We start from the raw sequence: 72,089 nt of genomic DNA on the forward strand, positions 1-72,089 counted from the left end.
CCCTATTAAGAGACGAGTCCAGCAACCTCCAGCCTCTCTAAGCTCTGAGGATCGTCTGGAACTCAAGCGCCTTTATCTCTCACCATAGTTACCCCCCGCTTCAAACCGCAGTTGTTTCCTCCTGGGAAAAATAACATGGAGGCTTCTGAAAAGCTCTTTTTCAACCATAACAATTTTATGGTGCGATGCAGCACAGTCTCGTGCCTCTCTGTTGTTCTCCCTCCGTGCGCTCAGCCGTGATGTTAGCGGAGCTGCCTGGCACGTGCCTCCTGGCCCCGTCGCTCCTGTCGCCCCGTAAGACAGCTGCAGGTAAAAGCGCTGCGCAGGGCCCGCAGCACCCTTGTGAAGAAGGAAGGCCGCTGCCTGGGAACCGCTTGGGCTGTGAGGGTGGCGATGGCTGTGAGGGAAGAGAGGCGAGGGTCAGGAGCTGTGCGAGCGCAAGGCGAATGCCCGCAGCACCCCCACCACCAAGGGCTTTCCTGACCGTCGTGACTTGGTGCTGCCGAGCCCAACAGCCCTTGCTGGGCTAGCCCCGGCCTTGTGCCCACAGCAGGGCTCTCAACTCTCACCCGTACCTGCGTCATCTTCCGGCGTGTCTCTGGAGGGGGAGGATGTTGCCTCCACTTGGTGCTCAGAGGGAAGCTGCGGAGGGAGAGCAAAAGAGCCCAGGTGAGTGCCCTCAGCTCACCAAGCTCTGGGGCCTCGTGCCATGCACACGGCGTGGGGAGGCCGCCCATGGCTGCGAGTGCCAAGGGAAGGCTCCTGCGGCCGGTGGGCCGACGGGCCGATGCTTGCAACGGGGCCGTAACAGCAGGGCAGGGCCGGAGGCCGTAAAGGGCTGGGGGGCAAAAGATGCCAGAGGAAGTGGGCTGGGGGGGTGAGTGTGGGAGATGGCTGCTGCTGTACCTTGCCCCTTCCCTCCGCACTTTGCATGCATCCCCTAGGCTTGATGGCAATGCAGGGCACAGAGGAGGTGTCAGTCCTGGTGGCTTAGGCAGGCTGAACAGGAGAGCAGCAGGCTTCTCCCCACCATGCGGAGCCCAGCGGGACCTCACCTGCCCCCTCCCTTTGATGGCCAGGGCTGGCCACCTGCTCCTTGCTCACCTGGTGTTGAGGGCCTCCGGCTGAGGGCAAAGCTGCTGCCTTTGCTTCTGGGCAGGCTGACATGGGCAGAGGCGAGCTGCTCCCCTCTTGCTGAGAGCCGCCAGCCGAGGACCAATCTTCTTCCTCGTCCCCTGAGGCCACTGCGTGGGGGAGCCATGCGCCCTGCGAGGGGCCGGCTGCCTCTCCTTCGGCGTCGCTGTCCTTGCCGTCGAGGGAGCAGGGCACCTCGTTGTTGTGGCGCGTGTGGGCTGCGGAGAAGAGGCTCTGCAAGCTCGGCCGGACCCAGACGCTACGCACAGAGAAGGACTCCTCCAGCCGCTGCTGTTCTGGCAGGTCTTCACCTGCAGGATCCTGCAGCTCTGCTGGCTCCTCTCTCAACTGGCCTTGCTCTCCCTGCAGCTCTGCCATGACCGCGGGCCCAGCTGCTTCCTGCTGCTCCTCCACGGAAGACGCCTGCTGTGAGCCCATTGGTGGTGTTGGTGGTGCTGGCCCTGGCCTTCCGCACCTGCCCAGGAAAACTGGCACGCTTCCTGCCACGAGCACGGGGAGCAGGTCCTTGCTGAGGCGCCGGGGCTGTAGTCTTGGCCTGTGGCGCACTCGGGTCCTGCGTTCTGCTTGTCGCGGGTGCTGAACGGAGCGCGCAGCCCGGAAGGCCCTGGGGTACGGCCACAGTGCGCTGCCGCGAAGCCGCAAATGCCCACGGTGGCGCCGCAGGGCTCTCCCGGCCATCTCCACCTCCACGCCTTCGTCGGGGCCTCCATCGACGAGCAAGTGAGCAGCTTCCTCCAGAGAGGCCTCGGCCTCGGGCCTGGGGTTGTGTGGAGCTGGGCCTGGGCTCTCAGCGCTCCCGGGGCTGTCCACGTCATGGAGGTCTCGCCCAAGTGCAGCAAAGCCATCCAGGGAAGGTGCTGAGGAGGCGCTTTGGTCCATCTCCACGCGGGGCCAGTTGTCACTGTCTTCTGCAGAGTCACTTGAGGCTGAGTCCTGGCTCTGCACGCTCTTGTGTGGGGCCTGCGTCAGTGCTGGGAGGACGGCGTATCTTGACCAGGGCTTACGACGCTCCACGTCCCCTGGGCCGTCTCGGCTCGTCCCTTCCGCAGCGCTCTGGGCTCCCGAGAGAGAGCAGCGTTCTGAAGGCTGGCGGCTGACGGGTGGGAGAACGACCCGGCTGCCGTGCCCTTGCAATGGCCGTGGTGTTGCCAGGGATGAGACGGAAATGCTCGACCTGGCCTCTGGCACCATGGGGAAATCCTCTTCCCTTGCCCCGGTGAAAGCAGAAGCATCCTGCTTGGGCAGCCGAAGGGAAGCGCCGGACAGGATTTCCCTCTGGAGGTCTTCTTCCAGGATCTTCTCTGCAGGGCCTTCTGGTGCGGTGGCCCTGCCTGAGGCAGAGCATCCTGAGGATGCTGGCAGAGCAGGCAGCTTCAGGTGACTTGTAGACGCTGCCGTTTGCCCCCTGCCTGTTCGAGGGGGCACATCTGCCTGGGCTGCTGCCTCTCTGGGGAGAGGTGGCAAAGATGGTCCAAGCGGCAGCTCTGCTCTTAGAGCACTCCTGCGCGGCAGGGCCTCCCCACGCTCCACCCTGGCCGTCTGCAATGGAAGCCAGGGAGAAAGGCCAAGTTAGCGCGGTGCTTTCTCCCCCGCGCTCTTTCCTTCCTTCCCAGCTGGCAAAGCTTCCTGCTGGGAGCCCCAAAGGTAGCACGCACGCCCGCGGGTGGCTGCCCCCCTGCTCCCAGACGCTGGCTGTCAAGGGAGCTGCTCGCTGCCAGGCAGGGCACGGGAAAGGTAGTGCCCGCGGATTCAAGAGGCTTTCCCAGGGTCTCTGTTCAGCTGCGTACCTGTGTGCTGCCGTCTTCCGAGTCCTGTGATGGGCGGGCAAGCGGAGGCAGCCTGTCCCTCTGCAGGGACAAAGCTGAGCTCTGGCTCCGCTGCATGGCTGCGGGGGGCTCCTGGCGGCCCACCTGTGGGGAGAAGCAGGTGTGTGACGGAAGCCCCGTTTCAGAGCGGAGCGCCTGTCTGAACATCTGCCCAGAGCTGCTCCGTCCCTCTCGGTGCAGAGCTTCAGGGGCTGCGTGGGCCTTGGGACCTCCACCCAGCGAGCTCTGCCCCAGGGAAAGTCCCCAGGGGGAAACACCCCTTTGCAGAAGGGCTCAGGGCTGCCTGTGTCGCAGCAGCTCCCCTTCCCCGCTGCCCTTGTGCTCTGCGTGCGGGGGCCCTGCCTGCTCTGCTGCCTCCTCTCCCTGCAGCCCCATGGCTCACCTCGCTGCGCTCCCGCCTGCTCTGGTGCCCACTTGCGGTCTGGGAACTGAGGTTCTCCTCCCGCTCCATGGGGAAATCCAAAAGCGCTGCCGGACACCAAGCACACCGGCAACCAGAGGAGTTCCTATCTCCTGTCGGAGCCGCTCTCCTCTCAGTGGGGACCCCAGCACGTTGGCCCTTATATGTCACCACAAGGATGCCTTGTCACACTGGCTCTGTGGGCGTGATGCCACCCCCATCACAGAGCCCTGGCGGTCGCCGTGGGGACGCACCTGGCCTTGTATGGGTAGTTTCCCAAGGGGACTGCCCGTTGCTTCTGCGTCTTTGCTTTGAGGCCAGGAGGAGGTTTCCTCTCTGCAGCTCGGGACTCATAGAATCATAGAATGCTTAAGGTTGGAAGGGACCTCTAGAGGTCATCTAGTCCAATCCCCCTGCACACGCAGGATCACCTAGAGCATGTGGCACAGGACTGCATCCAAGTGGGTTTTGAAGATCTCCAGAGAAGGAGACTCCACAACCTCTCTGGGCAGCCTGTTCCAGTGCTCTGTCACCCTCACTGTTAAGAATTTTTTCCTTAAGTTCATGTGGAACTTTTGGTGCTTCAGTTTGTGGCCATTACCTCTAGTTCTGTCGGTGGCCACCACTGAAAAGAGGCCGCCCCATCCTCCTCACTGCCTCCCGGGAGGTACTTCTAGACACTGCTCAGGTCCCCTCTCAGCCTTCTCTTCTCGAGGCTGAACAGGCCCAGCTCCCTCAGCCTCTCCTCATAGGGCAGATGTTCCAGGGACCTGATCATCCTTGTAGCCCTGCGCTGGACTCTCTCCAGCAGCTCCACATCCCTCTTGTACTGCGAGGACCACAACTGGACCCAGAACTCCAGCTGTGGCCCCCCCAGGACTGAGTAGAGGCACTGTTGACCTCAGTGTCCCATCTCTGGGAAGATCCATGAATCCAAGCGACCACTCCAAGTCTATACATGCCCAGATTCAGACCTTACAGGATCTGACTCATCAACTGAGAGTTGCTGATGACCAGAATCCATCCAGACAGTGGAAGTGGGGTTGGCCATGGCTACTGAAACTGCCATTAGGGCTATTATTTATATTTGTTGCATTTCTCTGTGTTATATACTGCATCCCTTGTGTAATGATGCTGACACAAGCTATGGTTGAAACTACTATGAAAATGTTATCTCTTCGGGTGCTTCGCTACAATAGATTGACCTCTCCAGATCACGGGGTGGCATGTATAGGAAATTTATATGATTATTTATGATCTGTAAGGTCATAAGAGTATTCTGGAAACAGAATCCAGACCTGGAGAAAGAAGATGTTTGCCCACCTGGGTGGAACGATAAGGAACGCGGAGGCTCAGCCACGTTCACAGCCGACTCCCTCTAAAAGCAGCTGAATCATGGACTCATGGAATGCCGAAGGTTGGAAGGGACCTCTAGGGATCATCTAGTCCAACCCCCTGAACACGCAGGGTCACCTAGAGCACGTGGCACAGGACTGCGTCCAAGCGGGTTTGAAGATCTCCAGCACCCAGTGGGACTTGGAGATGTCCCAGTGTCTCTGAGTGACCTGCGTGGGCCTGAGAGCTCTCGCAGGGACCTGTGGGAGTGCAGAGCCCCTCAGAGCGGCAGAGGGAGGCTGGGGACAGGGGACCACGGCACCTGGAATGGCACCAGCTGTGCAGGACTCTGGGACTGCATCCCACCCACTTCTGAAAATCACTTCCCTTTTCAAGAACAAATGATCATGCCGAAGTCTAGTGTATTAAAACACAACAACGAAAAAAGGCGGAAAGTATAACAAATGATTTTTTATTTTAATTCTTTCTCTTAATTTCTTTGTAGATTTGTTTTTAAACAATTTTTCTAAAATTGTTACCTTTCTGTTACCATCAGGCCTATATCTGTGAGGTTTCCTTGTCCCACTCAGAGCCCAGTGCTCAGAAAAGCCCCCTGCCCACAGCTGTCCCTGCCACCCCTCACTCTCTGCACAGAGCACGTCGCACTCGGAGGTGTCGTCCTCTCTCGACTGGTGCAGGAGGTTGGGGAGCAGCTTCAAGGAAATGCTCTGTTTTGGCAGGGCCAACTTTGCACAAACTAAATCTACCCAGTTACATCAACGCCCAGGGCCAGGAATAAATGAACCTTCCCCAGAAGAGCTCTCAACTCTTCCCTCATCCCGGCTCCCCTTCGACACCATCCTTGTGCTCCTCGTGACGGTGCCATCCCCGCTGCCCGCCTCTCCCTTCAGCCCCACTGCTCACCTCGCTCCCGCTCTCCTGCAAGCCTGAGAGCCTGTCTGTGCGCTGGGAGCAGGCGTTCGCCTGCCGCTCCTTGTCCATGTTCAGGATCCTCTCGTGGGGACCTGACAGTGGCACCAAGGAGAGCTGCTCCCTCCTGATGGAGCTGCTGTCCTCAGAGTGGGGAGCCTGGGGTCTTTGTCCCCAACAAGGGCATGGTCACCATGGGGCCCGTCCCCTCACAGCGGCCTTATGGCCATGATGCCACTGCCATCACAAAGCCCTGGTGGTTTCCATGGGGACGTTATTCCGATGCCCTGATGGAGACCACCGAGACCCTATCATGATGCCTTTGTGGGGACTAAGGAGATCCCACCATGATGCCTTGGTGGAGACCATGGAGAAAGACACCATCACAATGTCTTGGTGAAGACCATGGGGACCTCATCATTATTGCTTTTTTCGAGATCTATAGCAGAGATCTTCACAAGGCCATAGCTGTTGCTCTGCCCACTAATCCTCATACCAACAATCCTGACTGGCTCTCTTTCCATCCCTAAGCCTCGCTCCCTGCATCCCACTGCTCTCTCACCTGCACCTTTCCCTATATTTCAGGCCATCACCTTCTCTCTCTTGCTGGAGTCTTCTTCTCCCCTGACTCACTCCCTATTTAAGGCTCTCCTCACCAGCTTGGCCAGCTGGTTGATGACCTTCATGTTGGCAGATGAGAAGAGTCTCCTTCCAAATGAAATGTGGCACCCAGTAGCTTTGCTGCCTTGCTGTGGGCTCAGCTCCAGGTCATCCTCCAAATCCTGCTAAAAAACAAAAAGTAAAGCAAAAAAAAAATCTTTGCTCATTGTCCTCTCCATTTTCAGCTTGTAAGAAGCTGGTATGAGCGTACAATAAAGCGATATGAATTATGATATCCGAAATGCAGAATTAAACCATGAATCCTTAGGACATGTTTCCCCTTGCTGCATGAGTGCATGCCCAGATGTGCAGGGATGCTGCTGCTGGAGGCACGTTCTGTGCATCACTGTGCCAGAGCAAAGGCCACCCCAAGCACACTGGGTGAAGACTCCAAAGCCCATGGAGAGATCAGCAGGTTGTGATGAAGCTCCAAAAGTGCCTTTGCCCATTCTGCCTGTTGACGGCACCAGTAGTGCCTTTGCTGGGGCTATCTGGCCAATAAGCACAAGAAAGGAGATACTCAGGGGGTGCCAGGCACCCAAAGACCATGCGAGTGCCATAAGGACCATGGGCGTATGTGTGCAGGTGCTGTAGGTGGGCACATGGAGCACTTGTGACTGTCACACCTGCCTAGCCTGAGGGACAGGGCAGGATGGCAGATTTCTTGAAGCAATCTCTAGAAAAGTGAAGGTGCTACTGAAGAAGTCCCTGTTCATTTAATCTAGCGGGGTGAGCAGGAATTCAGGGGAGGGGATCAAGAAGGGTTTGAGAGTTCAGAGACCAGACCACAGAGCTTGGAGTGATGTGCCTCCTTGGCCAAGAGGCCTTGGGCATTCCAGATTTTGCTCTCTTTGTGTGAATCTCCTTTCAGGAGAACCCTGACAAGTGCTTTCCACATGAGCAAGTCACTGCTGTCAAGCGGGGCCATTATACACATGGTGTCCTTGGCTCTTGGTAACAGGTTTCTCCATTGCAGATCTCTTCTTTGTGCCACAGCTGAGGCTCTCTAACCCCAATATCATACACAAATGCATGCAGGCTGGGGCAAAGAGGAGGGCAGATGGAGAGGCACAAGCTGTCACTGCACTGAACCATGGTTGGAATAACTGAGATGCTTTGAGACCACTCACATGAATAGATGGCTGTGATGGCAGAGGACAACCTCCCCAGGCAGGAAGGCTAGCGAGGAAGAACAGGATGGAGTGGATGTCCTTGATGTGAAGGGACAGCTCAGATGGAAGGAGCTCTTGCATGGGATGGATCAAGGTCTGTGGGAGAGCTTGTGTAGGCTCCCTCCCCTTGGGGGAATCCTGCAATCTGAAGGGTGGTGGAGCTTAGGAAAGCTGACAGGTGTTTAAGGAGCACAGCCACCCAGCATAAGGATGGTCCATCCAAATGCTCATTAAGACTAGAACATGCCTTGGGAGATCAGCTTGGCTACACAGGATAGCATTGTCTACTTTGTAGGGATGGTGTTCCAATAAGGACAAAAACCAGGTCCTGCCCTTGGCACAGACCAACCCTCGGGAATGTCCGGCTGGGCAGCAGCTCTTTGGAGAAGGACCTTTGTGGGCAGCAAGCTGCATGTGAGCCAGCAACGTGCTCTGGAGGCCACAGTGTCCTGGACTGCATGAACAGGAGCCCCCTACTCTGTACTCATTAGAGTACCTCTAGCGACTGCATCCAACTGGGGCTCTCTGTAGAAGAACTCTGCTCATCACCTGAAGTGAGTTCAGTGTCAGGTCTCCAAGGTGGCTGGGGGCTGGAGTACCACTTACCCCGCTGTGGGGAGAGGGTTTGGGTTTGTTCAGTGCAAAGAAGTTAAGGCTTCTACTGATTTTTTTTTTTTTTTTTTTTTTTTTTTTGCCTATGGGTCAATACCTGAACTGGCTGCCCCAGAGTCAGGCCCTTCTGCTGGGGTGAGGTTGCTTTTACAGGTCTGGTCAGCACATGAGCTGCCTGGAGAAGCTGAGGACCATGACCTTCTTTAGCCTGCTGAACTGTTACAGTTAATGGGAAGCGAGCAGGAGCCTGTGACTGCCTGCAGGGTGGTTTCAGAGATGATGGAAGTTGTTCTGGTAGTGGGAAAGAAACGGAGAAGGGGAAAGAGTCACAAACTGAAGCTTGAGGTACAGACTTGACTTGAAGAAAAGAGAAATGTCACTTAAGAGCAGCACTGTGGTGCATCATGTCATCTGGAGGGGACCTGAGAGCAAGCCATGCCTTATTGTTTCAAAGAAGAGTCACCAAGGACAGAGAAATATGGGAAAAGCTGGAGAGATGCTGGGGTGAGAACAAGGTGGGGAAGCAGCCTGGGTGTCTACAGGCTGCAGGGAAACAGGCACAGGCATGGGAAAATGTGGGACAGCCCAAAGGGGAGACAGCCGAGAGCAGTGCCACAACCAAAAACCTCCTCAAGAACTAGGTCTGTGTTCTCTTGGCCATGGCTGGTGTCTCTGCCATTGAGAGGACACATGGAGGACAAGAAGGTGCTCAAGGGTAGTCAGCTTGGATTCACCAAGGGGAAATCTTGCCTGACTAACCTGATAGCCTTCTATGATGGAATGACCGGCTGGATAGACGAGGGGAGAGCGGTGGATGTCGTCTATCTCGACTTCACCAAGGCTTTTGACACCGTCCCTCACAACATCCTCCTGGGCAAGCTCTGGAAGTGTGGGATAGATGAGTGCACAGTGAGGTGGATTAGGAACTGGCTGGATGGCAGGGCCCAGAGAATGGTGATCAGCGGTGCAGAGTCTGGTTGGAGGCCTGTGGCTAGTGGGGTCCCCCAGGGGTCAGTCCTTGGTCCAGTCCTGTTCAATTTATTCATCAATGGCCTGGATGAAGGCACAGAGTGCTCCCTCAGCAAGTTTGCTGATGACACGAAACTGGGAGGAGTAGCCGATACCCCAGAGGGCTGCGCTGCCATCCAGAGGGACCTGGACAGACTGGACAACTGGGCGGTGAAAAACCTCATGCAATTCAACAAGGCCAAGTGCAAGGTCCTGCACCTGGGGAGGAATAACCCCAGACACCAGTACAGGCTGGGGACTGACCTTCTGGAGAGCAACTCCGCAGAGAAAGACCTGGGTGTCATGGTGCACGACAAGGTGACCATGAGGCAGGAGTTGCCCTCGTGGCCAAGAAGGCCAATGGGATCCTGGGGTGCATCAAGAAGAGCGTCTCCAGCAGATCGAGGGAGGTGATCCTGCCCCTCTGCTCAGCCCTGGTGAGGCCGCATCTGGAGTATTGTGTCCAGTTCTGAGCTCCACAGGACAAGAGGGATGTGGAGCTGCTGGAGAGAGTCCAGCGCAGGGCCACAAGGATGATCAGGGGCCTGGAACATCTGCCCTATGAGGAGAGGCTGAGGGAGCTGGGCCTGTTCAGCTGGAGAAGAGAAGGCTGAGAGGGGACCTGAGCAGTGTATAGAAATACCTCAAGGGAGGGAGTGCAGAGGACGGTGCTGGTCTCTTTTCAGTGGTGGCCACTGATAGGACTAGAGGAAATGGCCGGAAACTGAAACACCAAAAGTTCCACATGAACTTAAGGAAAAAATTCTTAACAGTGAGGGTGACAGAGCACTGGAACAGGCTGCCCAGAGAGGTTGTGGAGTCTCCTTCTCTGGAGATCTTCAAAACCCACTTGGATGCAGTCCTGTGCCACGTGCTCTAGGTGACCCTGCGTGTGCAGGGGGATTGGACTAGATGACCCCTAGAGGTCCCTTCCAACCTTAAGCATTCTATGATTCTATGAGTCCCGAGCTGGAGAGAGGAAACCTCCTCCTGGCCTCAAAGCAAAGACGCAGAAGCAACGGGCAGTCCCCTTGGGAAACTACCCATACAAGGCCAGGTGCGTCCCCACGGCGACCGCCAGGGCTCTGTGATGTGGGTGGCATCACGCCCACAGAGCCAGTGTGACAAGGCATCTTTGTGGTGACATATAAGGGCCAACGTGCCGGGGTCCCCACTGAGAGGAGAGCGGCTCCGACAGGAGATAGGAACTCCTCTGGTTGCCGGTGTGCTTGGTGTCCGGCAGCGCTTTTGGATTTCCCCATGGAGCGGGAGGAGAACCTCAGTTCCCAGACCGCAAGTGGGCACCAGAGCAGGCGGGAGCGCAGCGAGGTGAGCCATGGGGCTGCAGGGAGAGGAGGCAGCAGAGCAGGCAGGGCCCCCGCACGCAGAGCACAAGGGCGGCGGGGAAGGGGAGCTGCTGCGACACAGGCAGCCCTGAGCCCTTCTGCAAAGGGGTGTTTCCCCCTGGGGACTTTCCCTGGGGCAGAGCTCGCTGGGTGGAGGTCCCAAGGCCCACGCAGCCCCTGAAGCTCTGCACCGAGAGGGACGGAGCAGCTCTGGGCAGATGTTCAGACAGGCGCTCCGCTCTGAAACGGGGCTTCCGTCACACACCTGCTTCTCCCCACAGGTGGGCCGCCAGGAGCCCCCCGCAGCCATGCAGCGGAGCCAGAGCTCAGCTTTGTCCCTGCAGAGGGACAGGCTGCCTCCGCTTGCCCGCCCATCACAGGACTCGGAAGACGGCAGCACACAGGTACGCAGCTGAACAGAGACCCTGGGAAAGCCTCTTGAATCCGCGGGCACTACCTTTCCCGTGCCCTGCCTGGCAGCGAGCAGCTCCCTTGACAGCCAGCGTCTGGGAGCAGGGGGGCAGCCACCCGCGGGCGTGCGTGCTACCTTTGGGGCTCCCAGCAGGAAGCTTTGCCAGCTGGGAAGGAAGGAAAGAGCGCGGGGGAGAAAGCACCGCGCTAACTTGGCCTTTCTCCCTGGCTTCCATTGCAGACGGCCAGGGTGGAGCGTGGGGAGGCCCTGCCGCGCAGGAGTGCTCTAAGAGCAGAGCTGCCGCTTGGACCATCTTTGCCACCTCTCCCCAGAGAGGCAGCAGCCCAGGCAGATGTGCCCCCTCGAACAGGCAGGGGGCAAACGGCAGCGTCTACAAGTCACCTGAAGCTGCCTGCTCTGCCAGCATCCTCAGGATGCTCTGCCTCAGGCAGGGCCACCGCACCAGAAGGCCCTGCAGAGAAGATCCTGGAAGAAGACCTCCAGAGGGAAATCCTGTCCGGCGCTTCCCTTCGGCTGCCCAAGCAGGATGCTTCTGCTTTCACCGGGGCAAGGGAAGAGGATTTCCCCATGGTGCCAGAGGCCAGGTCGAGCATTTCCGTCTCATCCCTGGCAACACCACGGCCATTGCAAGGGCACGGCAGCCGGGTCGTTCTCCCACCCGTCAGCCGCCAGCCTTCAGAACGCTGCTCTCTCTCGGGAGCCCAGAGCGCTGCGGAAGGGACGAGCCGAGACGGCCCAGGGGACGTGGAGCGTCGTAAGCCCTGGTCAAGATACGCCGTCCTCCCAGCACTGACGCAGGCCCCACACAAGAGCGTGCAGAGCCAGGACTCAGCCTCAAGTGACTCTGCAGAAGACAGTGACAACTGGCCCCGCGTGGAGATGGACCAAAGCGCCTCCTCAGCACCTTCCCTGGATGGCTTTGCTGCACTTGAGCGAGACCGCCATGACGTGGACAGCCCCGGGAGCGCTGAGAGCCCAGGCCCAGCTCCACACAACCCCAGGCCCGAGGCCGAGGCCTCTCTGGAGGAAGCTGCTCACTTGCTCGTCGATGGAGGCCCCGACGAAGGCGTGGAGGTGGAGATGGCCGGGAGAGCCCTGCGGCGCCACCGTGGGCATTTGCGGCTTCGCGGCAGCGCACTGTGGCCGTACCCCAGGGCCTTCCGGGCTGCGCGCTCCGTTCAGCACCCGCGACAAGCAGAACGCAGGACCCGAGTGCGCCACAGGCCAAGACTACAGCCCCGGCGCCTCAGCAAGGACCTGCTCCCCGTGCTCGTGGCAGGAAGCGTGCCAGTTTTCCTGGGCAGGTGCGGAAGGCCAGGGCCAGCACCACCAACACCACCAATGGGCTCACAGCAGGCGTCTTCCGTGGAGGAGCAGCAGGAAGCAGCTGGGCCCGCGGTCATGGCAGAGCTGCAGGGAGAGCAAGGCCAGTTGAGAGAGGAGCCAGCAGAGCTGCAGGATCCTGCAGGTGAAGACCTGCCAGAACAGCAGCGGCTGGAGGAGTCCTTCTCTGTGCGTAGCGTCTGGGTCCGGCCGAGCTTGCAGAGCCTCTTCTCCGCAGCCCACACGCGCCACAACAACGAGGTGCCCTGCTCCCTCGACGGCAAGGACAGCGACGCCGAAGGAGAGGCAGCCGGCCCCTCGCAGGGCGCATGGCTCCCCCACGCAGTGGCCTCAGGGGACGAGGAAGAAGATTGGTCCTCGGCTGGCGGCTCTCAGCAAGAGGGGAGCAGCTCGCCTCTGCCCATGTCAGCCTGCCCAGAAGCAAAGGCAGCAGCTTTGCCCTCAGCCGGAGGCCCTCAACACCAGGTGAGCAAGGAGCAGGTGGCCAGCCCTGGCCATCAAAGGGAGGGGGCAGGTGAGGTCCCGCTGGGCTCCGCATGGTGGGGAGAAGCCTGCTGCTCTCCTGTTCAGCCTGCCTAAGCCACCAGGACTGACACCTCCTCTGTGCCCTGCATTGCCATCAAGCCTAGGGGATGCATGCAAAGTGCGGAGGGAAGGGGCAAGGTACAGCAGCAGCCATCTCCCACACTCACCCCCCCAGCCCACTTCCTCTGGCATCTTTTGCCCCCCAGCCCTTTACGGCCTCCGGCCCTGCCCTGCTGTTACGGCCCCGTTGCAAGCATCGGCCCGTCGGCCCACCGGCCGCAGGACCTTCCCTTGGCACTTGCAGCCATGGGCGGCCTCCCCACGCCGTGTGCATGGCACGAGGCCCCAGAGCTTGGTGAGCTGAGGGCACTCACCTGGGCTCTTTTGCTCTCCCTCCGCAGCTTCCCTCTGAGCACCAAGTGGAGGCAACATCCTCCCCCTCCAGAGACACGCCGGAAGATGACGCAGGTACGGGTGAGAGTTGAGAGCCCTGCTGTGGGCACAAGGCCGGGGCTAGCCCAGCAAGGGCTGTTGGGCTCGGCAGCACCAAGTCACGACGGCGCAGGAAAGCCCTTGGTGGTGGGGGTGCTGCGGGCATTCGCCTTGCGCTCGCACAGCTCCTGACCCTCGCCTCTCTTCCCTCACAGCCATCACCGCCCTCACAGCCCAAGTGGTTCCCAGGCAGCGGCCTTCCTTCTTCACAAGGGTGCTGCGGGCCCTGCGCAGCGCTTTTACCTGCAGCTGTCTTACGGGGCGACAGGAGCGACGGGGCCAGGAGGCACGTGCCAGGCAGCTCCGCTAACATCACGGCTGAGCGCACGGAGGGAGAACAACAGAGAGGCACGAGACCGTGCTGCATCGCACCATAAAATTGTTATGCTTGAAAAAGACCTTTTCAGAAGCCTCCATGTTATTTTTCCCAGGAGGAAACAACTGTGGTTTGAAGCGGGGGGTAACTATGGTGAGAGATAAAGGCACTTGAGTTCCAGACGATCCTCAGAGCTTAGAGGGGCTGGAGGTTGCTGGACTCGTCTCTTAATAGGGATGCCAGATGCCGTGGTAGCTCTAGGCCCACCTCTGGCAGTAGCAGATAGTCTGTTGACTAGAGGTCTGACTGCCCTCAAAACAATTAGTTGAGTTCACAAATAGTAGGCTTTATTCGAATGCAACGTTTACAAAGCAGGTTTTGGATGTCACCAGAGGAAATTCTCTACTACAGCGTGGGGTTCTTAGCTAGCTTTGATGTACCAATGCGCAACAATCACTGGCCCCAAAAAATGGGAGAGGGCTCTCAAGCTCGAGGAGCCTCCTCAGGCGGCATCTCGACCCGAGAGGAGGAAAGATGTTCAGCCCGCTGACCAATCCCTGGAGCTGCGATGGAGTCTCCCCCCACTTCTCCCCTCCTTACTTCACCTTTTGTACTCTTTTTCCATTCAGGTGGAGCTTCAGTGATTCTAGTCACACTTACTTTTCTGATTGATTGGTATAAAAGTCTCTCGCTTTTCATTAAAAGGAAATCTAGAGCGCATGCTCAGTCAGAGGTGGTCGTACCTTGGAGGCGGGTCCCTTTTGGGGCTGGCGGTGTGCGCTAGCATTATGATGAGCTTATAATGAGTAAAGTTCAAGCAAAGTTCATCCAAAGCCAGTGATCTGCCACCATTTCTTGGCCCAGCGCCTGACACCTTATCGTTTATTTCCCCTTCGACAGCTACTGTGTGGCTTATCAGCCACACGGCACCCTTAGGTCACCACCTCCGCAGGGAGTCCAACAGCTTGGCCGTGGTGTCTTCACTCTGCTCCACCCTCCCTTACTCCTCTTTGCAGGTGCTGGGAGGGCAGGTTGTGCTGCCTAGGGAATGGTGGAGGAGCAGAGTCTGTACACACCAGCCTTCCTGGAAGCGGCAGCTGTACCTCACCCCAAACAAGCCTCTGCCATGCTAGAGCTTCTGTTAGGTCCCACTTTGTTTCAAGCAGTACTTCCACAGAACCTGTAGCCTGTCCTTTGCTAGCTTCTTAGATTCCCCATTTGTTTTTAACACTGTGATTATTGCCAGAAAATCTACTGGAGAATTTAATTCTGCAATATTTTCCCTAGAATCGTAGAATCGTTACGGTCGGAAAACACCTCCAAGATCATCGAGGCCAACCCTAAACCCACCACCACCGTGCCTGCTAAACCATGTCCCAGAGCGCCTCATCTACACGTTTCTTGAACACTGGCAGGGACTGCGGCTCCACCGCTACCCTGGGCAGCCTCTTCCACTGCCTGGCCACGCTTTCCATGTAGATCTGTTTCCTAATATCTAACCTGAACCTCCCCTGGGGCAACTTGAGGCCAGCTGCTCTTGTGCGACCCACAGTTATTCTGGAGAAGAGATCGATCCCTACCTCGCTACAACCTCCTTTCAGGTACTTGTACAGAGCGATAAGGTCTCCCCTTCTCCAGACTAAATAACCTTAGCTCCCTCAGCCGCTCCTCGTAAGGTCTGTGCTCCAGCCCCTTCACCACTTTTGCTGCCCGTCTTTGGACACGCTCCAGGGCCTGCATGTCTTTCTCGCAGCGAGAGGCCCAAAACTGAACACAGTATTGGAGGTGCGGCCTCACCAGAGCCAAGCAGTGGGATGCAGGGCCCAGCAGCATCCCCAGGCGCTGGTGAGGAGGTGGGTCAGACCCAGAGCAGGAGAGCAGGGCGGGAAGGATCCAGGGCCGTGGGGAGGGATGCCAGGTGCCCCTTTCTCGAGGAACAGAGGTGAAAGGGGGAAGGCACGAGAGGAGGGCTGGGGCTGGTGTCGGGGCTTGGGGCAGCACTGCCCTGCCACCTCCTGAACGTGTGGGAACTTGGACTGCATCCTGCAGGACTCGGTGGCGGCCTGAAGAAATGTGCGTCATCAGGGTCTCTGGGATTGCTGGGAAAAGTGGGGGGCTTTCCACACAGATGACAATTGCACCTGTGCCCATTGGCTTTGTGGGAAGTCTCTTGGCCCAACAAACTCCCAAGAGGGAGGGGAAGAGGATCCCACCCTCAGCCACAAGTGGCCCAGCAAGTGGCTCTGAGGACAAGCTACCACATACGCAGGGGGCAGGGGCACCGTGAGCCAAGGAGAAGAGCTGCCTGCACAAGGCCCAGGGGAGTCCAGCTCTGCAGAGAAAGACCTGGGTGTCATGGTGGACCACAAGTTGACCATGAGGCAGCAGCGTGCCCTCGTGCCAAAGAAGGCCAATGGGATCCTGAGGTGCATTAAGAGAGTCTCCAGCAGCTGGAGGGAGGTGATCGTGCCCCTCTACTCAGCCCTGGGGAGGCCACATCTGGAGTATTGTGTCCAGTTCTGGGGCCCACAGTACAAGACGCATGTGGAACTGCTGGAGAGAGTCCAGCGCAGGGCTACAAGGATGATCAGGGCCCTGGAACATCTGCCCTATGAGGAGAGGCTGAGGGAGCTGGGCCTGTTCAGGCTGGAGAAGGGGAGGCAGTGAGGAGGATGGTGCTGGCCTCTTTTCATTGGTGGCCACCGACAGAACTAGAGGTAATGGCCACAAACTGAAGCACCAAAAGTTCCACATGAACTTAAGGAAAAAATTCTTAACAGTGAGGGTGACAGAGCACTGTCTGCCCAGAACAGGCTGCCCAGAGAGGTTGTGGAGTCTCCTTCTCTGGAGATCTTCAAAATCCACTTGGATGCAGTCCTGTGCCACATGCTCTAGGTGACCCTGCGTGTGCAGTGGGGTTGGACTAGATGACCTCTAGAGGTCCCTTCCAACCTTAAGCATTCTATGATTCTATATAATGGCAACAACAACAACAAAACTCTATGAGAATTGACCAGACATGTCTTTGAGCAGCCTACTTGAGCTTGGATATTAACTCTGCTTTGCACAAGGCCTTGGATTGCATGAACTCCACAGGTTCCTTCCAACCTATATTGCTTTATATTCTGTAATCTTTGCAGAGCTTGCAACATTTGCCTTAGAGATTCCCTATCAATAAGGAATTAATCTATTTTAAGAAGAGAGGTAGTTCAAATAGGATGGTAACCTTTACTCCATAGCACGTCATGAAAGTACAGTAGAACAGAAATGAAATTAGAAAAATAGTAAAGATGTTAATACCCCATTTTTTTTATCCAAACATATAGCTAAAGTAGAGGCTAGGGACACAAATTTAGCTTTATTTTGATTTAGCTTTGCATATTTCGTGCACTTACTTAGCACACTTTAAAAAATACTGACTAAAAATAATTCCAGTAAAACAATTCCTAAAGATTACCATAACTTCCTCCTAGTAGAAATTGCACAAAATTACAGGAAGGCAGAATATTAGAAGGAGGACAGTTGTGGGAATACAGCAATCTTAGAGGATGAAAAGAAAAAGAACTACTGGGGAAAGTAGTTGTAGCAGACTACGAAATGTGCATAAAGACTACCTGAGGTGAGCAGGGCAGGAAAATCTTCTAAATTTGGCTGTGACCAATACATTTCAATTGATCTTGTATAAATATTAGTTCTTCACTTACATTTTTCTCATCTCTTCCTAATATATTCACATTCCCCCAGATATGTTTGTAAAGCAGAATCATATTCCCTATTCCCTCCCAATCTTTGTTTTGCAAGGATTAATCACCTTTCAAAATTATACACTCTCCACTTCTCTAGCTTTACTGATAGCTATTCACTGTATTTGTTCCTTTTTTTTTTTTTTTTTTTTTTAATGTAGATCAGAAATGCACAAAGTCTTCTCAGACATTTAATTATGCCCATATGATACAAATTCTACCAAGGCACTTTTACTTCATGCATCAAACCTTGTATAGTTAAACATTTGACAGGTTTGCAACAACTCTGATAACAACTCTTTCAATAAAAATCCGTATAGTGTTACTACAACTCTGTGCTTGACCAGGCTTCTCTTCAAAATCTGTGAATATTTTTTAGATTAGTCACTCAAACTACTGAGCTGTTTGACCAACTACTTTTTTTCTAAATATAAATACTGTGCTCACCCTGAATTGACAATTCACTTAAAATCCTACTAATAGACTTGAAATTTAATATGCCTCTTCTTTCAGTATTCTGGATGAAGACCTCAGATTCACTGTTTTTCCTTTTTTGTTCACCATGAATATGTCATTTTTTGTTACTTAAGTCATACTTGCTTGAGAAAAGCTATCTGTGCACTTAAATACATTGTGATTAGATTTAAAATATGAAATATCCACTATTTCAGTAATATACACCAACATTATCTGTAGTATATATCTACTTCATTTTGTACAGTAACCCACTTCTCTGCTTATTCACCTTCTTCTCTACTTATTTACCATTTAGATTCTTTAAGAAGAATCCTTATTTATCTGTATTTTCCTTGTAACATCAAGGTTTGCCCGATTGTTGGCTATTTCATGACCCTTTTAATCTTCAAAATACAGTTCTTCTGCTAATAAATCATTTTCCTTTCCTTGATTTGTCTTTTCTTACCTTTTTTCTTACCTTTTTTTTTATGTTCATTCTTTGCCTGTTAAAGTGTATATTACTTCTGTTAAATCTAATGATGATAACTTGAAGCTGGAGGCTGTTCTTTCACCTAAGGCTTAGTACTTTCTACACCTTAGAATAGATTTTTTTTGTTTGATTGTTTTTCATTTGACATTAAATGGTTCTTTTTTTTCTCCATATTTAAACCTTAGAACAATTTCAGCTGTCAGTCTAACTAATCAGTGCTTCCCTAACATTCGCTCTTCTGAAATTCCAAGACATCATTGTATATTTTATGTCCTGAACTTAGTCTAAGGCTTTGAATGACTTTTAGTTTCAACAGACAAACCAGAGACAAACTGTAAAGATTACCTTCAATGGGTTTATCTAAACTTTGAGATAAGTACACCTCGCAGTGTGTCTCCCCCTTTGAGTCTCCAGAGGCATAGGGTGTCAAAATAGTGACTGTCTGTCAGGGCAAGGTCTGAGTATCGATCATGTCCATGCATGATGGACTGAATCTAATACTCTGTTCACCGGAGCACTCTCTTACATTAATCATGAAAAAAGTCAGCCATTGTACTGGTAATTAAAATATACATATATTAAATAAGAAACAAAAAATAAATTAAAAGACAACAAAGAAAATAAAAACAGATAAAATATATATTTTTTAATTCGAAGCATGAAACAATATGATATTGTTATTATGCACAAATGTGATGATACTATGCATGTAAGTATGGACATAAATATAAAACATATATAAGATTATAGCATTTAATATACAAAATATAAAAAGTATGATTTGTGTTATCATTTTTGTAACGATATAACTGAAATTATTCTTGTGTAGTGTGGCATGAACAAAAATTTAAACTAAGTAGAGCTAGTAGTAAAATATTCTTTTTAGAAGTTTATCCCATATGGAAGTGTCTCATCATCAGCTTGTATTTCACTGTGTCAGAAAAGACCAAAAAAGAAATTTATCCACATGTCTAATATTATTTTAGCACTGTAAAATAAACAAATAGAAGAGCTGAAAGCTGCTGCTGTAAGTCAGATGCTGAGTGCACTGAGGGGCTCTGCAGCCTCTCCTCCCACCCTGGGGTTTCATCTACAGTGACCAAGTCCAATGCTGCTTTGGCGGTGAGCCCGGATGAGGCTGCAGGGAAAGACCTGTCTGAGAGAGGGCAGGAGAAGCCCTGCTGGGACCTCTCCTATCTTGGGAGCTACACTACATCTGTTTTATATTCAGGTTCAGCACTGAGTGATGCTTCAGGGCATTCAGATCACATCCCATCACAATTCAATAACTGTGGTACAAAAAGTACAACAGCAAAGCTTTATTTTTGATAAATATTTCTTTAAAATGTGAATATATACAACAGAATCCATGAAGCACATAGATATGATAAATGTTTAGGTATATGCACATCTATATATACAATTGTAAACACCCTCCAAGGGCAAGTTTGTGTGTAGAATTAACACTCTCATCTGACAATCATTTTTTCTAGGAATGGAATTTGCAGTCATTTTGTAGAAAGTATTAATTTGAATTAATACTGTAAATTGAAAGTAATGGCTTGTAAACAGTTAAGAATTTATATTCCTAAATCTTATTAAGAGTCCTAACATACTCCCAATTTTTACTTCTAAATATTCCTAAGTTTTTAGGAGCTTGAGTACTTATTTTGTTTCCTTCCTACAAAGGATGGATCGGTGTATTTAGGATGGGGGCGGGGAGTGAAATTTCACCTGAGAAGTAAAGGCCTCTCTCTGGATATTGAAATAGCTAAAAGCCTGACTAGTGAAATGAGGAAACAAGGAGCAGTAATTTAAAGTGAGATGGAAGATATGTCAAAAGGTACTGGCATCCATAATAATCCTGGAGAGGTGTGAGAAAATTCGGAGGTAGGGGCCTGGATACAGATGAGGAAAATAGATGAGAATAATGACCTTTCATCTCTCCTTTATTAGAACAGAAACATTATGTCAGAATTTTCAACCCAGAAAATGACATTTTGGCCATCGAGATCTTTAAGCATTAAAATCTATGCTTGCCTAAGACCGACCCTAAGAAACATAATTCTAGGCTCATGATAGTTTTCATTTACTAAGTTTAATTTTGCTCCAATTTAGCTACTCTGATTTCTGGTTTTCCCAGGTATGACCATAAACTTTCCGAAACTATTCTAGTGGGATTGTCATAACATCTGACATTTGAACCGTCAATGGCCATATGGTAACTTTAGGTACCTAAATGTTACTTCATGAAGAAATGATACAAAAACTGGCTTCCATTACCATCTGGAGTATGCACAACTCAATTACTCTGACTGAAAAATCCTCACCGAAAATACAAACTATTTCTGAACTTATTCTCAGGGCCAGCCATAAAACACATTTAATTCATAATCTCAGACTGCCCTTCACTTCTCTTTTATGCATAAGGTCTATCCACCAAAATTTCTAGTTCTTCCCATACAAAATTCAAGATGCATATAGCCAGAAAAAGGATTTGTAGAGATCTGAGGATAAAAGTTTGGACAAGTCTAAAATGAAAGTTGAGGGAAAACTTCCTCATAGAAACAGGAAGATAGTGGAAATTTATATATTCTTTAAAGAAATGAGAAGCAACACACACACTCATATATATTGTATAACACCTCACCGTGCACTGCCTATAGCATCAGAGTGGGAATAAAAATCAACATGGTTCACTGTAGAGTTCAGGTCTGGTTTGCCTGACAACAGTTAAGACATTGAATGCACACTTCTCATTAGAATTAGCATTTCCTGCTGTTTTCTGTGTAGACAGAATATCATTTGCTATAACTGAATACTAAATGCACTCTGGAGGAACAAGGTCATGATTTAAAAAAACACTAACACTCCAGAAAAAGAGGCTATGTTTTAAGAAAAAAAAAAATCATAAACATGAAAATTCTGTTTTCAAGTTCTTGTTGTCTATAATGCTTGAAAGCTTTGGCATTTTTGCATTTCATTTTGAATTGCACTGAAAATTGTCTATTAAGAAACCCATTTGTTCAATTTCTTTGGGCTTTTCAAAACTTTTCAAAATCCTTTTTTTGCTGTAAAAAGGTCTTTTCAAATTTATTGAACTGGGCTTGGCTAACATCTTCCCAAATTCAGTCTGTATCTCAAGATAGAGAATCTGAAAGACATGCTATCAGTGGGGGTGCCACATTTTTTCTCATCTCTCATGCTTGTTGTTTAGGTATTTTCATTTGTCCATTTAATGACAATGAAAAATAATCTTATAACTCAAATCTTGTCTTAGGCATCAGTCTTTTCATGATAATTTTAGGCTAATTTTCATTTTCGTACTGCAGCTCAATCCTGCATACGCAGAGGTAATAGATGAGACACAGCTGTTCTTTCTAAAGTACCCATGAAGACTGTGTACATACACATGTGCACCCTAGAAACAAACTTCATTGTATGAGATTTTGGTTTTTCAAATCTGTATTTTAGATGCATATTTCAGATTAATTATAACTAATAATAAAACTCCTCAGGAATGATTTTATTGCTGCACAGCTGCACTTTCAGATTGTTCATGAATAAAGTATTTTTAAATAAAGTTCACTTGAGTAGTTTCTTCATTTGAGGATTTGAAATGAATTAATCAAACATTAATGCAAAGTTTATTAAACATAATGCGAACATCTTTTCAAGCACCATGTTTTTCTTGTTGTGAAGTATCATCATTCCACCTATCCTAGTCATAAATGTATTCTTGCCCTCCAGTATGCAAAAATAGTAATTCTTTATGTGGAATATATTCAGTGGCACAATTCCCTTTTGCATGAAAGACCTGTTAAATTGCTCTGGCAGCACGAAAGCTCTTAACTGTAGTGGAAATGTCATCCACCATCACTTCCTTGTCTATCAGTTTTGCAAAGCAGTTTTGCAAACCTTATTTCTGCATTTTTCTTCTAATCAAATTTTAGTGTTTGGAAGAAAAACAGCAAACACATATAAACATCCTCCCAGGACCTGGGAAATGCTCCTCAATTTACCTGTGTGAGAGATATTTATTTATAATATAATGTAGAAGCCGAAATGTTTTTATTTTTTTTTATTTAAGAAAATATCATTACAACCATACAATAATACCAGTGCATCTATTTGAGATTTAACAGTCATTAATAACATGACCATACAAAATCCCAAACAGTTGTTAAAGTTGAATTGGAGAGTTGGAACTCTCTCTTAGTAAATAATGAGAGAAACAACCTGAGGTCTTTCTTTGTTCCTATTAAAGACCAACATGTAAATAATATCCTATTAACTTTTCAATTCATATCTGTTTCACTCATATCTGTTATGTTGCCACTCATTGTAATTATTTATGCTCAGATGAGCAAAAAGTTACTACTAATTTAGAATTTTTGAAATGTGTCTTCTGAGCAGCACAAATCACCAGTAGCTCCTTAGGTCTCCTTATTGCTCTGTTTTGATCACTGACTTTCCCAGGAAGCTATGCTTCAATTCCTCAAAACACATTTCCAGGAAGTAGTAGTCTTTATATTTTTCATCATCTGTACCTGTGTATTTCTACCATCCTAGTGTATTTTTGAGGCCATTGTCCATAAGACAATTCCATCTTTGCAGGAGACAAGTTCTACCAAAGAGCCAAACACAAGGCATCTCAGACACATAAGAGAAAAATACCCCATATATTGACATCCCAGGGAAGAAAGGCTAGAGCTGGGCTTTATATAGGGTTCAGAAATTGAGGAATCAGAAAATAGCGGTAAAAATGGCATAGATCTCAGAAACGTTAAGTTTTCTGCTCCTACTGTTTCTCTCTCCATCTCCTGCCTTCTCAGTAATATCCCATCCCAGAACCTTCCCCGTTGCTCCTAACTGCAACAATGCTCCCAGCTTTCCAAAGCTCTGTCACAGACAAAGTAGGTTTGGCCATTAGTCCCCAACTGATGGTCTTGTTGAACAATTGTCTATTTTGCCCACTTCTAGAGTTGTTCGTTTCCCTTTTAGTGACATTTATTCTTTAGTGACACCTGGGCTTAAATCAATAAAAATCACAAAAGTTGATGGGTTTAATTTAAGAAATTGAACATCTGAGTTTGAATGAAAATGAAGGTAGTTTGCAAACAAATCGATCATGTATATATATATGTTTTTGTGTATATACTAATCACAGTATATGCACTTTTGCTGTGGCAATAAAATGAATAATCAGTATTCCCAGGTGTGAAGTCAGCTTATCTACTTCTTATAGTAAATATTAAGGAAAGATCATTATTTGAATACTTTAGTGTGTACATTCAGCTTATTTATTGTGACATAAATTTAATGCTTTACAGTAGTACCTATAGTAGACCTCTTCTGATGTCTTTCTGATGAATATTGGGAATTTGAAAAGTGATTTGATTTCAGAATCATGTACTTCCTAAATAGTTTATGCAATTTCTTTAATTCTCTCTATTCAATTATAAAATAAGGCAAAACTTCATTTCATAAGTAGAAGAGTGGCTTAATATATTAGAATCTGGAAGAGTCATTAAGTTTTTCACATGTAAAGTACTGCTTATGTGTGCACTGCTTACACAGACCTGCACAGCGGAAAATTTCTAGTTATCTAAGAATTTCTTCTTTTTTTTTCCTTTTTTTTTTCTTCCCACATTTCTCTTGATGAAACATTTCTCCTCTCTTCTTGGAATGATGGCAGCTGGACTGTCTTGTCTGTGGTATTTGAATACTCTCACAGGTGTACTAAAAAGTGCTTTGCAAGAGAAAGCAAGCATCAAGATAGTGATTGTGATGAAACTCTTAATTAATAAAAGAGCAAAAGACATTCCTTAGTTATCTTTCCAGCCTAAAATAAAAGAATTTAGAACTTATGATTCTAAAACACTTCATCGTTCAAAAATATTTTCTATACAAAATACTATGCTAAAGATGTAACACCGAATCAGACAAAATTTTAATTGCTGGTAACTTTTTACATTTAAATTGGATTTACACAGAAAGAAGCACAAATGCAAATACCGAAATTTAGATCCTGACCATTATAACTAATACTATACTTAATTCATACAAAACATTTTAACAAAAACAGCAAACTGACAAGTTTCGACAACTCTAGAAAAAAGATGGACTTCCCTTCTGGACAATTATCATATAATTATTCACAGTTATCATATAACCAAAATCAATAAAGAAAAAGGGAGGATACAGAAGAAATGCAAGATCTTCAGTGTGTTGACTTCATGTATCCCAAAAGGTTTCAGAAACACTTATCTCCATTCTGCTCCTTGATAAATGAAACTTGAGATCTTGTAAACTGAAGCAAAGCAAGAAAGCTTAAAAGCTGTGAACTGTTTCTTCACTAAGTCGCCTTGGAATAATGAAAGGTTGAGACCAGTGATCATCTGTCTCCATAATTTCACTCACAATTGGCAAACACAATTTAGAAACTGTCAGGAAGTGAAATTGATCTCACTCCTCAGGAAAGGAGTATCTATCTCTTAAGATTTCTTTACTTTGTGGTAACAACAAAGAAATTTGGCCCTATTTGTAGCTGTTCCTATGAAGCAATTTGCACGGCAATCTGTTTTTAAGCGATTTTCATCTAAGCTAAGCCAAAGTTTAATAATATGGAACGTAGCTATAAGAAATGTCACAAAAATAAATACAATTACCTTTGAGAGTAGAATTGTGAAAAGCTTGTGAGGATAAATACAGCACAGTTGTGACGACAATGATTGTTTGGTTATCAATTTTTAGCATTGAATGACAGTTTCTGCCACCAAAAAAAAAAAAAAAAGTTAAGTTTGAATCAGGGACAATAATTATGCATTCTAATGAAAAAAAAAGCAACTTAGAAAAAGCACTGTTTATTTTTAAGTAAAATGCTTGAAAATAAAATTCTTAACTATATACTTTGTTTTCCTATTGATAAGTAAGGAGTTTTACATTAATGCGCATTAAATGAAAGGGAAAAAAAAAATATAAAAATGTAGTTCTGTGTATGCACTACTGGAAAAGCTAGTGATATTAATTTAACTTAGGGTTGTCCATCACTTGCTGTTATAGCACCTCATTGTCAGCTGTTTATCACTTCAAAGCATTTATTCAAACCAAACAGGCTAAAATTTTCAGGATGTGATATCTGCTTAAAGCATAAATCATGGTGGAAAATTTTAGCTGAAATTTTCAGTCATAGTTCCAGGATAAAAGTTTATTTTAGGAAATGAAAAGGCTGGAGAAGTTATGGATAGCAGAAAAATTGAGGCAGGCCCCATTAGACAGCTCTGTCCCAAAGCCTGTCTAAAAATTGGAAACAGCAAGGGTGCCTTGGAAATGAGAAGCAGAAAATAAATAAATAAATAAAAGTGCTAACTAGAAGCTGACTACAGTCAAAAGCTAGATGTCTAATTCTGAGTTATTAACCCTAAGTTTCTTTCAGAAGAAAGGCACCTCCAAAGCATGATTTGTCTAGCCTGTCTCAGACTGAGATGATTCATCCTCTAGATAACCTTTCATATGTATAAAGTGTGAGAGATTAATTTTACCTATGCCCATGCTGTGCTATAAATTCACATTTTAACTTATTAATGCCAACATTCATGTTCAGTCACATATTACTATATTCCTTCTCATTGCTCTTGTCCATTATTATATTACTGTGTTGCTGCTCATGTTGCTGTTTTAAAGGCCAGAATTTTAATGTGTGGTTATGAATTTTGCAGATCTAAATAAATTATCTGTCATTTAAATTACACAAGATAAAATTATGCATTCTTTCTGTTTTTTTTTATCCTTTAATAGAAAAATCCATTAAAATCAATAAACAGAAAACATGTGAATTAGAGATTACAAATGCAACACTAAGAAGTTAGAGAACACTGTAAAAAGATATCTGTATAAAATTGTGGTTGACGGATATCTGACTTTCCCTTGATACCGATTTTTCTGTTCCAAAATTTGACTTAGTGTGCTAAAGAACAACTTGGAGATTTTCTTTGAGATTTTGCAAGTAGGCTGTTTCATTAAGTCATTGCACTAACAAACTTTTCCGATGTTGATTTATGCACAAATTCAGTATATTCCTGAAACCACTGTGATTTGTCCAAGTGAATCAAATTTAATGTGTGACATATGCTGGTTTCCATATGTGTAGAAAGTTCATCACAACAATCTTATTAATAAAATGTAAATATGTGGAACTTTATACACACACAAATTATTTCTGACATCCTAAATGAGAGTCAGTTCCACATACTTAAATTTAGGAGCAGAATATAGTTGTTCTTAGATATTTGGTGGCCATAACTCCAGAGGGCTATGCGGCCATTCAGAGGGACCCAAACAGATTGGATTTGAGCAGAGAGGAATCTCATGAGGTTCACCAAGGACAAGTGCAGGGTCCTGCACCTGGTCATAAATAACCTCAGGCTTAATTTAGATTAGGGACCTAATTAATTAGACCTGCTGGAAAGTAACTCTGTGGAGAGGGATTTTGGAGTCCTGGTTGACAACAAATTAACCATGAGCCATCAACGTCCCTTTGTGGGCAAGAAGTCCAGTGGGATCTTGGCCTGCATCAGGAGGAGTGTTGCCTCCATGTCAAGGAAGGTGACCCTTCCTTGGGTCTGCCCTCTACTCAGCTGCCCCTCTACTGCCCCTCTACTCAGGCTGCCCCTCTACTCAGCTCTGGTGAGGCCATGTGCAGTTCTGGGCTTCTCAGTACAAGAGGGACTTGGAACTTCTAGAGAGGGTCCAGTGTAGGGCCACAAAGATGATTAAGGGACTGGAGTATCTATCATTTGATTAATTGATATAATTGAACAAAGTCAAAGGAAACTGTAAACTGGATGTACAGAGAAACATCAGCCATAATCTTCTCAATCTCCCTTGTAAATTAATTAGAGAGAAAAAGCTATGTTAAATATTAAATGCTCAAGACATTTTTCTCCATAGGTGCCTGATGAGTGTTTCCTAAAGGGTACCTGTTACTTGTCTTTTCCAAGAATGTCACTAATTAATAGGCCAGCAATGGAACAAACAGTATAATTCAAGGTATAGGTTCAGTCATCTTACAGAGACAAATCACTGTGTGGCCTTGAAAAAATGTATTTTAATTTGAATTATTGCAATAATTACTAGTAAATGACATTGGAAAACAAAAGAACACAGTATCACCAAAGGTAGGATCACCTCACATCATTTTTGACATTTAAACTAGCTATGTAGCTTATTAGCCCTACTATGAAAGGCTAGAAATAGCTATCTCTGGAAGATTTTTTTTTTCTCTTTCCAGGAAATATACCTTGATTAAGGTACTGAATCACTGTCTTGAAGATATTTTTCTCCCTCCACTTATTATAGATGGATAAGTGACTATGATATATAAAGAAAGTTTCAGCTGTACACACTTTTAGAGGTGCAAATTATTTGAGATACCACCTATAAATGGTGCTTATCTATGCTAATTAGGTACCTATAAATCCATCACCCAAGTTTAACCTGTGTTGTTTTGTATATTTGACATCCAAAAGCATATTTCAGATATCCCATTGCAAATAAGTTGTACTAGATTGACCACCAGTACAGAGCTGGGACTTAGACAACTAGCTTTCAGGTAGGCATATATTCATAGGTGGCATTTCAAACAGATTCCCCCTTCAGCCATCAGCCAGGCAAGTTTATTCTGGTGAGCAAATCTAACAAGTGCCACAACCCAGACCCAAATTCCGTCTATCTAGCTAAGCTTTGAAACAGTTACTTTTTTAAAAAAACAACTCCTATTTCCTGAGTGAAGAGTGATCTCATTTTAAGCTTCGTTTTAAGCTCAAAAGTTATTTTGCATTGCTATTACCCAAAATTGCTTATTCCAAAAAAAAAAAAAAAAAAAAAAAAAGAGAAAAGAAAAAAGAGGTGGGGCGGGGAGATTTTAATTGTGTTAGTGCTTATGGAAGCCAGTATTTTCCATCAAATGATTCCTCCATTCTAACAGATTGGCATATCAGGAAGACAGGACTATTTGGGTGAACCATAATTATCCAGATTGTTTTGTACAAAAGATCCTAGACAACCTTGGTAAAAATGTCATACATAGAGTCATATGCATAGAGAGATGGATTTTTACATTATTTTCACGTTTACATGTATATTTTCTTTTCTTTCTCTGTTTGTAGGGCTACCTGCATGGAAGATAGAAATAATGAGCCCTTGCTAATCATATGTATGTCTATAGTAGATCTACCTACTTCCTCTGGCTAGTTATTTTCCTGCAGATTTACCCATGGATATATAAACTTGTAAAATTGCAAAGAAATATATATAATATTAAAAGGAATGATCTTGTGTAGGGTTCCTAATTTTAATATGTCATAACAACCAATAACCAAATAGAAAAACACTGAAGCAAAAACAATTAAATAAAAACATCTCAATTTCAAGCATTATTTTTTACCCCTTTCAATCTGTAAATGAAATAACAGTCATTGTGTCTTTTGTTATTGCCTCCTGACTCCATCTTCAGTCTCAATTTTTTTCCTCTATCCTTCAGATATGTCCTTGTTTGCAAGTTTGCTGCCTTTATCTTAAAAATGCCCTACTTGGTACATTTCCATAGTGCCAACAGAGAATACTCAGACTAAAATAAAATAAAATAGAAAGGAATATATCTAATTTTTAACTACGCATTCCTTATAAAACTGATAAAAATAATTTTTCAGTAGCTGATCTATATAGTTAACACCTACTGCTGTTCCTCAAAGTCTGTACTTTGGCTTGTTCAATAGTGTCCCTTACAATGTCTCCTACAGTGTACCTGCTCTGATCTCACACTGCAAAAGAAGGAGAAAAAAAAAGATAAAAGAATCCTTCCAATTTTAGTTATGATCCTTTTTATTTCTCCTTGCATTTTTTGATGACTCCCAGTATCTCTGGATATGAAACTTTAGTAACTCGATATTTTGGCCAACTGAAATAGAATGGCCAGCAGAAAAAGAATGAATAACTCTTTTTGTTGTTGTTGTTGTTTGTCTTTGATAGCAGTTAGTGGATATTCCTAGCCATCTTCAACATCTAAATAAAAAGATGTGAGATGAGGACACATTTAAAGGTAAACCACAACAAAAAGAACAATGAAGGCAGTAATGCTGTACCTGCTGGTATAATCAAGTGGAGTAAAAGAAATCCGTCAGCATTGAGCAGTAATCATGGAAATGTTATGACATGATAAAAAAAGCAATAAAGACAATGCTGTTAAAAGAAAAATAAAAGTAGAAAGAAGCACAACAAATATTTATGTTGACAAGTCAACAGCTTGATTTTGAAGAGAAATGAAATGTAAGTTTTATTATTGTATGGCTCACTAAATCAAAGGAAAATCAGACACGATCTATTAGCATAAGTGGTAGGGAGTATGAATTCAAAGATGTCTAAAGGTATGCAGATGTTGAGATAATTACCAGAGAGAACAACAACTCACAAATTAGCTCATGAAGCTCATTGCTAATGTAGAGTTTTCACAGATTAAGATTACATAGCACCTGTTCATTCAACTTCATGTTTAGAAGTTCTGAGGGAACTGATATTTCCTTGATTAATTTTAGCTATGTAAAAAATGCAAAATAAAGTACTACTACTACTACTACACAACTAAATGTGTCTTTAATTAACAAAAGATCTAGTTGTAAGAGGCCACACTGAAAAATATAATATTACTTGAAAAGCATACTTTTTCTCAGGATATTTGTATCGCAGATGATAAAACATATCCTTAACTGAGTGCTGTTGCTTAATTCTATTTATTCAAGTTCACATTTTCTTTCCATCAGATATTTTACATAATGATATTGTAAAATTTAACATTGACTCATTTATAACAATAACCTAAGTTAATTTCCTCAGTCAATTTCTCAATTACTATTTTCATTTAATTTATTAGCCTATGTCATTTCATTGAAAGATAAGTCTTATTGCAATGTTATGCAAAATTGAATATGCTATGAGTACCTACATTTTATAAAAATATCTTAACATCAATTTTACAATTGTGCTGCCTTTGTAGAAATTAATTGTAATTGCTAATCTGTACTGTATACGACTTACAATTTAATTTAGTATTATGGGAGATATCAAATATTTGTCATAAAAATATTTTCTGGTAGTAACCATTTCTGCCTCTCATCTTTTTTCTTTGAAGATAATTTTTTATTTCATAGTACAAGTTAGAACCTCAAAATTTTAACCAATTTTAAGGGTTTCCTTTTAAAAACCACAAATCTGCAGAATATGCTAGAGTATACTTTTTCTGACAACCAAATATGTTATAATTGCTTTGGCATATCTTTTCATACAGAGTTAATGTTATAGTGTGGTTAACAATTACCCAAATAATAAAGAACACTTTATTAAGTTGTTCTGTAAAATTTGCCAGTCCTCTGGTAATAAAAATAATTGTCCAGATCTCTGATCAGTTGGAATGCACAAAGAATAGCAATTCTACAACAGTATCCTTGACATCATGCAGAATTTCCATTTAAATTTTATATGGTTAAATTGGGATGCTAAGACTTACAATAAATAACATTAAAAATCTTAAATTTTATATCTATTTAAATAATTATCTTCACTGATGTCAGTCATACATATTTTGGAGGTTCAAACACATGAATCACATTGTCTTCTGATAATGCCAAGGTATCTTCTGATAATGACAATTTCTATAAATACTGTAAAATTATGTGAATCTCTATTTCCCTAATGAAACATGGATATTAAAAAGAGGCTATATTACTTTGAAAACACCTAAAACACATGAGCTACCACATAATGTAGTTTATATATTCTAAGCACATGGTCTTATACTTTAGGCATTCAACTCAGGAATTGCAACACTAAAAGCGATGTCTGTTACAATCAGGCTTTCCAGACTAAATTGGATACTTTGCCTGCAGTATAGTAGAAGGAAAGACACAAGTGTGTCTAAAAACACTCCTTGAAAGACTATAAAGTGAGTAGAGATTTTTGAATCAATCTGTTCCTACCTGAATGTTGTAAAAATCAGAATAGAGAACCAATCTCCTCATTTTTTTTTTTTCTACTTAGGTATTTTCTACTTGCTCTGTGATTGGTGCTTTATTGAAATATCTCACATTCTACTTGATTTTAACAGGAAGAGAGGGACAGCTCACTTCCTCACATTGTTTTGACATTATAAAAAAGCTTAGGCAGAACCTTCAAATATTCTATGTGAGATTTATATCAGCTGTGGCTGGCTTGGATCTTCCCAGGATAAAGAGACAAATCTTAGGTGGCTTTTGTTCAATGACACAATAGGTGCCTGTCTTCCCAGAGAGCCGGGATACCAAAGCTGTCCAGGAGTCAGCTCAATGGTCCATTTATCCTAATATTTTCTTCCCAACAGTTGCAAAATGGTGATTTGTAGAGAGTGTATGCCAGTCTGGCCATGTTCTGGGTCCATTCCTTCGTACACCCTCATGGCCACAGTCATTGATTGGTTAGAGAGCATGACTTGTTTTCTCCATTTGTTTTTGAAACCCGGTGTGCATTCATTTTTCTCATAGCTTTTGAACCTAGTGATAATATCTGCTTCCAGACCCATCTGTTGCAATTAACTGCAGAAATTTACAACTTCTTTCCAAAATATCTGTACTTATCTCCTGTTGGTTTCCAAGACATCCTCTGGTTGTAGATTTGTGAGGTTTGGTGAATAGGAGTTTTGCATTCACCTTATTCACTGACTTCAGGAGATAATAAATCCTGACTGTTGTTCCCCCATACCTTCTGCTCTCTAAAATAACCAGTTCCATCTATCAAAACTTGCTGTTGAGATGACAGTTCTATGAGCAGAGCTCATAGATCGGTCCATCTGATAGGTTCTATTCAGAATAGAACAATATTGGATATGGGTATCCAAAACAATAATATTAGCAGTGTTCTAACTGGAAAGCACAAAATCTTAACTTTGTGGAACCAGAAGACTTTCAGCTTACTTAATGGAGGGAATGATCTTACTTAAGGAGGGAATGATCTCTTACAAGAGAAAGAAATACCTTAACATCCTGAGATACTCTTACTGTGATTGTCGATTCAGAAACAGGAAGAGAAAAAAATGGAGATATTCTAACCTCATAGCCTTCTATGATGAAATGACCGGCTGGATAGATGAGGGGAGAGCGGTGGATGTCGTCTATCTCGACTTCACCAAGGCTTTTGACACCGTCCCTCACAACATCCTCCTGGGCAAGCTCCAGAAGTGTGGGATAGATGAGTGGACAGTGAGGTGGATTAGGAACTGGCTGGATGGCAGCGCCCAGAGAGTGGTGATCAGCGGTGCAGAGTCTAGTTGGAGGCCTGTAGCTAGCAGGGTCCCCCAGGGGTCAGTCCTTGGTCCAGTCCTGTTCAAACATCAAAAATTCCATAGGAAATTAAGGAAAAATTTCTTAACAGTGAGGGTGACAGAGCACTGGAACAGGCTGCCCAGAGAGGTTGTGGAGTCTCCTTCTCTGGAGATCTTCAAAACCCGCTTGGATGCAGTCCTGCGCCACGTGCTTTAGGTGTCCCTGCGTATGCAGGGGGGTTGGACTAGATGATCTCTAGAGGTCCCTTCCAACCCTAAGCATTCTATGATTCTATGATTCTATGATTCTATGATTTATTCATCAATGACCTGGATGAAGGCACAGAGTGCTCCCTCAGCAAGTTTGCTGATGACACGAAACTGGGAGGAGTAGCCGATACCCCAGAGGGCTGCGCTGCCATCCAGAGGGACCTGGACAGACTGGACAACTGGGCGGTGAAAAACCTCATGCAATTCAACAAGGCCAAGTGCAAGGTCCTGCACCTGGGGAGGAATAACCCCAGGCACCAGTACAGGCTGGGGACTGACCTTCTGGAGAGCAGCTCTGCGGAGAAAGACCTGGGTGTCATGGTGGACGACAAGTTGACCATGAGGCAGCAGTGTGCCCTCGTGGCCAAGAAGGCCAATGGGATCCTGGGGCGCGTTAAGAAGAGCGTCTCCAGCAGGTCGAGGGAGGTGATCCTGCCCCTCTACTCAGCCCTGGTGAGGCCGCATCTGGAGTATTGTGTCCAGTTCTGGGCTCCACAGTACAAGAGGGATGTGGAGCTGCTGGAGAGAGTCCAGCGCAGGGCCACAAGGATGATCAGGGGCCTGGAACATCTGCCCTATGAGGAGAGGCTGAGGGAGCTGGGCCTGTTCAGCCTGGAGAAGAGAAGGCTGAGAGGGGATCTAATCAGTGTCTATAAGTACCTCAAGGGAGGGAGTGCAGAGGACGGTGCTGGTCTCTTTTCAGTGGTGGCCACTGATAGGACTAGAGGAAATGGCCGGAAACTGAAACACCAAAAATTCCATAGGAACTTAAGGAAAAAATTCTTAACAGTGAGGGTGACAGAGCACTGGAACAGGCTGCCCAGAGAGGTTATAGAGTCTCCTTCTCTGGAGATCTTCAAAACCCACTTGGACGCAGTCCTGTGCCACGTGCTTTAGGTGTCCCTGCGTATGCAGGGGGGTTGGACTAGATGATCTCTAGAGGTCCCTTCCAACCCTAAGCATTCTATGATTCTATGATCCTATGAAATGTCCTCCAGATGGAAATAAGTAAGTCTTATAACATGACAGCTAAGCACTAAAGCAATGAATATGAAATAAGCATGATATCCAGAGGGCATGCAGACTGTGTAACCATGACACAATACTATATATAACCATTAGAAAACATACATAAAATTTACCATATTGAGTTTAGTTTTGTCATAATCGTTCCGGTGCTTGTAAATGCACTGGCAGAGGAGAGCGTATATTTTTTTCTAGGTAAAAGATGTTGAAGGTCCTTGTCCTCTTAGTGACAGAATCCAGCAGATGCTGAAAACAAAATGGAGACAACACGAGTTGAAAATAGCACAAGACCTTCTGCAAAAGCTCTTGAAGGCTTCAGGAGCTAAACAGTCCCATCACAGCACAACTGACTGCCAACACTGTCCAGGAGCTGTGCGTGGAGTGAGGCTGTTGGACCCACACACAGCAACCAGGCTAGTGGAAATACTGCCCACAACTGCCCATCAAGCTCCGCTTCCCTCACAGCAGTGAGGGGAGAAAGTTCCCTACCTTGTTCTAAAGAAAACTGAAAACAGACATACCACAAGCTTGCTGTAATCCACCACAACGGGGGGATCTGGCTCCTCAGGAATTCCCACCGGACTCTCATGACGTCCGGCCAGACTCTCATGACGCATGTAAGTCTCTGGGATGAAAACATTTTCTTAAGTCATGATTTCTCTTTCTCCGGAACATAGCTATCCATCAGCTATCCCACAAGTGGCATCCAATCTTTCCCTACAGTTCCCTGTTATTTGTTCACTGAGAAATATTTGCCTTCTACTTTCTCCTCCATAAAAAATAGGAACCAAGATCAAAAAGCAGTGGGAGTGAAAAGCCCAGGGTTGAGAGGAGAAAAAAGCAATAGTCAAAAGTTGCCATTACAGCAGTGCCTACTTAAGGAAGTTGAATCTTAAGAAAACCCATCTCCCATTTGAAGCAAGCATTAGGATGTGAGTCACCTCTGCCACATCGTGACCAAGTCTACACAGGCCGAGTTACAGCTCCTTATCCCAAGCTGCTCCTTATCAGAAAGATGCAGGTGCCATAAAAGAAAGCAAATGATTGTTGGTTTGCCAGGAGATAGAATTACAAAACTGATTTCAGAATCAGAAGAGCAGCAGCTTAAGAAAAATGACTTTGGTAGCATAATGAGAGGAACAGAATCTTAATGGAAGCAACACAGTGCAGTGATTTATAAAAAAATAATAGAATGAAATTAAAGGAGGCTAATGTAAACCCCTCAGCAACAAAATTCAGCTAACTGGTCTGCTGGACATTTCGCTTACCTTCTGAATCACCCCCTTGGAAACTTGCTGTATTTTGGGAATCCAAAGTCTCATTTCAATTTCTTAGCCCTGAATTGGGAGAAAACTGGGCTCTTTTCTTTTCAGAGCCAGATTTAGTCACAGAGGAAAAATCTCTTGTTTTCTGTCTCATGTTTATTTTCATAGACATTTGTCTGTCGCCGTGGAAGACTATTGTGGCTTTCTTCCACGAGAGAACCTCCCATGAACTCACCTTCAGTCTGGTGCATGCTAGAAGCACCGTTTTCCAGGAACTCTTCTCCCTCACTCTCTACTTCCTCTTGGTCTTCTCCACTTCTATTCACTTTACTCCACTGCAAAATCTTTCTCCTCTTTGTTTCACCACTGGAAGTGCAATTCTTCCTTTTGCGTTTTCTTTTGGATGGAACTGCAATAAGATATTAGAAAAAAACAACCCAAAATATAAGCAAAGCAGCTCCTCCTTTAAAATCTGCTCTTCTTATCTTCCTCGTATGTCAAGTAAAACACTCAAAGTACTGAAAGTACTGACAAATCTCACTACACATCTAGGTCTAAAGAAAAGGTTGCAAGTTCATGTGGTCCATTTGCTGATAGATTTTTAAATTTATTCAAGACTTTAAACTAGATTTGAAGCTTTTAAGCCCAGAAAATTCCTACTTTAGCCTTGCTTTGCAGTCCTATTGTCTGCCTATTGGGTAAAGTTGCTTACTGTCTCATTACATGAACTAATAGAGATGAATAGCAAAAAAGCCTTTGGAGAAAAGCTCTTCTTCAAATCTCTTACAAAACCAGTAAAGATCAAAAGCAGAGTGAATGCTGGGAAGAGTTAAAAAGAGACCATTTCAAGAAAGTAACTGAAGGATAAAGAAAATTCTCAGTAAAGTTTTATGATTCAGATAACCTGTTTAAAGCAGTCTTTGTCCTTATGCCTTCCACAAAGGAAAACAAAAAAACCCACCCTTCTTTCCATTTACAGAATATTGCACAAAACAGACGGGTGAAATCCTTGGCAAAGTTTCCACCGGCAGAAACCTTGTCACAAGAAGGATATCAATGGCATTAGCAATATCACCCAGAAAGCCTGTTGGTGGGGAGAAAAAAAGAAAAAAAAATCTAAAAAGAAAAAGCAACTTGCCATTAGGCAGTGGTGTAGGGCAGGCTCCCAGCATCACTGGCATCTCTATTCTTTCGTTACACTTGTTATCTTGTTTATTACATCCAGAAACAGAGGGCTGCTGTGGCATCACCTCGTAGTGAGATGGCACATCCTGTGAAGAGCTGCAGCCTTGCAATGAAGAACAGACAGCAAAAAAGTTGGTCTCACGTTTCTACTTACAAATACTGAGGCAAGCCTTCAAATCCCTAGGGTTGGAATACATACCTCTTTTCTCACGAGACTCTTTAATTTCTTCACAAAGTTGTTCCAAGTCTTTATCCATTTCTTCCTTCACTATGGCATGGGCAACATCTCTCAGAGCACAAGCTTTGTCTCTAATGAGACGATCTGAAATTTGACAGTCAGAACTGAGTGTTTGCCACTAGCTAAGTGAAATCCTTGATTTGGATCACATGGAAAAGATGAACTCTTTTCCCAAAGAGGTTTTGCAAGCTATTTCAGTGAATAGCTTTGGCAGAAGAACATAAAAGTTAATAATCAAGGCAGAGGCACTACATCTTCATTAGCACCGACTGCACATAATTTCATCTCTAAATAATTTAACACTACACCAGTTTTTAAAGTGGCAAGAAATGCTCTCTGTGGATGTTTCAAGGGAGCTAATCCCAAGGCCATTGTAAAGAGACAACTCTTCTCAATCTATGCATTTTAAAGGTTGTCTAAATGAGGGATAAAGAGCTATCCTCACCTCCAGCTTCTCTATCTGGCTTGTATTCTAAGGCACTGCTACAGATTAGATCAAGATCTTTCAGAAAATCTCCTGCAGTTATATATTGGTGCAAGTCAATTTTAGAGAGAATTGTTGAAAGGTCCATTGGCTGTTTAATAACTGTGATATAATCAGGTGCCTACAAATTAAACAGATGGGTTCAGAGGTTGTATTAGACTTACACAGTATCTACCCACATTATTTTAATAAATTCAAATAAATGACTTCTTAAAAACCCTGAATATTTGTGGCATTATGAGCAGATAGTGGAATTAACCAGTTAGCTGCTTGAAAAAGGAAGGGCTCTTCCAAAGGGCTTTGAAGAGACACACTGGAAGGGAGAAGAAAGGCAGCAGGAAGCTGGGGAGTGTGTGTGGGACAGCGAAGGGAACAGACATGCAGAGCAGGATTTGCTTCCTTCAGCTTCAGAACATCGCAGTAAATACATTGGATTGAGCCACCCGAGCCAGGCTCTGCTCTGGGCAGCAGGAAATCCGCTGCCGGAATTGCCCTTTGGAAGCAGCTGCTCTAGGCATCTCCCTTAGGAGGAGATACCTGGAGCAGAGCTAATTATGTCCTTACTGGGAGCGTGAGAGGAGCCTCAAGGCTAGTTTAGGTGAGGAGACCTCTGTTTGTTTAGACTATTCACATGTCAAGAGCCTGGAAGGGAAAGACAAGGGATGCCCAGAGGAACAGGGCCCTTGCTGATACACAGCTGTATTAAAATTGCAACTAACTCTGAAGTATAAGTCTGTTAAGATGGGAGCTCAGTCAGTAAATTAAATGAGTAAAAGAGGGACTTGGAAGTTTTGGGGGAAGATGAAACCACATGTCATTTATGGCTGATCCTGTACTGGGGAGCCAGAGACAAAATGGCAGGCGGAATCTTGAATTTTTTTGCAAACATCTGCTCTTCTCCTGTTCCCAGAGGAACCACTGACAGCCAACAAACACGTAGCAAGAGCTTTAGGCTTTATTCCAACAGCCCCAAATAAATCTGACTGTTTATTTCAGAGTTGTAGCATACCTACATATCAAAGTCTTTCCCCAGGCAATCTCTGGTGGTAGCTGCTCTGACTTTCTAGGAGGAAACCAGGGCTTTCAGTGACTACTCAAAAAAAGGACATTGAAGAGCCTCAGGGAGTCAGCAAAATAAAATACAAAACACTTTTTGCTCCTCAAAAAGAAATCCTTCTAGTGCAGTGCTAAAGATAAGCCTTTCGCTAGAGCACACCAACACTGGGCAGTTAAAAATACACCCAGACAGTACAGTATTACAGACCCAGAGCAGTTTACCTCATCTGCACCAACAGGGTTTGTGAAGGCCTTGAAACGTCCGTCAGTAGCAAGTCTGAGAGTAACATCCCTTAAGAAAACGCTAAGTGCACCAAGGGACTCCTCCTCCTGCTCCTCTGCCCCTTGCGTTTCTCCCCGTGGTGGTTCCCGAGGTTCAGGCGACGGCGCCACCGGCAGCACTTCCAGGGCCTGCCGAGCTTAAGGGAACCAGAAAAGTTTATTCCATCCGCAGCACCCAAATAGGAGCACACACAGAGTTACTGATAGGAAACCCACTACCAAAACAAATACTGTAAGGCTGTTAACATACAGTTAGCAAATTTTTATCTATAGAATAGGCTCACCTGCTTTCTTTCTAGATGCAGGAGGTTTAGCAGCTTGACTTAAAATTAAGTCCTCAAAAAAGTTGCTTCTCTCTTCTTTAGTAGGCAACGGGATATTGAAAACTTCTCCATAATCTTCAATAAACAACTCCTGTATCTATGGCATGAGAAGGAAAGACATTTCAGGCACAAGATCACTACGCCGAAAAGAGGATTTTTTAAATTAAGCTTAATAATGATCTGAATAATAATATTAAAATAAATGTTATCTTCCTGGTGATCAAAGGCTAGATTTCTTTAGGTCAGGATGGCAAATAAAATATCTTCTTTGAGGAAAAGCTCTAGAATTTAAGCTCAGGGAATGGACGAGCACACGATGCACTGACAGAGTGATGACATCCCCCACCTTTGAGGTTTCCTGCTGAAGTGGAAGCGAGTCCCTTGACTCACAAAACAACTGAGACAAACGTTCTCAGCGCTGCTTTGTGTCTAAGCAAATCTACAGGATTCAGAAGGGTGCCCTCGTAATAAAAGGATCCATTTGCTTGAGGGAGGACAGTATTCGTATACTTAAAGGATTCATAAAATGAAACTGAATAGAAGAATTGGGAAAAGTGTTGACAGAAATACCTCATCTTGGAGATCCATGTACGATACGCTTGCTGCTGCAAGCACCAAATCCGGAGCAAATGCTGGAATGTTCTCTAGGAACGTTGTAAAGGTAGTTTCCAATGTAATGCCAGCCGTTTCCCATCACACATTGATCCGTGGAATATAAATTATACTCGGTGCTGTCCTCTGAGCTTCTCGGATAAACTAGTAAAATGAAAGCTGTGGTGAGAGCAATGAACCAGGGAGCACAGGCTGCTCATAAATAACTACGCATCAAACTGGCCTAATAATAGAAGTGCATAAAGGCAACGTACCAATAAACAAACAAACAAACAAAAAAAAACCTCACCATGCAAAACTTATTAATAGTAGAGTAAAATTTCTGATTTGACTCAAAAATTGAGAGAGCTACACAGACAGAGATCCAGATTGCTGCCTGATTGCAAGACTGCTTACATGTAAGTTAACTTCTAAAGAGCCGCACGACTCGATAGAACATCTGTGCTTACGTGTCCGTCTCTCATCAAAGGTCAAAATGTTATAATATAGTAGCAAAGTACAGTAAAAGCAGACCACCTCCATTAACAATTTCACTTACCTCACTTGAGCAGTTTACAGACAGACAGTGAATCTCATGAGATTAAAGAAAGAAGGAAAAAAAAAAATACCTGTGCACCTATTTCCTCTGGTGATGAGGCACTAGCAAACAGAACTGGCAGGTCCAGGGTATAAACTGGAAACTTTTCCAGGGCGTGTATGACTGCGGGGGCAAGTGGGAGCTTTGCCCACGGTCTGGCTCTCGAGAGAGCAAGAGCCTTGGCCTGTGACACGTTGCCTGGTGAGAAGCATTTCTGGAACAAAATTAGAAAATAGCAAGTTTAAAACACATAGTGATGAATAAAGACATCAATGTTAATTTGTTCTGTTTCAAGTTTCTCTTGAGAGAAGACACAAGCAGCATAATCTCTTTCCAAAGACACAGCAAGCTGAAGATTCTGAACCTAAAAGGGGACAGGCATTTACCTCTTGAAGTCAAGGAAGTTTTTCTTCTTTCGACAAGTCTTTTCAGGAAAAGTCTCCTCATCTTCAAAGGCTGAAAGTGACTCCTCATCACTCCAGATGAAATCGCTTTGTAAAGTAGCGTTCATATCATCTGCAAGACAAGAAGGGTTTTTTTTTAACTTGCCTGGATAGTGTGCATGTCTCACTCTAATACAGCTTCCAAAGCAGCCCCAAAACCCACTTATCTCTCTTTCTCCCTTGGATGGGCTCACACTAAATGCTATTTTTGAAGACTTGATCCTACCACAGGTCTAAAGAGATTGCACAAGGCTCTACAAAGTTCGCCTAAGTCTTATGTTTTGCAAAAGTTATATTTCTTTATTGGCAAAAAGTCCCTTTTTTTGCCCCAAGAACAAAGAAATGTGATTATTAGCAACAACTCCTGTACTTGCTAGACACCCACACAACCCACAAGGCCATGTGTGTCTGGAATCTGTGTCCCACAGTAAAAGTATGGGAATTAAGTGAATGTGATGGCCACCAACTGGCCTTTGTCTTAAGACTCCTAAGCCAGGGTGTGTAGATCAACACATCTTCTGTATAAAGATCCTCCAAGATCACTCAGGGAGGAGAAAGCAGAAGCGGAGAACAGAGAGGGGAAGCAATTATGGATCACCTAGCATCTCTGCTTGCACTTATGGCTTTCTGCCTGTTCTACCAATAAAAATGAACCTAGCAAGTCTCCAGGTAGAAAAGCCAGCAGGATGTTGCCAGGAAATGTGACGCATGTGATCTCACACATCGCACAGTGTGATCCACAAATACTTCAATTCCTATGAGGTGAAATGATGATAGCTAAAACAACAAGTAGTTTTAACCATTTGTACATGTTATTGTCCTACCTTGCTGCTGGTCCTTCTTTAGGACAAGTTCTGCGTGGGGAAATACTCTCTGCAGGACTCGTAAAATTCTCTGAAAAGTCTTATTAAGCAGTGGTTTAAAAATGGGTGATAATGCTGGTCCGGGCAAAGCCGCAGACCTCTGTGAAGCTGGTACAATTCTTTCCATAGCCATGAAAAAATCTTTTGCTGTTATTTTAATTGAAGAAACATCTAGCTGCAGTTTCTCAGAGCTTCTGTATATCTGAGGGTAGCGGTGCCGCAAAGCACAGAGGGTGGCTTCAGCACATGCGGACTTGATATCAGCACCACAGTATCCTAGTAAAACAGAACATCAAATGGAGCATTATGTCGGGCTGTGGCAAGACAGAAAGGTCAAGGTGCCAAAGTGCAACATGCAAAGACTTTGCATGCAGGTTAAAACAGTCTAATAGGAAATGCGAAAAGTGTTGCTGCACTACAGAGGTTTTGTTAGCCACCCTGCACACTTACAAACCAGCCAGACTTTTCTCCTGAACCTTCTAAGCAAAACTTTTCTCCTGAGGAAGTTGCCCCAAAAGCCACTCGCTGTTTGGAGAGACAGAAAGTAAAGCAATAAGTGGATGGAAGTGTCTCACTCTGATGGCTTGGAGGACACGCAGCTGGCTCCCTGGCTAGTTGTGCAGCGAGCTGCAAGAGCCTGGTTCCCCCCTGCCGTGCGCCACGAGCTGGAACTCCTGCAGACCCAGTCACATGCAGGAACTCGCTTCATTTTTGAACTTACCAGCAGCTTTTTCAGCCAGCTCGTCAAGGAACGTGTCACGTGGTGTAGGGGTCCAGTTTCATGTGTGAATCTTGAAAATCTCTTTTCTAGCCTAGAAACAAAGTGTTTGCATTATAGTTTATCTTGAGTCAAAAGGCAGAGGCAGAACCCCTCACATTAAAATTCCTACAAGTTTAAAATAATCACTTGCCTTAATCTGTTAAAGTGTAGTGAATTCACTCCCTTCTTTTCAAAGCTTAATATTTCTGTTTGTTCCATTAAACTCTTTCTGCAGACCTAAGGCCAAAAGGCAAGTAAAGCTTCTATAAAAGTTAAGTTTTGACAAGTAAGAGACCTATTGATTTGGGGAAAGAAACATTAGAAAACTGCAAAGAAAAGGTTTTCCTCAAAGAAAACTTATCTCAAATGTAGCAAGATATCATGATGACAGACTCACTAGTTTGCTCTTCTGTCAGTTCATTCAAGCAAATAATCCTAGCACTGGTTCCAATTGCTGCAATTGCTACAAAGAGCAACTGTGATTCAAGCTAGTATCACCGATCCAGAAACTGGATGGAAACAGGAGGCAAATGCTTATGGAAAATACACTGTTTCATTAAATACACTGCTTGGTGCATTTTTACTTGCTTCCAGTCATACTCCACTTTATCCTTTTCCCAAGAAGTGCTAATTAAAACATACAAACAAAAACCTAACAATAGTCGAGATATTCTGGCTAACTAGCAAAAGCCAGAAAAAAAATCAGCTTCACATGGAATTTTCCTTTTTTTAATACTTTGGGTTGTTATATACCCATTCTTTCATTGCTTAGAAACAGTGATTTTAGTGAAAAGCTACTTTTAAACCTACTCATTTTTATTTGGGACAATGGAGTTCCCTAGGGCTTGTCCCTCTTCTTTCGTACCGTGTCCACCCTCCGCACCAGGACGGTCTCTCAGGATATTGCTCCTGTGTGTGAGCTGCACGGGGCTGCATTCCCGCTTACCTGCTCCACAACACCGTGTTGTGACACGGCTTTGTCAGCAAGAAAGATTTGCTGGATGAGCACCAGGATTGAATACAAGTTCCTACCTCTTTATCTGGCAGTTTAAAAAGGAATTCTCGCTCAAAGCGCCCGGCTCTGCGTCGCGCAGGATCTATCCAATCCAGCCTGTTGGTGGCTCCAATGACGACGACTTCTCCTCTGGTATCCAACCCATCCATAAGGGCCAGCAGTGTTGATACAACTGAGCTAGCAGGAAAAAAAAAAAAAAAAAAAAAAGCACATTATTTTGCTTCACTGGGTTAGTAAATTTTGTTAAGTTATGCATTATTTTCTCTAGTGATCCCTGAGAAAGGACAAGCTTTTGCTCATTAAGATGCTGATGAGTGAGAGGGCCCATTTTAAGGCTCTCAAAAATAGAGAAGGTCACTTAAACGTTATGCTGATATCAAGCTGAGTGAATGCTTTTAAACTATTGCTTAAAATCACATGAAATTTAGTATAATTGAGCTACAAGTTTGCAGGATAATATTTCATATATAAACAGATTTTGGTCTTCTTTCCACAAAGATAAAGCACATTATGTGTAGAAAATGATGGAAGGACGAAATTTATGGGCCTGGAATAGAACCGGGATGCAGGAATATGACGTAAGTAAAATGGTGCTACCCTACGAGGAAACGCGTGAAATGCGCTGTGGTTGCAACATCCCTGGAGCAGATTTTTAGAGCAACGGAGATCTCTAACAACTGAGCTGATGGAGTGACGTGTTCTCCTCCTGCATCTGTTTCCCTCTGAACCTGAGCCATTATCTTGTGCAACCTCCTCTGTGGTTTTGGTGGGGAAAAAAATTGTGGTTTGAGGATTTTGGGGGTTTTGTTTGTTTTTTTAAATCTTCCCCAACACATCTCCAAGATTTCAACTCTCCAATCCAAAGTACAGAGGCACTGGGAAAGAGAACACCAGTGTTCCCATTTCAGTCTTAGAAATGGACAGTATAAATAAATAAATAAAATAAAAGTGAAAAAAAAGACAAGTCTTCCTCCAAAATCTTCATCACAAAAGATTACAGTCCCAGCTCTGCCAGAGCACACTGCAACCTTACCTGCTCAAAGAGCAAACGAAGTTGGCGCTCCGACTCCCCTGCCCACTTACTGAGGCAGTCAGCACCTTTTCTCATGAAAAAGGATATTTTCCTGCCACCTTGGCTGCACTCGTTGGTAAGGGCCCAGGCAACCAGGGTCTTTCCAGTCCCTGGAGGGCCGTAGAATAAGCAGCCTGTGTAATAAAGAGAGATTCACATGGGACAAAATTATCAAAAACGCCCATTTGAAGCCCCATCCCTAAGATGATCAACCCCCTCCTCCGAACCAACACACTTTATATCCAGAACTGCAGTAACAGCCAAATTGTGAGAACAGTCAGAGCAGGAGGAAGTTTTGTGTTTCTAAGGGATGTCACATGCCAATAAGCAAAATTAACCAAGGGCATTAACAAACTCAGACCCCCGCTCTGCTCTGGAGAGAGGGCAGTGTCCAGCAGGACACGTCCAAAACGGCCCCCAGGCGCCACAAGGACCACGGCAGAAGGGAGACAAACAAGAGCCAACTTCTGGGGCTCCAAGTTTTATAATACTAGCTAGTTCTTCAATTCGAGTTGTCTAATATACTCCCTTTTTCAAGCACCACACACCAGGTCTTTGATCATGCCAAGGCCTTTGCTTACATTTTGAACCTGCACATGCTCAAGATTTTATACATTTTAAATAAAATATTTTCACTACTAAAAAAAAATGCCCAAATGTTTGAAGCACAAACAAATACATTGATGCCTCAGTGTAATATCCTCCCCAAAACAGCAGAATTAGCATTTTGTAAAGCTGTGTTACCTTGGCGGCTGAATTTGGAGTTTCTCAAAGACTTTTGGGTAAAGCATTGGAAAAAGCACCATCTCTTTAAACGCTGCAAGCTGGTCAGAAAGACCATCCACACCATCAAATTGGACCTAAAGATCAATTCAACAGAATAATTTCACACATTAAAGAAAGCTGCAAAAGGTTCCATCAGAAACCCTGGAAAAATCCCTCTAACACAACAACTTAAATCGCTTACCGCACTATCTATCTGCATTGCGCTGATGCCAGCCACAGTTGCGCTCATGTTCGCTGGATCCGTGTCAATTCCCTTAAAAAAAAAAAAACAAAAACTTTAACCATTTTGCGCTATGCAAATGACTGACATAATTAAGTACAAAGTAGAGATGATTTCTAAACACTGCTTTGTTTTAAAAGCACCCCAGGGGGTAACTCTACACATTTCCCTGGAGCGTGTCACAGGTTTCCCTTGCGGGCGGCCCTGTCCCAGGGGTCCCACAGCTGGAGGCGGGGGGCGAGGGGTTGCCCTGGGGCTGCTGCCGGCCCCTTCCCGCGCTCCGGGCCGCCCTCCTGCAGCCGCCTGCGCCCTCCCGCCGCGCTCACCCCCTGCTCCTGCGCTCTCGGCTCTGGTTCCTCCGCTGCAGCCGCATCCCTGGCGCCATCCGCAGCGGCGGCGGGCCCGGGCGCGAGGGCCACCGCGCAGCGGGGTAAACTGGTCACTGCCGTCCCTGCCCGGCGGGACGGCGGCACCGCCATGGCGCGGGACAGCACGCGGCGACACCGCGAGTTCTGGTGCGGTGCCCTCCCCTCCGCCGCAGCCGTGGCCCTCCCCACGGATCCCTCCGCCGCGCCGTGCCCCGCTCCGCTCCACTCGCGGCCGCGCCGCCTCCTGCCCGCCGCTCCCCGCCGCTCCCCGCCGCGCCGCCAGCCCGCGCGGCTCCCGCCTGCCCCCGCCGAGCGCCGCCGGCCGCCTCCCCCCGCGGACTCTTTTCTCTGCGGCCGCTAGTCCCGGCTCGCGGCGGAGGGACACAGCGCAGCGCAGCGCCACTCTCACAGCGCAGCGCGCCTCCACATTGGGGCCGCCTGTTCTGCCGGCGCCTGATTGGCTGAGGGGGGCCCCGACCCTGCCCTTTTTTGCTGGGAGGCGGGGCTCTCCCAGAACCACCCCTTAAAGGCGCCGCCCCTGCGCTCCGTGTCCCGGGTCCTTCGCAGTTCCCTGGAATAGCCGTGGGATGGCTGCAGCTTCCCGGTATGGAGAGCTCCGGCCTTGTGCACCCGCGGAGACGGGTTGTAAATGGGATGGGCCAGCACTATGCGGCCTGCCCCATACCCAGAAACAGTGCTATTCCACACTGCCAATGGAAAAGTTGCCCTTAGTGGGGAAAACACCATTTTGCTTTCCTCTATTAAAAAAAAAAAAAAAAAAAGGACACAAGGCAAGTATTAAACAGGGCTGGAGCCCCCTGCCCAGGTCACCGGGGCCAGGTCCTGTCAGCTTTGACCCTGCTTGAGCAGTGGGGTTGGACTAGACGATCCCTAGAGGTCCCTTCCGACCTCAGCCATTCTCAGATATCCAGGGACTGAGACCCCACCACAGTCTTTCCTGGCAACACGAGCCAGTGTTCAAGCAGCCTCCCAGCAAGTAATTTCTTCTATTCATTTACCCTGTGATGCACCCATGTACTTTCTTTCTAAATCAGTGAGTCTCGAGATGACAACAGGCTTTCAGGTATGAAAACATTTTTAGCTCCTGTTTTCTCCTCAGAATAAAAGATTTTCACATGAAGACAACTTCAGGAGCATCTGCCCCTGCGCAGAGCGGCGGGGACATGAAATGGCAGCGAGGTCATGAAATGGGGCGGCGGGGTGAGGGAGGTGTTTGGAAGCTGTGTGGCTACACCCGAAGCTGGGATCAGTACCCCCTGGAGGAATTCTGTGCAGTTTTCACCTCCAGTGAGAGGAGGCCGGTGGGTTGTGGTTAAAGGCAGCCCTAGAAGCACTTGGGGCTGCCTCAAAGGCCTTGGGGTGCCTGGGCTTCTGGGGCCTGGCAGCTGGCCCAGATAGGAGGCCTATGGATCACCCTGTACTGATCCATATTGATGATCCCTACTTATCTCATGCTTTCGGAGCTGCTCGTAAGACAACACATCTTTCCTGTAACCTGCCAGTGTAGCAGAATGGTGTATTTAGGCGGTGCTGTTGGCTGCTGAGTGCTCTGGAAATGTCAAAACTGATGCTGTGGTTTTGTTTTTTTTTGTTTTGTTTTGTTTTGTTTTTCTGCAGCACAGGTATAAGCGGGTGCGATGTGTCGCCTGGCAAAGAACCACTTGTGTTAATCTTTATTTAAAATTACTTACGACTTTCAGATTCCCCTATGGAAGCAGAAATGTGGACATAGAAATGAACCTATTGTCTGGGTAAAGTATTTTGTTCTTCATGTATTTTTTTATGTATTTTGTTATTTATATAGGGCAATGTTAGTTTTTTTTTTAAACAAGTAGCAGTTCTGTATTGAAGTTCTGTATTAATGACACAATGCCAGTATTTGTTCTTCTGCAACAGATATGGAAACACTGTAAATCAGGTCTCTTTTTTACTGCTTGTAGGAATTTAACAATGAAATACTCAATAAAATCTACACATGAAGAACATTGGTAACAGTGCATAACAAGCTTGTGAAAATTATTTTGCGTATACTTGTGAAGCCATCAAATTTACAGAATTTCAAGGAAGAGATGTTTGTATTTTTGAGAAATGAATGAAAGAAAATACCTCTATGCACTTGGCACAGGATGGAAAAATACAAACAATACATTTCTTCAGGTGTCAGTGTGTAAATTGATTCCAATTCGTGGCTTTATAGTGTTATTTGTAATGAATGGAATTCAGTAACTGCTGTTCTAGAATTCCTTTTAAATGGATATCATTACAGTGTTTTTCCAGTTATCCTGTTAATGCAGAAGCGTTCTTCTAGCTTGATGTTATTTCTGTATATCAGGAAATGAAGATTAATTTTGGATTTATGCTGTAGTTCTTCACACTTTTAGGCATGTGACATGCATCATTCCAGAATGGGAAGGATTTTTGGGGGAAAAAGATGACAAAGTGAGTCTTTTAAATCACTTCAGGAATAATTAATTCTCTCACAAAATATTGGCACATTATCAAGAAAAAAAAAGAAAAAAAACAGTTTATTTTAAAAATAGATCTGAATGTTATCAAGAAGACCTATGATGAAAAAGAGGAATAGAAGTATCACAAAAGGCCTCTGTGAAATGTTAGTTTTCCTTCAAATTCATGGCTTGAAAGCTGTCTTTTTCTTTGATATTGCAATGCCTTGCAGAGTTTGTTCAGCTTGAAGCTCATTTTATACTAGAGTCTGTAAATGCTTTTCTAAGTATGGTTGTTACATACAGTTCTATATCCACTTGATAATTTGGTCTCTCAGAATACTTGCACAAAGATCTTTTACATTCCCTTTCCATTATGGTCAGCTTTGTTCAATATTGAGAATGTGAGTGGATTTAATGTTCCCTTTATTAACAGTGGTTGCTAACAGGCTAATTTAATTCTGCAAAACAACAGTGTAAGTAACTTGTGTGCGGAAAATCTCACTGTCAAGAGCTGCGTGTCCAAAAAGGAGACAGAGGAATCTTAAAACTTTATTTGAATAAAGGAAGAGTCCACCAGGCATATCCCTGTGGGGTCTCTCCAACTGCTGGAGGATGCAGCCCCCTTTTATCCTAATTTCTCGAGTGAGGGACGCCCTCTCCTTTTCCCCGTTGGCCAAGGTACTCAGAAGTTACAGCCTTCCCGGCCTGCCTACACCAAACTCCTGCCTCCTTCCATCTGCTCTCACCTGAGCTCGCCCTCCTTTTGGCCTATGCTCTCCTGTCCCACTCACTCATGGCTCCGCTCAGTCTCCTCTCCTGCATATATTCCTTTGTCCCACTCATCAGCCAAAGACTGTGGGGGAGTCCCCTTATTTGTGAATACACAAACTTGTGTATTCCACTCAATCCCTCCCTCTCCTTTTTTTTTTCAATATTTGTTTTTACAAACCTCTACACCCATCTTTAGAAGCATAGCGAACTCTGCATAAGTTATTAACTAAGCACCTGGGTTCCATAGGGCTGGCAACCATGGCTAGTCTTCATATCCTCCTGGACTCCCACAGACCCAGCATTTATTCTCCTGACCCAACCCCAGACAGCGTTACAGCTCTAAGGAGAGTTATCCGGGGCTTTCCATCCTTTTCCTTCAACTGAGAAGTCCAGATTTCAGGCATCATGGCCATCCTTGCTCAGCTGTCTTGACTGATGTTTCTGTGGTTCTAAGGTCCACTCCACTTTGCTCCCAGTTGTGCTTTTTTCCGCTTTTTGGCCAAGAACCCATGTCCTGGTCATGCAAAATCCAAGGGCAGGATCTGTGCGAGCTGGACTTCCTGCTGGAGAGACTTTACACAGGAAAGTATTCTGCCCACATATTGATCACTCATCTCTACCTTCCCGCCAGCTTGGGTGTTAGTAGGGTGGGGAATCTCGAATATTCTTTCAAAGGAGAACAGTTGAATGTCTCTCTAGGTTTTGTTCTCATTCTTGAATGGTAGAAGTTGTCTCCATGGCATCTTAGCTTCTAACACCAATTTTAGAAGATGCCTTTTAATGTTCCCATTCATCCTTCGCACTGTACCAGAGCTCTGGAGATGCCAAGGGGTATGCAAGTCCCCTTGAATCCCCAGGGCAATCACGACACCTTGAAGGACTTTTCCAGTAAAATGGTTGCATCTGTCTGTGTCTATCGCCTCTACCAACCCGTATATTGGAGTTCTTTGTTCTAAAAACACCTTAATTACAGAGCCAGTTGTTGCTGAGGTAGTTGGCAGTCAGAAATGCCTTGGGCCATCCTGTTACCGTTACCAGAAGATGCCTAAGGCTCCCTATACGGGGCCTCTCACTAGAGTCTACTTGGATCATTGGAATGGGCGCACAGCCCAGGGTCATCCTCCCCTTGCAGCTTCCCTTGTGGCTCAGCTGTTTGCCTTACAGCCCTCAATAGCCCATTTCCCCAGAACAAAAAAAAGACCAAGGGCAGCGCAGGTTTTGAGGAAGGCCCCTGCCAGTCCTCGGGAGCCCCAATGGCTTCCTTCTTTCTTCTGCCCCACTATTTTTAATTATCTCTAATGCTTCTGGAGGAAAAGATATCTTTTCTGGTAATGGCTGGACTACCGGCAGGAGAGGAAGGATGGTGCCTACCGCCTCCTCCGAGTGTCCTGTCTGATGTGCCCTGATGTGAATTATCGAGACTCTCCTGGGTAGGTTAACAGGTTTGCTACCTCCAGGAGGCAGGTAATCACAGCCTTTGTACCAATGCCTTTCTCCGGCAAGTTAACACACCTCTCTCTTGGCACAGTTTTCCAAAGTTATGCACCATCCCACATGCATATTTAGAATCTGTAAAGATATTTGTTACGTTGCCTTGGTATAATTCACAGGCTCTTATTAGAGAATACAATTCTGTGGTTTGGGCTGAGCAGGGAGATGGCAGCTTTCCTTCCTCTAGCAGATCCGTTCCCTTAATGATGGCATATCCTGTGACCCATTTCCCTTCTATTACTTTTGAAGAACCATTAATGAATGCATTGTCCCCATCTGGCCAAAGTGCTCTTCTCAGATTTTCCCTAGCCCGAGTCTGGAGATCTGGTACCTTTGATGCTTTTCCCTCGGGGCCAGCCAGGCTAGAAGCTGAGTTAAACCCTCCCCCGCTTCTTAATTTTCAATCTCGTCATCCATGTGGAAGCCCTTGCAGTTAGTAATGCCTTGACCTGCTGTAAGAGACAGTTGTGGATTGTGTTTGTCTCAACACTGTTGTTGCACCGTTTACCTCAGCGTCCTGTCTCTGGGAAGATTGTGAGATCAGCACGAGACTCAGACAGTGCTCAGCAGAGGCTGCGGAACGGCACTACCACTCGAGTCGGCTGCACAGGAGCCCCAGAGCACGCGGCATGTATGACACAAACACCATGCACCAGAAAGCGGGTGGACTCTTCGAGAACGGGGACATGAAGGGACTTGTATTCCTCCCCTGGTGTGTGGCTTCTTCCCCTGAACGGCACCTGTGCCGAGGTGACTTTGGGACAACAGAGAAAAATATTATAGCGTCTTCATTGGCTCTGGGGATCGCTGCCGAGCAAGCATTGACCACGTTGTACAGACTGGGATGCTGGCTAGCAAAGTCCAGCAATGCTACAATGACAGCTTTGTCCTCATTGTGAGGATGGAATGGGCGCACAGGCCAGGGTTAACACACGTCTCTCTTCGCACGGTTTGCCAAATATGTGCACCATCCCACATGCACATGGGTTAGGGTTGGGTTAGGGTGTTAGGATTAGGGTGAGGGTTTAGGTTTAGGGTTAGGGGTTGGGGTAGGGGTTAAGGTTGGGGTTAGGGTTCGGGGTTAGGGTTAGAGGGGTAGGGGTTAGGGTCCGGGGTTAGGGTTAGAGGGTTAGGAACAGGGCTATTTAGGTTTAGGGGTTAGGGTTAGGGTTATTTAGGAGTAGGGGTTAGGGGTGAGCAGTGGGGGTGAGGGGGTAGGGGTGGAGGGGCTGAGGGAGGTTGGAGGTGGTATTAGGGGGTTAGGGTTAGTGGTTAGGGTCATTCAGGGTTAGGGGTTAGGGGTGGGGTTGGGTTTGGGGGTTTGGGGTTAGGGTTGGGGTTAGGGGTTAGGTTTAGGGGTTGGGGTTAGGGTTGGGGTTGGGGTTATTTAGGGTTCGGGGTTGGGATTATTTAGGGTTTGGGGTTGGGTTTGGGGTTGGGGTTATTTAGGGTTTGGGGTTGGGGTTGGGGTTATTTAGGGTTTGGGGTTGTGGGTATTTAGAGTTCGGGCTTGGGTTTGGGGCTGGGATTATTTAGGGTTCGGGATTGGGGTTATTTAGGGATCAGGCTTGGGGTTGGCGTTGGGGTTATTTAGGGTTCGGTGTTGGGGTTATTTGGGGTTGGGGTTGGGGTTATTTGGGTTTGGGGTTAGGGTTGGGGTTATTTGGGTTCGGGGTTAGGGTTTGGGGTTAGGGGTTGGGGTTACGGGTTAGGGTTATGGGTTAGGGTTCGGGGTTAGGGGTTCGGGGTTTGGAGTTAGGGTTTGGGGATAGGAGTTAGGGTTTGGGGGCAGGGGGTAGGGGCTAGCAGGTAGGGGGTGGGGGGTAGTGGGTAGGGGGTAGGGTTGGGGGTAGTGTTAGGGGGTAGGGTTAGGGGTTGGGGTTAGGGGTTCGGGGTTAGGGTTAGGGGTTTGGGTTAGGGGTTACAGATAATGGATAAGGGTTAGGGATAAGGGATAGAGTTAACAGTTAAGGTTAGGGGTTGGGGATAGGGATAAGGGATAGAGTTAAGAGTTAAGGTTAGGGGTAGGATCTGGGTTTGAGATAGATGTTCGGGTTTAATTTTGTTGTACTTACGGTTAAGAGCTCAATTTGGATTTAGTGCAGTTGTATGTCCTCCTCCTCCTCCTCCTCCTCCTCCTTCTCCTCCTCCTCCTCCGAATCCTCCAAATCCAAATTCTCCAAATCCGAATCCTCCGAATCCTCCTCCAAATCCTCCTCCAAATCCTCCAAATCCTCCTCCTCTTTATCCTCCTCCTCCTCCTCCGAAGGGATAGGGGTTAGGGTTAGGGTTAGGGGTTAGGGTTAGGGGTTAGGGTTTAGAGGGTTTAGGGTTTAGAGAGTTTAGGGTTTAGAGGGCTTAGGGGTTAGGGTTAGGGGTTAGGGTTTAGGGTTAGAGGTTAGGGTTTACGGTTAGACGTTAGGGTTAGAGGGTTAGGGGTTAGGGTTAGGGTTTTAGGGTTAGGGTTAGGATTAGGGTTTGGATTGGGGTTTGGGTTAGGGTTTGGGTTTAGGGTTTGGGTTACAGTTAGGGGTTGGGGTTAGGGGTTGGTGTTTGGGGTTAGGGTTAGGGGTTAGGGTTAGGGTTTGGGGTTAGGGTTAGGGGTTAGGTGTTAGGGGTTAGGGTTAGGGTTAGGGGTTAGGGGTAGGGGTTAAGGGTAGGGGTTTTAGGGTTAGGGTTAAGGGTTCAGGGTCTATGTTCTCGGTTGGGGTTTAGTGCGGTTGTAGTTCATTCTTGTCCGACCTTGTCCGGACAATAACTTGTTCTCGTTTGAACTTGGACTTCACTTGTCCAACCAAAGAATCCTATTTATCTTTATGTTGAGTTTCGTAGTGTCGACGCGAATTGTATTCCTTGAACGCAGATGCTGAATTCTGGCCTATCAGACAAACAGATCTTACTCGGTCCTCCGTGAAAAACTAATAATCAGAAGTCCACTTTTCTGGGAATACCCTGCGCTCGGAGTCCATTTTTCTTTTTTTTAACACGATGGTGCACGTGCTTCCCACCGGTGCTGGCTGCTTGTCCTGCCCGGGAGCTGGAGGGAGGGAGGGAGAGACAGGGCAGCCGCCCCCCTCACTGATGCTGCCGCCCCCCTCCTCAGCCCAGGGTGGCCAGAAGGGACCGAAGGAACTTTGGCACGCCGGGGCTCTGGCGATCCGCCCGAGTTGGCTGGACCTCACAGTCCAGAGGCTGCCGAGGGAGCTTGCCCGGCAGAGGAGATGCCCGCGCCTCTCACCTGCCGTGCGTTGCGGAGGAGGAGGAGGACGGGGCGGTGGCGACGTGGTTTGTAGCCGACAGGCGCCCCTGGGGGGGCAGGTCGAGGACGAGGCGCCGGTTTCAGCCCAGGCCCGGCAGGTGCTTGGGGGCTGCGGAGGCCGGCGCGCAGATTAAGCAGCAGGAAGTCATCTGCGGCTGTTTGGTTTCCCCCCAACCCCTGGTGGGGGGACAGGGGGGTTCTGTAAATACCGGTGGGCCGGATTGAGGACCTCGGGGGGGCCGTATCCAGCCCGCGGGCCGTAGTTTGAGGAGCCCGGATCTACAGCATCACCCATAACAAATGAGAATTCTTAAGTTGAAGATTAAGACGATTAACCCTAAGTTTCTGCCTGATAGATTTGGTGTATTTTATGCATCGCAGATGCTCGATCTTGAAAACGAGGCAACGTGCCCTTCTCGGACAGCCAGGGATCAACCCCAGAATCTTTCACCAACTACTACAACTCTCCACATGCTGCAAATGACCCCTGTATACTGTTGTTCCTTATCTAAATCCAGTGGAAAACTGCAAATTTCAAACAACGGTGGCGGATTAGAAAGAAGAGGGTGAGACAGGCAAGGAACAACTTGGTTGCACATCACTGGACAGCAAACCTTAGGTGTGGTTGAATTCATTTCAGAAGAACAGCGGGAGAAGAAGTCTCCAGAAAAGGATTAGGCAAGGGTAAATGCTGGCAATTAGGCTGGGAAGAAAATGAAACCAAAGGCATTCATCACTTTGCTGAAGAAGCTATCTCATTTCGGAAGTTCGTGGAAAAGGATTATACGTATTTTCAAAATTCTTCAGAGAGCAATGAGATGGTTCATGCTACAGCTTTCATTTCAGTTGGCCTACCATTAAAGCAATGATGTGGTGCTTGACTAAAACTTGAAAGACTGAAAAGTTGCTGGAAAAAGTTCCCTATCCTTGTCCTTGAATTGCTAAATCCCATGTCTCAGAAATTCTCATTAAGAAAAAGGTCACTAAGACCTTTTAAGTTTGGATATCGTTCAGCGTACTTTCAGTGTTTCCTTTAGGAGATAGTCCAGATATTATTTGAAAGAGAAAGTCGAAAATATACCAATGCTTCCTCTTGCAAAGCTGGCACAACTGCAGCATTTAAATAGCAATGTTCAGGGTGTTAGTCCTTGTAGTGCCTCGAGTCACTTTGTTTGGCCTTTGCAGAGCTCCTAGAGCCACCGGTCGATTCTGCCAGTAGGATCCATCCAGGAGATTTCCTACAGAAAGGATCAGGGAAGACTACTTTAGGAATGGGAGGAATGCGCCGTTGTGGCCCGCTAAGTGCCAGAAAGCAGCTGGGTCCTTCACTAGCAGCGCTTTCATTTTCGCATGTCCCAATTGGAGTCACTTCTCACGATGATGCAAAAAGAAGTCGTGCGGGTGGAGTGCTGCCAATTTGGTAGGGATGGTCTTGCAAAGAGCAGGAGAGAGCAGGTGAAAGCTGGACACGGCTCAGTGTTCCCTTGGCATGCTCTTTACAGCCTCACTCCAAAAGGCGCTCTGTGATTCTTCCATCTCCAAACTCCATGCTATCACTAAAGTACACTTCCTGCATTTCTTTCAGCGGGAAAACTCCAACGACCCTGTTTTTCACCCCAACCACAAACTGTTCCCAGCATGAGTCTTGGCACGGCTTCACACTTCCCTTGGCATGCTCTTTGCAGCCTCACTCCAAATGTGGCTCTGTGCTTCTTCCATCTCCGAACTCCATGCTATCACTAAAGCACCCTTCCAGCGTTTACTTCGTCAGGAGAACACCAAAAACCCTGGTTTTCACCCCAACCACAAACTGTTCCCAGCAAGAGTCTTGGCACTGCTTCACACTTCCCTTGGCATCTTCTTTACAGCCTAAATCCGAATGGGGCTCTGTGCTTCTTCCATCTCCTAAATCCATGCTATCACTAAAGCACACTACCAGCATTTCTTTCGGCAGGAAAACACCAACAACCCCGGTTCTCATCCCAACCACAAATTGTGCCAGGTATGGGTCTTGGCACTGCTTCACACTTCCCTTGGCATGCTCTTTGCAGCCTCACTCCAAATGGGGCTCTGTGCTTCTTCCATCTCCTAACTCCATGCTATCACTAAAGCACACTTCCAGCATTCCTTTCGGCAGCAAAATGTGGAAGAGTGGCTGGCTGATCGGGGACATCTTCGGATGCACAACCCGCGCCTTGTCAAGTAATGTACAGGGGGGGTGGCAATGACCTGTCCTTGACCAAGATGGAATAAGGAAGCTGCTGTTTCTAAGCAAGCAACTTGCGGAATCTTGCCCGTTCCGGTTAAGGAAGGGGGCTTGTGATTGGGCCATGCAAATGCGGCCTAGCAATCTGCTAAGCAATGGCCAACAGCCAATCCTGTGAGCTTGGGAGAGCCTCTGGATACCTGTAGGGTATAAATGTTTGCATACCTCGGTTAATAAACAGAGCAAGATGGAAAACTCACATTGAGTCTGTATCTTGTAATCCGGGTCGATCTCCTTCATCTGGCGCCCGAACAGGGACCTGGCACAATGGTGCGGGTATTCGTTGGAGCTGGCACAACGGTACGGGAACGGTCGGTCTTGGAACATCACGCTGAGTGGTGAGCGGAGACCGGGGGATCGACATGTGGTGGTGAGTGCATTGGCACACTGGGACTGGGTGCAAGGGCACAGGTCCAGGGGTAGAAGTCACAGGGCCCCTCCGCGAAGACTGCCTTAACCATGGATAGGGAGGCGGCAACGCAGCTGCTATTGCAAATTCTCGCCAAGCGAGAGGCGACTGTGAGTATGAAGAAGCTCTATGAGCTGTGCAAATGGGCACGAGGCAAGGGACACTTGCAAAACCCCAAGCTCCTCCAACATATTCTATGAGAGGAATCAAGCACAATGAACAGACCCGCTGCAAGCTTTCGATCTGGTGCAGAGTGAATGGGTTCAAAGCTGAGCCACGATTAGTATTCGACATGGGAAGACATGGGGTGGCTGCTTTGGGATCGCATCGCCAGCGAGGATAAAAATGTGAGAGACCTGGCGACTACGTGGAAGTCAGTCTTGTCTACCCTATCGAGCACTTCAGGAACAGGGCCACCGTGACGTCGGAAGACGCTGGTGTTTGAGAAGCAACTTGCGCCTGCTCCATCTGCGCCTCCATTGCCGAACCTTCCACCCAAGAATGAAGAACGGCCCCGCTGGGCCAAAGGCTTACTGGATCATCTTGAGAAGCTTGAAAAGGGGACTCAGGGTGGAGGGGGAGCGGATATGGTAAAGGAAACTTGCCTTGACGTGGGAGAAACAAGTGAGTGGGAAGTCATACATGTCATTCCTTGATCACTTAAAGGAAGCCTTGGTGTGTGCCTCCATGATACCTGAGGCAAGGGAGGCTGTATTTATGTAATGGAGTTGTCATGCTCTTAAAGCAGATTGTTAGTTATACCCAAGTTAAGAGTTGTTCGCTTTGCGGAACAGCAGACCAATGTGACAACTTGTTAAGTGGATGGGGAATTTCGGGATGGTTACAATTGTTAATCCGAAGTGCAGGGATGGTGGTGTTTATGTTGTGTTAATTGTACCTTGCTTGTTGAAATGTATGTCTAATATGATTGAAAGGCCTTAGGGGAGGGTTGGCTGGCTGAAGAACAAAAAGGGGACAGGGGTACTGTAGGTCATGAGCTGCAGAAAAGGGGAAGTAGGAAGGAACGAAACTGAAAGCAAGTTTGGCCATGCGGAGCAGGATGGAGGTGCGGCTTATGTACAGGCCAATCAAATAAATGCATGATCGGCTAGCAACAACCAATGCCGTATGTCACATTGCACGAGGACAGCTGTGTGTAACCAATAACAATGTAACTACGCATGTAGCTAGGCAGTGTTGCAAAAATGATACTGGATGAATAGAGCAGCCATAGATTTCCTGCTACTGGCCCACGGGCACGGATGTGAAGACTTTGACGGGATATGCTGCATGGATCCACAAGACCATTCTAAGGTAATCCACCAGCAGATCCAACAGTTGACGGAGCACACCCAGAAGACCCAAAAGGACATCGGCCTCTTTGGTCTCAATGGGCTATCGGACTGGCTTGGGCTTGAGGGCTGGCCATGCTCATTACTAAAGACGGGTTTAACATTCTTGCTTGTATTGCTATTTGTGTTATGAATCCTTAGCTGCGTGTTTTCTTGCATCAAATGCCTGATGTTTTCGCTCACTAACAAGGCTTGGTTGCTGCAAAAGAAAAAAAAAGGGGGAATTGTGGAAGAGTGGCTGGCTGATCGGGGTCATCTTGGGATGCACAACCCGCAGCTTGTCAAGTAATGTACAGGGAGGTGGCAATGACCTGTCCTTGACCAAGATGGAATAAGGAAGCTGCTGTTTCTAAGCAAGCAACTTACGGAAACTTGCCCATACCAGTTGAGGAAGGGAGCTTGTGACTGGGCCATGCAAATGCGGTCTAGCAATCTGCTAAGCAATGGCCAGCGTCCAATCCTGTGAGCTTGGGAGAGCCTCTGGATACCTGTATGTTGCAGCTTGGAGCGGGTCAGGAATGCCAGACATCAACTTCATAGAAGCTGGAACTGACTTCGTATATTAGCTTACATGCAGTACATTTATATGATTCTAGCAGTTAGTGATGTAATTACACAGGATCCTAATTGGTAGACAATGATCTAACTAAGACCCTTACAGCCCCCCTTACTTGTTTAGCTCATCCTTTTAGTTCAACAGCTCTTTTATTCCCTCTGACCTTGGTCTACTTCCTTATCTCCTAGTTAGCAGTCCCTTTGTTCTTTCACTGAAACCTGAAGGCTGGAATTGAGCAGGCCTGCTGGGCAGCCATGTTCGCGGCTCTCTAACCATTCCTCTACAATTCCCCCTTTTTCTTTAGATTAGATGACCCCGGGAAGCAAGCCAGCCTTGAGGTGTCAGATTCGGATTGCATGAAAAAGCAGTTAACAAACGTGACATTAAAGCACGCAAACAGGTACAACCAATCATTAAGCCAATTACAAGCAACAGTCCCCATTGTAACATTAACAGCGATTTCATCAACGATTTTATCCATCCCCCAATTCCTAACCAGTCTGTTATTCCATCTAGACCAAAAAATCCCACATCCTTTGTTACTTTCTCCGTGTGCTTGATCAAGTCATGGATCTGGCGGTGTATGGCTGCCGAATGATCCTTCAAGTCCATGCAGCACATGCTGCCAAAGTCCTGATACCCATGTCCATGAGCAAGAAGCAGGAAATCAATAGTGGCACAGTTTTGCAGTACAGCGTGTTGCACCTGGGTTAAATCATCTGGCAGCTCACTAAGCACAGTACCGGTTGCATTCGCTTGTTTCAAGGCCTAGCAGGCAAGGAGCTCAATATTTCAGTGTGCCCGCGCGGCTGATACCCCGGGGACGAAGAAGGACGCTGCTACAACCTCCAAAGTGCTCCAGAGATCAACACTATCCTCACATTCTGAGCTAAGAGAGTTCGCTGCTCCTTTTGATTGCCTTAACAGGGTCTTGCTGTTCCCCAGAGGGCCATGTGGCCAAATCATACTAAGGCAACCAAATGTGTAAGGCCCACCCATAGGCTGGGACGGAATGCCAGCCCAAGCTCGGTTCCCACATATCAAAAACCACCCGGTGGGAAGCTTCCTAGGCTGGATAGTTCCCGTATTGTGGGTAACATTTCCGTTACACCATTCCTTTTCCCCTCTTGCCTCCTCAAGGGTTTTTGCATACTCAACTTTGAGACCTTCCAGTTCAACCTCGTATCTACTGTTCTCATTTTCCATTTTCTTCAGTCTGTTTCTCTCCCCTTCTAGTTGAGCCTGGAGATGAGCATTTTCTTGCCTTAAAAGACTATTCTGGGATTCAGTAGAAGACATCTGAACTTTAGTAGAAAGAAGTTCTTCTGTTGCAGCCCGTTCTCTTTCGGCAGCTGCTGCCAAAAGGGCTTGAGATTCACCAAGTCTGTTGGAAGGATTCTTTTCCAATTTTTCCCACAAGGAGGTTTGTGCTCCCAGCATGGCTTGCAAATTTTCTATCTGCCGAAGCAGTGGCCGTGTAGCAGATATAACACTTTGGCTCGGTTCTTGGTTCCGACTCTCCTCTTCTTGCAGTCTCTGTTGTAGTTCACTGATTTCCTGCCGTAAGTAGTCCTCTCTTCTTGCTGCCTGTTGTTCTGCACGTTGCAGCGCTAGCCGCAGGTCTGCCACCTGAATCGCCAAAGCTTCTTGTTGCTGCCGTGCCTCATCCTGGGCCTTCTCCAAAGCTAAACCAAGTTGTTCCTTTGCCTTCATTTCCCGACTTAGGGCTGCCTCTTGTGCCTCACTGTCCTTTGTGGCATTAGCTTTATGAAGATCTGCAAGTTCCTTGTAAGCACTGTCAAGTGCTGCCTGGACACTTCTGTTCCTTTCTTCAAGATCTCCCACCTCTGCCTGGAGCTTATTAAGATCCTTTTCTTGTCGCTCTACAACACTGTTCAGTTGTTTAAAGGAATACCTAACACCAGTGCATCAAATTGGTCTGCTGTCCCACAAAACCAACAACTCTTGATTTGGGTATAATTAACAATATGCCTAAGAAGCATAACATATCCATTAGTGTTAAAAGTAGCATCAGCTTCTATAATAGCATTAAAAGTAACATTATCTCCCAACAGCCACAATATACAGCTAATAATAACAGTAACACTTCTTCCTCCCATGTTGTTGTTCTGCAGGCCCACACTTTCCACAGCTAGGGTACCAGCTGCTTGCCTGCTACATCTGATGTATGCAAGTTTGCTTCCAGCCAAGGTCTCACCCATTTTTTCTGGCACCCATCTGATTCTAGCATCTGTAACGATACAAGCATACCCTTTTCCCCAGGTTATCAAGTCCAAAGGTCCCGTCCATTTTCCCGTGTTCCAGTCTCTCAGCATCATCTTACACGGACCCGACTTTACTTCTGTCAGGGCTCCCTTTAGCCCAGCCCTGTGTTTGACCATCAGAGGGACTAGGCTGTCCTGGGGTAATCTCAAAATTTTAAAACATATTCTGCTCTTGCCAATTTTTCTGCAGGCATAATTTCCAATTCTCCTCTTTTTTTTTTCTTTTTTTTTTCTTTTTTCCCCCCCTTTTTTTTTTCCCTTTTTTTTCTTTTTCCTTTTTTTTTCCTTTTTTTTTTTTTTCTTATAGCTGGCATTTCAGCGTTTGGTTCATATGTTCCACTATGTCATGGTCCTCAGGATGCAATAGTATGGTGAAAAAACAATCTTTCAAATCGATTATTAAGATGTCCCAATCATTTTGAAAGGTTCTCGATTTCCATTTCTATTTATGTTTGCATAGCTTCAATTTGGTTTCCTCCCCAGAAATTGCTTGGGATTTCTATATATTAAGGAGGCCCCCGCTCCAGTAGCATTGAGGCTTTTACAATTTGTAAGGACTGTTGCCGGTCCTTCCGTGCCAGTTGCACTGGAGCTTGGCCGTTGCTTCATTCTTGTTTCCCATGCTGAAGTACTTCCCTAGTCTCTTTCCAAGGATACAAGTCAGAGTACGGCTCCCAATCCTCCACTGGTTGGGGGGCGGAACGCCATAGTCTGAGTTATTCCTGGCTTTCCCTCTTTCAAATTCTGTACTTTCCTGTTGTGCTTATTCAGCCCTCTCTGCTGATATATATATTACACAATAAAGATCTAAAGACCACACACACAAACAGCACAAACACAGTTTCTATCCAGTGGCACGACCTCACGTAGCTGTGCACTCCTCTAGTGAGTTCCACTGTCTCAATTGCCTAATCCCATCCTTGTTGCCAATTAGGTTGCGAATGGGTTTAGGATTCGGCAATAATCACACAGAACAAAGTGGCTACGACTATTCAGGTGAAAGCACGTTAAAGAAGCAAAGTATGACTAATTACTCATGAGGTAATACTTGTCGGCAGGACACTGAGACTGAACATTCTCTCGAGGTGGCAGATGAGAGGGTTGCTGACAGGCTCCTAACTCAGCGGGCGTCCCCGCAGAGACAACGTGGGCCTCAGTGTTAGGAGTCTCACCCCCCCTCTTTCTGCACTGTCTGTTTATGCCCGGTGCATCCTGCCACGTAGGGCCAGTACGTGCCAGCAGGCAGACCAGGGGGCGGACAAACTCCGCCTTCAGTCACATAACCTTCCCTCCTGGTCACGCAGGTGCGCATACCAGTAAGTGGTCCCAGCCGTCAGTCCGAGGGTCCTGCCTTTCTCATCTCCCTCCCTCTCGGATGTTTTGACCTTCAAATTAGTTTAGAGGATGTTTGCCATTAAGTTTGGCTACAAGCCCGGTCGAGCAGCCGCCTTCAGCTGCTTTCGGAGGAGGTCGGCTGTGAGCCTGGCTGGGCAGCCGCCTCCATGTTCCTTATCACTCAGACCGGGCAGGCAAACATCTTCTTTCTCAAGGTCTTGGGTTCTATTTTGTACAATAGTTTTATGACTCTACGGATCGTACAAATTTCCACCTTTCAACCATACCTTGTATCAGCATCAATATACAAAGGATACAACACATAATAGGGATGAACATAGCAAACAGAAATAATAGCCCTAATAACGGTTTCTGTCCTCACTTAAAGCATTACAGTTCTTCAACCCCCACTTTAAAAGACGGATCAAATCCCCCTGCACCTCCCTCCTGGCTGTTGTCAAGCCCTCAGCAACGTAAGTCTCCTTGATCTCATTCGCCTTTTCTTCCCTGGCCCCCCTTCTCCTTTTTTAAAGGTGATCTAACAAGTCCTGGACCCAGCCGGGCCGTTCTTAGGCACGACGGGGGGGGAGTCTGGGAGTGGGGGGACAGACAGTGCAGGCACCACAGGCACAGATGAGGACGCATGTGGGGGGGTGGGGTTGGCAATGGATCTCCAGACACCAGCGGTTTTCGGTGGTGTGGCGGTCCTGGTCCTGAAGTGCTTGCAAAGGCCCTTACAGGTACACTGCTCGCAGCTTCGGGAGGCTCACGATCCGGCGGTGGACCTGTGATGTCCTTTGGGCGACGGTGGGGCTCAGAACCCCCTCACTTCAGCTTGGGTCTTTGCAAGTGTCCCTTGTCTCTAGCCCATTTATACAGCTCATACAGCTTCTTCATGCTCACTGCTGCCTCCCTCTTTGCTAATAAGTCCAGCAGCAGTTGTACAGCAGCTTCTCGCTCCATTTTGTACATACACCAACCGGGGTCTCTGCTTCTAGCCCTTCCCTGACGACATCTTTCCGTCCCGGGCCCCAGCTTCTTGCCCCGCAACGCCGTCTTTTCCGTGTGCGCAATCACGGCCGGCTTACCCGCTCCGGTCCCCGTCTTGGTCAGATCACTCGGCTGCACCCGTACGTCGTCCTCCGGAATCCCGCACTGTTGTGCCAGGTCCCTGCACTAGTCCCTGTTCGGAATCTTGTCCCTGTTCGGAATCTTGTCCCTGTTTGGGCGCCACTTGTTGCAGCTTGGAGCGGGTCAGGAATGCCAGACATCAACTTCATAGAAGCTGGAACTGACTTCGTATATTAGCTTACATGCAGTACATTTATATGATTCTAGCAGTTAGTGATGTAATTACACAGGATCCTAATTGGTAGACAATGATCTAACTAAGACCCTTACAGCCCCCCTTACTTGTTTAGCTCATCCTTTTAGTTCAACAGCTCTTTTATTCCCTCTGACCTTGGTCTACTTCCTTATCTCCTAGTTAGCAGTCCCTTTGTTCTTTCACTGAAACCTGAAGGCTGGAATTGAGCAGGCCTGCTGGGCAGCCATGTTCGCGGCTCTCTAACCATTCCTCTACACCTGTAGGGTATAAATGTTTGCATACCTCGGTTAATAAACAGAGCAAGATGGAAAACTCACATTGAGTCTGTATCTTGTAATCCAGGTCAATCTCCTTCAGCAAAACACGAAAAACCCTATTGGTCACCCTAACCACAAACTGTGCCCAGCAAGAGTCTTGGCACTGCTTCACACTTCCCTTGGCATGCTCTTTGCAGCCTCACTCCAAATGGGACTCTGCGCTTCTTCCGAAGCTTCTTCCGGAGATCTCCGAACTCCATGCTATCACTAAAGCACACTTCCAGCATTTCTTTCAGCAGGAAAACACCAACAAACCTGGTTCTCGTCCCAACCACAAATTTTGCGAGGCATAAGTCTTGGCACAGTTTCAAGCTTCCCTTGGCATGCAGAAGCAAGAGCCCCATGCAAAGGGCATGCCTAAGGGAAGTGTGAAGCAGCGCCAATAGTCATGCCTGGCAACTTTTGTGGTTGGAGTGAAAAAGGGAAGTGTTCTTCTGTGCCAAGACTCATGCTGCACACTCTTTGTGGTTTGGGTGAGAAACAGGGTTGTTGTCATTTTTCTTCCGAAATGCTCTAGTTGCCCATTAGTGCTAGTATGGAGTTAGGGGATGGAGGAAGCGCAGAGCTCCGTTTGGAGTGAGGCTGCAAAGGGCATGCCAAGGGAAGTGAGATGCTGTGTCAAGACTCGTGCTGCGCACGCTTTGTGCTTGGAGTGAGAAACAGGGTCGGTGGTGTTTTTCGGCCTAAATGCTGCAGTTGCCCATTAGTGCTAATATGGAGTTAGGATTTGGAGGAAGCGCAGAGCCCCATTTGCAGTCAGACTGGAAAGTACATGCAAAGGGAAGTGTTATGCTGAGCCAAGATTCATGCTGCGCACACTTTGTGGTTGGAGTGAGAAACAGGGTTGTTGTTTTCCTGCCGAAATGCTGGAGTGGCCCATTAGTGCTAGTATGGCGTTAGGGGATGGATGAAGCGGAGAGCCCCGTTTGGAGTGATGTGGAGGCTTGTTCAAAGACAATAGTACCTTGTTAGCAGATAGTTAACCACAAGAATGTCAGTCTTTGCAGCAGATGGGGGACAGAGCCGAGAAAGAGGAGGACTGAGGAACACCTCCCCCTGCCCCATGTGAGACATGTCTTGTTAGAAGAAAAGAAACAAAGCCAGACAATCGCACAGGTGGCCAGATGCTAATTGGTTGTGAGCTTTGCAACACTTGTGTTAAGAAAGTATAAAAAGAAGTTGGTTTTGAAATAAAGTTGTCTCACTCTGCACTCCAGACTGAGTCCGTTTCTTCACAAGGTGCAACAAATGGTGCCCAACGTGGGGCTCGAAGACATAGGTTGCACCGCCCAGCTGAACTCCCGGGAATCACGCTGAAAGGAAGCATAAGGATCAAGCTGAAAGGAAGCTTACTTTGTGTGCACACTAAAAGCCTCTTGAAAGGAAAGAGGTAAGTGGCTGGGAACTATGGGTTCCTACCTAATGAAGGAACAGAAGGATGATTTAGAAGCTTCTCCTAAAAACTTGAAACCGCAAAGAAAAAACTTAGGTGAAGAAGAGCTGCAAAAGGTTCTTGCGTGGGCTTCTAAAGACGATCCTTCGGTGAGTAGTAAGAATGCTTTTAATCTGGAAAGATGGGACCAAATTGGGGTCCGACTGTGGGATAGTGCCACGTGCGGTGATAAGGCTGCTGCTAACCTGTTGCCACAATGGCGAGTTGTATTCAAAATATTGAAATCTCATAGTGGGTTGCAGTCGAACATAAATGACGGGATCGGGGCCCCTGCCATCCCCTCCGCGCCTCCTTTACCTCAATCGTGTCCTGATGAGAATCAGAAAAGAAAATGTGCTGCAAAAGCCTTTGCAGTACTGCCACCTGATGACCAGGACGATGATCCTTTTGACCCGGGTCCTATTGACCCTGGAAAGGAGCCAGACCTATACCCCCCCGGATCCTCACAATAAATGAGCCTCAGTAAAACGAGGAGCAAAACAGGCGGGGGATGTGGGCATGCTGAAAGTCTTTCCCGTTATCTGTGCATCAGACCAGAATCCGCGTTGGGAAGGTTTGTCGTATAATCTTATTAAGGACGTGCGACGCACGGTGACAGATCATGGCCTTGGCGCACCATATACCACCCACCTTATACAATCTCTTTGTGATTCTTCGGTTTTTACTCCCCATGATTTTAAAACTTTGTTTCATCTCATTATGACTGATATGCAATATACGATGTGGGAATCGAAAATGAGAGAGCTTGCTCGAGCTCAGGGGGAGGAAAAACAGCGGCTGTCGAAAAAAGGTCCTTTACGGGCTGTTACTGTGGACGTGCTAATGGCGGAGGGCGATCACAGTGCTAAAACAGCACAAGCAGAAATCCCCCGAGGGCCTGCAACAAGTAAAGCACTTGCTCTCCGTGCTGTTAAGGCCCTTCCGGAGAGTGGTAAACAACGACAACCTTTTGTTAGCATAAGACAAGATGTGAATGAGCCATATATGAAATTTTTGGATCAGCTTAATGAGGCTCTGGAGAAACAAATTGATAATGAACAAGCACGAAGCTGCATTTTTAAGCAACTAGCAGTTGAGAACGCTAACGCTAGCAGTTGAGAACGCTATCCAGCGGGAGTATGGTAGTGGGGAAGTGAGGATAGGAAATGATCACAGAGGGTCCTCTTTCACCCCTCCTGGGAAACCTGTGGCCTCTGTTGCTTCCCTGAAATGCCTGTATACCAATGCGCGAAGCATGGGGAATAAGCAGGATGAACTGGAGATCTGTGTGCGGTCCCAGCGTCATGATCTCATCGGAATCACAGAGACGTGGTGGGATAGCTCGCATGACTGGAGCGCTGCCATGGAAGGCTATGTGCTCTTTAGGAAGGACAGGCTGGGAAGGCGAGGTGGTGGAGTTGCTCTTTATGTGAGAGAGCAACTGGAATGCATGGAGCTCAACCTGGGAGTCGAGGATGAGCGAGTTGAGAGCTTGTGGGTAAGGATTAGAGGGCAGGCTAATGTGGGAGACACTGTGGTGGGTGTCTGCTACCGGCCACCTGACCAAGACGAGGAGGTTGATGAGGCCTTCTATAGGCAGCTGGATGTTGCCTCACGGTCACAGGCCCTGGTTCTCATGGGGGACTTCAACTACCCCGACATCAACTGGGAGGACAACACAGCCAGGCATAAGCAGTCCTGGAGGTTCCTGCAGAGCGTCGACGATAACTTTTTGACGCAGGTTGTGGAGGAGCCGACGAGGAGAGGTGGGCTACTGGACCTCGTGCTATCAAATAGGGAGGGCCTAGTAGGAGATGTGAAGGTGGGGGGTAGCCTCGGCTGCAGTGACCATGAGTTGGTGGAGTTCAGGATTCAACGAGGAGGAGGAAGGGCTGTAAGTAGCCTTGCGACGATGGACTTCAGGAGGGCCAACTTTAGCCTCTTCAGAGACCTCCTCGGTAGAATCCCATGGGCTAGTGCTCTAGAAGGCAGGGGGGCCCAAGAGAGCTGGTTAGTTTTCAAGCGGCACTTTCTCCACGTCCAGCAACAGTGCATCCCTGTGTGTAGGAAGGGAGGCAGAGGGGGCAGGCGACCTGCGTGGATGAGCCGGGAGCTTGTGGCAATGCTCAAGCAGAAGGCAGCGGTATACAGAATGTGGAAAAAAGGACAGGCCCCCTGGGAGAAATACAGGAACGTAGTCAGGGAGTGCAGAGATGCGACAAGGAAAGCTAAGGCACGTCTGGAAGGCAAGCTGGCAAGGGACGTTAAAAATAACAAAAAAAAATTCTTCAAATACATTAACAGCAAAAGGAAGATCAGGGAAAACGTGGGTCCGCTGGAGGACGGGATGGGCACCTTGGTTACAAATAACACAGAAAAAGCAGAGTTGCTCAATGCCTTCTTTGCTTCGGTGTTTACCAAGGGCAGCCCTTTAGAGCCCCAGGCCCTAGAGGCAAGAGAAGAAGCTGGTGGAGAGGAAGACTTGCCCTGGGTAGAGGAAGATTGGGTCAGAGAGCACCTAAGGAACCTCGATACCCACAAATCCATGGGCCCTGATGGGATGCACCCCAGAGTGCTGCGGGAGCTGGCAGATGCCATAGCTAAGCCGCTCTCCATCATCTTTGAAAGATCCTGGAGAACGGGGGAGGTGCCGGAAGACTGGAAGAAGGCCAATGTCACGCCAGTCTTCAAAAAAGGCAAGAAGGAGGACCCAGGCAACTACAGGCCAGTCAGCCTCACCTCCGTCCCCGGAAAAGTGATGGAACGGCTCATACTGGCTGTTGTCTCCAGGCACATGGAGGACAAGAAGGTGCTCAAGAGTAGTCAGCATGGATTCACCAAGGGAAAATCTTGCCTGACTAACCTGATAGCCTTCTATGATGAAATGACCGGCTGGATAGACGAGGGGAGAGCGGTGGATGTCGTCTATCTCGACTTCACCAAGGCTTTTGACACCGTCCCTCACAACATCCTCCTGGGCAAGCTCTGGAAGTGTGGGATAGATGAGTGCACAGTGAGATGGATTAGGAACTGGCTGGATGGCAGGGCCCAGAGAGTGGTGATCAGTGGTGCAGAGTCTAGTTGGAGGCCTGTGGCTAGTGGGGTCCCCCAGGGGTCAGTCCTTGGTCCAGTCCTGTTCAATTTATTCATCAATGACCTGGATGAAGGCACAGAGTGCTCCCTCAGCAAGTTTGCTGATGATACCAAACTGGGAGGAGTAGCCGATACCCCAGAGGGCTGCGCTGCCATCCAGAGGGACCTGGACAGACTGGACAACTGGGCGGTGAAAAACCTCATGCAATTCAACAAGGCCAAGTGCAAGGTCCTGCACCTGGGGAGGAATAACCCCAGACACCAGTACAGGCTGGGGACCGAGCTTGTGGAGAGCAGCTCTGCGGAGAAAGACCTGGGTGTCATGGTGGACGACAAGTTGACCATGAGGCAGCAGTGTGCCCTCGTGGCCAAGAAGGCCAATGGGATCCTGGGCTGCATTAAGAAGAGCATCTCTAGCAGGTCGAGGGAGGTGATCCTGCCCCTCTACTCAGCCCTGGTGAGGCCGCATCTGGAGTACTGTGTCCAGTTCTGGGCTCCACAGTACAAGAGGGATGTGGAGCTGCTGGAGAGAGTCCAGCGCAGGGCTACAAGGATGATCAGGGGCCTGGAACATCTGCCCTATGAGGAGAGGCTGAGTGAGCTGGGCCTGTTCAGCCTGGAGAAGAGAAGGCTGAGAGGGGATCTAATCAGTGTATATAAATACCTCAAGGGAGGGAGTGCAGAGGACGGGGATGGTCTCTTTTCAGTGGTGGCCACTGATAGGACTAGAGGAAATGGCAGGAAACTGAAACATCAAAAATTCCATAGGAACTTAAGGAAAAATTTCTTAACAGTGAGGGTGACAGAGCACTGGAACAGGCTGCCCAGAGAGGTTGTGGAGTCTCCTTCTCTGGAGATCTTCAAAACCCGCTTGGATGCAGTCCTGTGCCACGTGCTTTAGGTGTCCCTGCGTATGCAGGGGGGTTGGACTAGATGATCTCTAGAGGTCCCTTCCAACCCTAAGCATTCTATGATTCTATGATTCTAACCCCGATTGCCAGAGAGTTTTGCGGCCACTAAAAGATCCTACTATTGATGACATGCTAAAAGCATGTATTAATGTTGGTACCAAACAGTATGAATATTCACTGATGGCCGAAACATTTGCAACAATGTCTATGAAAAAGCCGTGTTTTGCTTGTGGCCAATTTGGGCATATTCGTAAATACTGTCCAAAAACGCAAGCAAACAAAGGAGGAGCGCCTGGAATATGTCCGTGCTGCCACAAAGGACAACACTATGCTAATCAGTGTCAATCAAAATTTGATAAGGAAGGTCGACTGCTAGCCCCTTCGGGAAACTTCAAGCGCAGCGCGGCGAGGGTTCGCGCCATGACAACAAATCACCCCTCCGAGTGGCCCCCACCGGGAAGCAGCCGCCGCCACAAGCGGCAGCGCGGGGGTGGACCTGGCCACCACAATAGAAGTGCTAATTACTGATACATCTAGTTGTGCTAACTGGTGTCCACGGCCCCCTGGGGCGAGGAATGGCAGCACTGTTAATTGGGTGATCTTCAACCACGAGACAAGGGCTGTTTGTGTGTTACCTGGAGTTGTCAATGCAGATTTCAAAGGAGAAATTAAGATAATGGTATGGACTCTGATACCACCCTGTACTGTGCCAGTGGGAAGCTGAATAGCACAATTAGTATACTTTTTACCACAGACACCAGACACTGCAAATACTAAACCTGGCACAGGCTCTTTTGGGTCCACAGGGCATGAGATTTTCTGGACTCAAGAGATAACTATGAATCACCCGCAGATATCCTGTACGTTACAAGCAGGACCGATAAAGTTTAATGTACAAGGAATTTAAACAGCAGAAGAGGCTCTGCATCAGATTATGCGAGCAGCATCAGCTGCAGGATTAAAAAATGCAGAAGATAAAGTACAGGAAACTCCGCCTTGGCGATATTTAGGATGGAGAATTTCTGATCATCAAGTTCGACCACAATCACTGACCCTAAAGACAGACATAAGGACTTTGAATGATCTTCAGAAACTTTTGGGAACTATTAATTGGATCCGTCCCTCCTTAGGGATTTCCACAAAAGAATTACATGCTCTAAGCTTTTAGAAGGAGACACGAGCTTGACGTCCTCAAGAAAGCTTACTCCTCCCACGCGAGCTGCGCTTGGCAAAGTTGTGGACAAATTAACCACTCAGACTGTTCACAGACAAAAGCGGAATTATCCTGTGAGTCTTTTTTTTTTTTTTTTTTTATTCTAGCTTCCAACCTTATGGCCTATTAGCACAATGGATACCACAGGACGCATGTCCATTAATAATCTTAGAGTGGGTGTTTCTGCCTCATAATTTTGGCAAAACTGTCACCACCACTATTGATATGATTGCAATGGTTATTCAAAAAGGAAGAGAGCGTTTGATGTTTCTAGATGGCACAGAGCAGGAAACAGGGTGGGTGGTGTTTTTCTGCCGAAATGCTGGAGCGGCCCATTAGTGCTAGTATGGCGTTAGGGGATGGATGAAGTGGAGAGTCCCGTTTGGAGTGAGGCTGCAAAGGGCATGCCAAGGGAAGTGTTCTGCTGTGCCAAGACTCATGCTGCGCACATGTATTGAAAATGTTGCAGTTTGAAAGCCATAGTGGTAGTGGTGGTGGGGGGGGAAGAAGATATCAAAAAAAGTATCGGATTCACAAACAGTCTGTGGACTGTAGGTCCGATCACCTTCCTAGGAGCGAATCGAGTTCCCAAATAGTGTGATCCACTATAAGCTCGACCCTGGCAGTATCGGATTCACGAACAGTCCGTGGACCGTAGGTCCGATCACCTTCCTAAGAGCAATCAAGTTCCCAAATAGTGTGATCAACTATAAGCTCGACTCTGGCAGTATCGGATTCACGAACAGTCTGTCAACTGTAGGTCCGATTGCCTCCCCCCAAACAAGTAGTCGAGTTCACAAACAGTATGATTTATTCAAATGCAACATTTACAAAGCAGGTTTCGGGTGTCAGTACAGGAAATTCTCTACTAGAGCATGGGGTTTTTAGCTACCTCTGATGTACAAATGTGCAATCGTCACTCACCCCAGAAGTTGGGAGAGGGCTCTCAGTCTCGAGTCTCCTCAGGCGGTGTCCTGACGCAAGGGGAGGAAAGGGGGATCAGCGCATCAACTGATCCAGAATTTATGATGGATTCTTCCCTCTCGCTTCTTAGTCTCTTCAGGCAGTGTCCCAGCGTGAGGGGAGGGAAAGGGGATCAGCGTGTCGACTGACCCAGGAGTTACAATGGTTTCTTCCCTCCAGACTTTTCATCCTTAGTTCACCTTTTATACTTTTCTTTACATTCAGGTGGAGCTTGAGTGACTAGAGTCATACTGAATATTGTTATTGATTGGTGGAAAAGTTTCTCGCTTTCATTTAAAGGTACAGTCAACCGAAAATCTAGAGTGCATGCTCAGTGAGGGGTGGTCGTACCTCGGAGGTGGGTAACTTTTGGGATGGAGGTATGGTTTTCACATTATAATGAGCAAGGTTCAAGCAAAGTTCAAAAAGTTCTCAGTAGTTTTCCTCTCAGTTCCTGCTTTCAAACAATTCTTCGACAAACACTTCTTCCACACTATCCACCCCGTGACTATAGTCACCCAAGCTTCACATGAAGTTGTTTAGGTGTTAATATTACATGCCCTAAAGATGATGCAGTTAAGCGAGTGATTGCGCATTGGTACATTAGACGGGGGAAGTTACAGGAAAGGCAGGGGGTCTAGTTCTACAAGAATATATATATATACAGAAAATATTGCAGTTACAATAGTAAGTAATGATTATAACAAACTTTGTATCCACCCCGTGACTCCAGTTACCATTGTATATTGAAATTTAGTCTCAAATTAGGGTCTTAGTACTTGGGACATCAATTGGGTCATCCACCTGAAAAGGGGGATAAGCGGTGAACTGAATCATCTTTCTCAGTGAACATCACCACATATTCTATTAAACTTTGGATCCAACCAGTGACACCAAACCTAAACCAACTAAACACGTTCACCAGCCAGCTAGTGTTCATTGATTCCCGGAGTTCATGGGTGTCTTTCGCCACCTGTCGTATCTTCTCTAATTGGATATCGAGGTCCTGTGTAATGCAGCAGTCGGAACTGGAGAGGTTTAGGTAGCCACAAAGTCCATTTTGGTGCAACAGCATCAAGTCTAGTACCATCCGGTTCTGAAGAGTCATTTTTGATGTGGCTTGTAATTGATGATTGAGAAACTGTATACTAGTATCAGTGTCATTAGCTAATTTTTCTACTTGATAGGCTAGCTTTCTTAACCATA

At 46.7% G+C, this 72,089-nt stretch overlaps 1 pseudogene; it reads right to left on the bottom strand.

The window, feature by feature from the left end:
• Positions 1 to 29,061: 29,061 nt before the first annotated feature.
• Positions 29,062 to 45,546, bottom strand: LOC148592290 (ATPase family AAA domain-containing protein 2-like; annotated as a pseudogene).
• Positions 45,547 to 72,089: the final 26,543 nt, after the last annotated feature.

This window comes from Tinamus guttatus, unplaced genomic scaffold (assembly GCF_059628265.1).
Source record: "Tinamus guttatus ecotype Peru unplaced genomic scaffold, ASM5962826v1 Tinamus_guttatus_pri_ptg000627l, whole genome shotgun sequence".
NCBI lineage: Eukaryota > Metazoa > Chordata > Aves > Tinamiformes > Tinamidae > Tinamus > Tinamus guttatus.